This window comes from Nomascus leucogenys, chromosome 16 (genome assembly GCF_006542625.1).
Source record: "Nomascus leucogenys isolate Asia chromosome 16, Asia_NLE_v1, whole genome shotgun sequence".
NCBI lineage: Eukaryota > Metazoa > Chordata > Mammalia > Primates > Hylobatidae > Nomascus > Nomascus leucogenys.
Window position 1 is genome coordinate 32,684,843 of NC_044396.1, and position 72,089 is coordinate 32,756,931.

General features: G+C 36.4%; 1 protein-coding gene across 2 annotated transcripts; it reads right to left on the reverse strand.

Annotated features, from left to right (window-relative positions):
- Positions 1-23,330: 23,330 nt before the first annotated feature.
- On the reverse strand, positions 23,331-53,895 carry PI15 (peptidase inhibitor 15). 2 transcript variants are annotated; one of them, XM_030795076.1, is made up of 6 exons: positions 53,754-53,895; positions 52,901-53,241; positions 34,332-34,450; positions 33,173-33,305; positions 32,937-33,052; positions 23,331-29,267 (listed from the first exon to the last, which is right to left on the reverse strand). In XM_030795076.1, exons 2-6 carry the CDS (start codon positions 53,171-53,173, stop codon positions 29,132-29,134), a joined length of 777 nt encoding a protein of 258 aa, XP_030650936.1. In that variant the 5' UTR covers positions 53,174-53,241; positions 53,754-53,895; the 3' UTR covers positions 23,331-29,131. The 2 variants fall into 2 exon arrangements, with proteins under 2 accessions (XP_030650936.1, XP_003269502.1); XM_003269454.4 differs by having other exon boundaries at positions 52,901-53,213; positions 53,754-53,889.
- Positions 53,896-72,089: the final 18,194 nt, after the last annotated feature.

Sequence of the window (72,089 nt, forward strand, 5' to 3'; positions counted from 1 at the left end):
GAGGAAGGCTGAGGGCTCTGCAAGCTGGTGGGCAAAAGCAAGGCCTTGTGCAAGAGGTAGAACTAGAAAGCTAAATCGTGGGAAGTCAGGCAGCTATTAAATCGAATAAAGAAGAAGGGAAGCTCATTCTGGGAACTCAGAAGAGCACAAGCTGAGCATAAAGGGAGGGAATTCCCCCAGGAAAAAAAAATACAGCATGGTGAGAAAATACAGACATGTTTTTGAGGAAGGTCGGCATATAGGGAATACATACAAAAGAAATCATTCTTGAAGTATACACAGCCTAATGAAGCTATTGGCTGGTGTTGCATGAGTAAGGACACCCAAGGTAAACTGGGGCATGGAGAAGTACCTGCACCTGTATCTCCAGTTTTCTTGGTAAGATCCAACAGCTGTTTGATCCTAAACTTAAAGCCATCTTGTTTCTTATCAATGTCATCAAGTAATCTAAGTATTTGGACAAATTGCGATAACCTACCAACCTGACTGTCTGCCCATCAGCTGCCTCTCTAGTCTATGTGAGAATTCTTGCTGCTCCCCTCCCCTCTCCTCTCTTCTCCTCTTACCTTTTCTTCTCCTCCTCCTCTTCCTTCCTCCTCTTTTTCCTTTTAGGCCCTGATAGTCTTCTTTCACTCTTAGTCCATCAACTTTAACAAGAAGCAAATGGAACTGTAATGTATATCATAAACTACGTATCTGAGTTTGTCTATCACCACGTTGTAAGTTCTCTTATGTTGCAGATCATTACAAGCAATTTGTTTTGCCCTCAACCCCTCCCTGAGTGCTCAGTGCTGTGAAAGGGAGGGGTGGAACCTGGAGACAAGGACATACATAACCTTGGTGATTTTTGTAATGAGCTTCCATCAACCTTTTAACACATATACATGCACACACACTCTCCCTCTCTCTCTCTCTCTCTCACACACACACACACACACACGATTGATTGATTGATTGATGGAGTCTCACTCTGTCACCAGGCTTGAGTGCAGTGGCTCAATCTCGGCTCACTGCAACTTCTGCCTCCCGGGTTCAAGAGATTCTCCTGCCTCAGCATCCCAAGTAGCTGGGACTACAGGCACGTGCCACCATACCCAGCTAATTTTTGTATTTTTAATAGTGACAGGGTTTCACCATGTTGGCCAGGATGGTCTTGATCTCTTGACCTTGTGATCTGCCTGCCTCGGCCTCCCAAAGTGCTGGGACAACAGGCATGAGCCTCTGCACCCAGCCGCACATACTATTAATATATATTCATTATTAATTCCATAAAAACTTATCAGGGACTTAACATATGCCAGGCACTATTCTAGGAAGTGGGAATGCAGCAGCAAATAAAAAAAATAAAGAAAATAAAATAAATTCATGGAACTTTATTCTAGAAGGGGAGGGAAACTAGAATCAAACAGGATAATATCATTTGTCGTGTGGCAGAACAATAAAGCAGGAGAAGGGGTGAGGATGGTCGCCATCACACACACATGATCACTACCCTGCTGTAAGCTCTGTTCAGATAATAATTTTGTGTCTCTAATAATATGGAGATTTTCAAAGACAAGACCGGAATGGAGAAAACGTAAGTGATTTATATTCAAATTTTTTCTTTTCCATGAATGGTAAAACTGTAGACCACAATCATAAATAAGTATTTCAGTATTTCAGTTGTATTTAAAGTTGTATTTAAGTTGTATTTAGTAATACATATATATATATATAAAACATATAATGCAATATATGCTTATTTTTTATATATTACATGTAATATATGTGTTTATATATTATAGGTAATATATGTAGAAAGTAAATGTATATTATATAATACATCATTTAATTATTATATATCATATATTATCTATAAATGTATATAAAATGCATATATATATTTACTCTCTAGTGGAATTTAAAGTGTTCAAAAGTCTTACATTTGGTGCTCTGAGAGTCTGACAGTGAACCTCAACTCACCTGACATTTTTCCCCCAGGGAACATGGATGCTGGGTGCAAATGGAACGCCAACTGACCTCTGACACCCCAGAGTTCCCAAGTCCAGTATACACTCTGGTCCTGACTCCCAGTCGCTCCCCCATCCTAGACATCAAATACCAAGAAGTTCCAAAATCGATTCTTGGCCCTTTCACTACTTCTCATTTCCAATATGATTCACAAAGCCTGTGAAAATGGACCTGTACCTAATTATCTCTCATAGTTTTGTAAAGTTAGTTTATTTGAGTAAACTTTCTACAGATTTCCTCTCATTAGGGCAAAATCACAGTTGGGCATTTCACAGGCATGTGTAATTGAACACAGGGAGAAAGTGGGCGACAGTGGCTAAACTCAGCAGGATACTGGCAACATTTCTAGGAGAAAATATCTACTCTTATTATTGAAGAAGTGACATAGATTAATTAATTAATAAAAGTACTTTTTTAATGCTAGTGAATTAAATATAACTTTAAGAAATTTTAACAAAGCATTCTACAAAAGTTTACAAAGTCTAAGAAGAATTGTATCACTTGTTAGGAGAATAATTCTGTAAATTTTACAAATTCATTGTTTATACTTGCTATTTCTTTCACCTGGAATGTGATTCCCTTTGACTGGCAAAACTCTCACCACTTTCAGCTCTTTTCATGACCTACCTCTGCTTCTCTGACAGCATGCCTATACAAAATTCAATGCACTTCTGTGCACCCATAAAACACTAAGCTTTCCTCTGTTAGTGATTTTTCAATCAGAAGCATAACAAGTCAAATCTGATTTTCTCTTTATTTCCCTTCTTTGCGGTTGGTGGATGATTTGTTCTGAAACCTGTGCAGTTTCTTACTTATATAATTTAAAAAAGAGGGTCATTAGGAGTCTCCAAATCTTCCAGGCAGATTTGGAAGTTTTAAGGACAGAAACTATGATCAACATCTTTAGACTGAGATAGGTTGAGATATAATTTGATGATCATTAGATTGAGATTAGACATTGACTATAGAATCAGTGAATCCAGAGTGGATTAACCAGTTAATTAATTTATGCTTATATTTAATCAGTCAATCAGTAGTCATTGAATACCTACCTGTCAGGCATTGTACAAAGCAGAATAAAAAGTTATAGTAATAGTTACCATTATTATTATAGAAATACATAATAATTTTTTAAATATCTAAATACATGATATAGGAGTATAGAATTGCCTGCCACTGAAGAATTTGATAATTTTGGTCAGAATATGGAAAATCTGAGATCACTAAACAGAAATGAAATATTTACAATGAAAAGATTAAAAATGCATTTTAGTGGGTTATTCAATATGAAAGACAAGACTGTTCTTCCAGGCTTCCAACAGTTTTGTTTATCAGCAGGATTTTTACTAAGAACCTTTTTACACAGAATGAGAATGAATAATTTTCAAAGTCTCAGAGTCAGAGTCAATCAAGACCTTTGGCTCCAGAGTGAATATCATTATGCTATTCTGCCTGTTCTATGTTCTGGAGGTTTTAGAAAGCTAGTATGAAGATACCACAATCAAGCTTGCTTGGACAGTACTGGGATGGAGCAGATGGGTTTAGGAGGGGGTAAGCTAAAAGTTCACAAAAGCCTCTCTCCTACCTACTCTTCTCCCTTCCTCACCCCTCTCCAGGACTGAGGATAAAGAAAATGAGAGCATCAGGATTATTTGTCCAGTAGATATAAATCTGAAGTTGGTCTAAAGCCAGGATATCAATTAAAAGAGAAAAACTCATGTGTACACAGAAGCTGTTAGGCATTTCACATTCTGTACCTAGAATTTCATTTATCCAGCAGTGGTGGCTTGAGCCAAAAAAAATGCAGTCAATCAACTTTAGAGTTTCAAGCTGAACTCTATATGTGTAGTTTCACAGGAGATTTTCCATGACAACATATACACAGTTACAAGATGGCTGGAGTTCAGAGGTGGAACTTCATTCAGTGGAAGGACTAAAGGAACCAGTTAGGAGCCTGGTGAATGGAGACCTAAGGGCAAAAAGGAAAAGCCAGCAGAAAAGGCAAACTCAAGTACTGGAGGGCTAGAATACCAAGGTCCTAGACTGACTGGTTGGAATGAATTCTTGTAATTTTATGTTGCCTCATTATCCTTTTTGAATAAGAGTTGTACTGTCTCATAGCAGAAGTAGGGCTTAGTCACAGTTTCCAGTTCTTCATCTCCTCCCAATTTTCAATAGGATCAATCTGGATATCTGCCTTAGACAATCACCTCCTGGTGAAACCACCTCCCTAAGGACAGCTGGATACAATTCTCTTGACTCAACCCACTGCTCCCCACACCTTGCATGGACTGTTCAGACAGGCCACAGTGATCCACAAAACTTGTGCCTGCTTGGTGTAAGCCAGCTAATTAGAACTCCCTGCCCGTAATCTGCTTGGGTAATGCCCTGGACCCCAGTCAAGGCTTTGCCCCACAGGTCCTTCTCTCTCTGTCACTTGCTTCTCACCTGCGGGTTGAGCCGTTGTCCGGGTTCTCCCCTTCAAATTGGCCCTGCAAAGTGTGCTGCCATCTTCTCTCTGGATCTGTTAAGTAATACACCACTTGTGTTATTTCATGTGTTTTGTTGTGTGGCCTTCTTTGCGTCTCACCTGATGGGCACAACCAAGCACAATTCTCCTCCTGCTCAGGGCCCTCCTAGAGGATGGCTATCTTAGTTGGAATAAACTGAACGCAGGCCAGCCAAGAGCTTCAAGGGCACCTGCTAGTATAAACAAGTTTCCTGTGAGAGAAACACCTGATCAGGGGTTAGACACTTAGGTATTAAGCCATCCACCAGGATAAAGAAGCATCCCATGAAAGGCATTCTGTAAACATCCACGACCACCTCCCCTGGAGCCATCAGGTCAGGGCTAGAATTATAGTCACTCTCCAGAGAGAGAGACCTCAAGACCATATTAGAGGAAAATTTGACACCAGCTGTGCATCAGTCCATTATCACATTGCTATAAAGAAATACCAGAAACTGGCATCTTTATAAAATAATAAAGAAAAGAGGTTTAATTCGCCCACAGTTCTGCAGGCTGTACAGGAAGCATGGTGCTGGCATCTGCTCAGCTTCCAGGGAGGCCTCAGGAAACTTACAATCATGGCAGAAGGTGAAGGGGGGTCAGGCTTCTTAGCTGACAGGAACAGAAGCAGGAGAGAGAGAAGGGGAAGGTGCCACACACTTAAACGAACAGATCTCATGAGAACTCACTATCACAGGGACAGTACCAAGAGGGAGGGTGCTAAATTATTCATGAGAAATCTGCCCCCATGAGCTAATCACCTCTTGCCAGGCCCCACCTCCAATACGGGGGATTACAATTTGATGGAGATTTAGTGGGGACACACACCCAAACTATATCATGTAGTGCTATGGAAGTTCACCTAGCACGATCTAAGTTCTCTTATTGTCTCCTTGCTTAAGTAGAAGGCCCCAGACCTTTAGTGTTAGCCTAAGTCTTAAGTGACAGTATCTGAGAGTTATGGGACTTAAAGACTGAAAGAGTAGTTGATATTATAGAGCAATAAAGAAGAGGCAATTCAATCCACATGCCTATTTTGCAGCCCACCATGTGGCAGAAACTGCTCTAGGATATGGGATCCTCCGTGGCCAACTCCTCAGACAAGCCTCATTGACTGTCTTTCTTCAAGCTGAATTCTTACAAATAGGAGAAGAAGTAAGTATCATAAATACCGTAGCCAAAAATAAACGAAAACAATCCGTGTATACAACATGTACTGCCAATTAGACATTCCTGAATGAATCCATGCCAAAATATTGGGAACATAGAACAGCAAAAGACTCAAGCATGAGAGATTGCCAGGACATCACAATGGCTCATACTCCTTTGTCTTCACTCACACCAACTCACTTTCCAGAAATCTTCAGTTCATTCTTTCATCACCTTGTCTTGCCAGTGGTGTTGAACCTCTGTGGAAGAAGGGCAAAGTAAAAAAGAAAACTTTTCCCATCTGTTACGAAGAAGGTCAGAGTGGCAGATTCCACTGGAAAAACATCGCTGACTCTCTTATTCTTCCACAACACCCAAAGAAGGTTATATTTTTTTGTATTGGTATGAGCTGAGACTGCAGAAGCCTCCATAAAAATGTCCCCAATATACCCATGTGTGCAAAAGGACAGAATATGAAGATAAGGGTATTATCTGTAATGTGTGAAAAACTCATGTACTCCTTAGAAAGACTGCGCCAACACTGAGGCCAACTCCACATAAGAATGAGAGAATGGGTTTATTACAGCCATACTCCCCTCAGTGCCTTAGCAAAGCCTCCTACCTCTTGTTTAAACTCTGAAACAGAGCAAATCTTTTAGGCACTGAAACACTTTTCCAACCGCTGTTCCAATAAAGTAAATGGCTCCTTAAAGGACACAAAGAGCTAGTGGAACTTTAGAGCAAAGAAGCTGTCCAGTTTTCCATTCGATGTGGTGGAAAGAGTACAGAAAGGGGGCTAGTTATATTAAAATCAGGTGAGCCCATAGGCATATCTGCAGTGAAGCTGGGTGGGCTTCCCTTGTTTATTAAGGGCTCAAAGTATTAATGGACTCATATGCTGAATGCACAGATATGTTATAAATAGGCCAAACAGAATGTAAGTTTTGTTTTGTTTTTTTGTTTGTTTATTTATTTTCTTTTCCCTAAGTTCTCTCTAAGCCAGAAATTGGTTTCCTACCTTTTCAAAAATTATTGTGTACAAGCAGGCACTGAGACCTCTGCCCAAGAACCAGCCCAACTGCCGGCCGTGGTTAGTGGAAATGCTTATTTGTTCTGGGAAACGAAACCATCCGGGTGGTGTGGGGGGTCAACTTTTGAACAAAATACTAAAAAGAAACAGATCTGAGAATCTGGTGAAATTGAAACTTTTAATCCAAAGAAGATAATAATGACTGAATGGAAAATAATTTCATCCTCTCATATTTTGATTTCAAGCATTGGAAGTTCTTTTATGGTCTAGAATTGCTGCCATAGCAGTGGATAATTGTGCTTGATTGGCAGTAGTTTATTGGAGATATTTCTTCTTTTAACCTCAGTTTAACTGATGGCAGCAAAACAAATTAACTGAGGAAATTGCATTAAAGACAACCATTTTAAGTACAAACTTGTCAACTAATTCTGGGTTCCTTTGGCTTCAGATGGCAGAATAATCACATTAAAAAATAAGGACTGGAACTAATTGTAGGCATGGCCGGTTTCTAAACTGAGCTGAGCTTGGCTCAAGAGGATCCCTTCCAGGGACTGACATGGTCTTACTAATGAACGTACTTACATTTTAGGGGAAATATTAGTGTGGATATTTGTCCATTCGTAGTCCATGCCCAAAAGTGCCCTATTGTTTCCCATTTAGCAAATACAGGTGAAAAAGACAAAACACTATGAATTAGAACTGAAAAGACAGCCTTTCCTACTTATTGCTCATATTGAATGAAGTGTGTATTACTTTTCTAGTTTCATAGGCTCTTCTTCCCATAGCAATAACAACGTCTTGGTAACATATTATTTTTTACCAGAAATATTTATTTTTTTCTAAAGTTCTCTCAGGATTCCATGAAAATTTCTTGGAAATTATTGTTTTCTTTTTTGTTCATGTGAAAGCCTTCAGTGGAAGTGTACTGAACATTTAATCCACTTTTAAAAAATGAGTTAATGTTTTATAACATGAAATGATAGCAATAAAGGTATCTTGTGTTCTCTCCTCACATTGTTTCTCAAATCACTTCTTCTATCCAAGTTTCTGCTGAATGATTCATCAATACAAAATCCGGTGCTTGTAAGGCAAATCTCAAATTAAGCTACTTTCTTTAAATACTTGTGAACCTTAGATAACCAGTAGACAAATTCCATCTTGTGACAAAACAACAACAAAAGTATTCTAAAGAAAAAGTTAACCTAGTTGACAAAGCAAGAGTTAACATTGGCTAATGTTTGTTGTTATGAAAATGTTACCTTGCATATTCTTTGTCTTCTATTTAATGCTTCCCAACAGTCAGTCTGCCCTTTGCTCAACTCTGAACATCCAATTAGTGTTTTGGAGTAACAAAATAGCATTTATTCAAAAATCTGTACCCATCTACATTTTACTGCATTGTGCTTAAATTACATATTACTTCTATTTTTAAATTCATATTGGAATTTAGTTAACTTCAGCATCTAAAATTGTGGATTAGAAAACTATTCCTACTTGCACAAAATTCTAGAATCAAAAAAGTTATCTAGGACAACTAAAACCAAGTTTTGTGTGTGTGTGTGTGTTACATATGGTAGGTGCCAGAGGTATTTTAGCTGTACATAAAAGCAAATGTACTTTCACTGTTATATTTAAAATATATATTGGAATTCTTTATCAACCATCTATCAGTGAAAACTGGAGTCACTGAAACAAAAGACTGTTTTAAACTTGAGGAAGGGAATCTCTGTTTGACAAGACTGTTATAAATTTGATAAAATCTCTAAAAGAGAAAAATTTAAGTAGGAAAATAACCTGCCAATATTTCAATGGAGAAGGTGGGAAAACTCTAGTGGTTTAATACATTTTTTTACAAAATTAAAATGGCAAAAATGAAAACTTTATTCTGACATGGAAGAATAAAACTGTAAAAAAATGTCTTATTTAAAAAATTTTAAGAGTACATCAAAATTTAAATTATCTATAGCAAAATTCCTACCTTCAAGGGAGAATCTAAAACGTTAATGCAAAAGTGTTTGATGATTTAGTGTCAAATGGTAGATCCAAAACCAGATCATTTCTCCTCATGTAATTATGAGTAAACATAGCAACATATGGAGAATTCACCCAAGACACGATTCCTTAATTTTCTTTACTCCAGCTACATTCACTTGAGTTTTACTACATCTTTATGCAGTATTTTCAAGTAATTATTCAATATTTAACTAAGGGCAATGTCATTATTCAACATTTATCAAATTTCATTAATTCACCAGTCATCATGTGAAGAAATCTAGTATTGGTTAAGAACATATTCTAGAGTTTATTTACATGGGTTCAATTTCTGGCTTACTTACCCGCTGAAGATCTAGCTGAAGATCCCCTTCCTCATATTACACAACTATTCATCCAAACCCTATTTAGATTTAAAGTTAGTGCAAAGATGCGACCTTACTTCTAGCCATGTAATAAATACCTACAAAACCCCTCATACTTAAAATCATTAAAATTCTCTATAAAATACTTACTTGCTTTAGTGCATCACTGGACTGACATAAAATGAAGGAATCTGAAGAACAATTTAATAAAAGGGGAAGCAACTGGATATTCTTATGGGAGACTTCAGGTAAATCTGGTAAGAGCAGATGAGAAATAACCCACCGCACAGAAGTGAACAGCAGGAAATCTTAGCTGAGTTGATCTTGGCAGTAAGTGGTAAGATAATAAAATCGTCCTTGAGACTTTGTAACCGCAAGCTAGCCCTTACACGACCAATGTTTCAGTCTGAATCCACTCTAGGTTTGCAGTCTGAAAAATTTGAATCCAGGAACTGAATTTAAACTGGTTCCAGATTGACAACGTCCCTATGGGACTAACTGAAGCAAAGACCTCTTAGAGAAACTCAGCTTCAGCCCAGGCCTCAAATAATCTGCAGGTAAAATTCCTGGTGTGTGTGTGTGTGTGTGTGTGTGTGTGTGTGTGTGTGTGTGTGTGTAGGGAAGGGAGGGCTTTATGTAAAAAATCACAACAAAAACAAACTTGCAACTAATGCAGATATTAGAATTAGCAAATGTGGACTATAAAATAACTACCTTTCATTTATTCAAAAAATTAAAAGAAGCTTATAAAAATATAAACAGAATAAGATACTATAAATAATAACCAAGCAAATTTGAGTAAAAACCAATGAAATCTTTGAAGATAAAAATTTAAACGTTTTGTCAGATTTTTTAGAATTCTAGTATCTTTTTCTTTTTGATTTATTCAACAGTTCTGGATATAAGTACTTTTTTGGAAGTGCACTATAAATTATTTCTCCTAGTTTATACTTTACCCTTTTATTCTCTTGATGCCACCTTTTGATAAGCAAAGGTCTTAATTTTAATAAAATTCGTTTATATTAATAAATAATTCTATTTTTTGAGTTAATGTTTATTGTGTCATGCTTAAGGAGTGTTTGTCTATCCCGAAGTTATGAAGATATTTTCTTAGGTTTTCTTCCAGAAACTCGGTTTTAATTTTTGCTTACAGTTCTGTAAATCAAATTAATTTATGGTGTGAGGTAAGCCTCAATATTATTGGTTTGTTTGTTTTCAAATGGATAGTCAAATTATAAGGAAGAATTTATAGAAAATATCAACCTTTCCCCAGTGAATTGCAGTAGTACTTATGTCTTAAATCAGGAAACACAGACACACACACACAAACACACATATACATATGAGTTTGTTTCTGGTCACTCTATTTGAATTTGTGTATTCTTATGCCAATACTACACTGACTTACCTACTCTACTTGTTAAAATCAGTTCTGAGATCTGGTAAAGTACTTTCAATTTTGTTGGTCCAGTTCAAGACTTTGGCTATTCTAGTAGGTCTTTGCATTTTCCTGTAAATGTTATATTCAGGTGGTCAATTTACACACACACACACACACACACACACACACACACAGGAACTTTAATAGGGACTACATTGAATTTATAGATCAACTAGGAGGGTACTGGAGTCTTAAGAATACTGGGCTTTTCAATGCATACAAATGATTTATACATTTCAATTGATTAGCTTTTAAAATTTCAGAGTAAAAGTCTTACACATATTTTATTAAATTTATAACTATTTGCTACTTTGGTACTATTATAAACATTTTTTTAATTTAATGTTTAGCTTTTGTTGCTGATAAGCAGAAAGTCAAACTTACATTTTCATATTCAATGACCTTGTCAAACATACTTATTAATTCTAATTATTTGTATATTCTTCTAGATTTTATATGTGCACAATCATGTCTTGCATTAATAGTGGCAACTCAAATATTCCCTTTCCTTTCTATATATATATATATATATACACATTATATATATATATCTTTTTTCTTTGCCATGTTACACTGGATAAGACTTCAATACAATGTTGAATAAAAGTGATGATAGTATATATAGTTGTTTTATTCTTGGCTTCCATAGAAAATTGTTCAATATTTAAACAGATTAAATATGACGGTAGCAGTAAGACGTTTGTTAATATCTTTTATCAGATTAAGGAAGGTTACTTAGTTTTCCAAACAACGAGAGGTTTTTGTTATTGTTTTATGATAGTTCATTAATTTTATCAAATGATCTTTCTGCTTCTATTTAAATGACATATGAATTTTCATTTTATTGTGATAATTATTAGAATTATGTTAATTGATTTCTGGATGGCAAACCAACTTCAAATTGGTTTTGGATTTATTGGTTTCAAATTTATTCAAATTACTGGAATAAATATATTTTGGTAATAAAATACATAATAAGCTGTTCATATATATATATAAAACGAATACAGAATCTGTGTGATTTCAGTCTTTTGAAATTTGCTTAGTCTTGCTTTCTGGCCTATTATAGGGTCCAATTTGATAAGTGGTCCATTGACACACATACAGAACATTATTATGCAGTTGTTGGATAAAGTCTTCTATATGTACAAATAAGTCATATTGGTGGGTCCAATCTTCTGGGTCTCTCTTGAATTTTTTTGACTGCTGATTTTGTCAATTATTAAGACAAGTGCTCCAACTTCCCCCAATGATTGTTGAAATGTCCATTTTTTTATTTTAGTTCTGCCATATCTTTACATTGAAAATATATGGCTTGGTGCCTAAAACTTTATAATTTTTATATTTTTCCATAAAATCAAGATAAAATAACTTTTTAATGTAATTACTGACATGCAAGTTGAATTGTATAATCTAGCCATTGGTTCTCTATGTCTCATCCTTGTTTCTTAATTCTTTCTTTTTGACTTCTTTTGAGTAATCCATTTTTCTCATTTTCCTGCTCTATTAGATTTTTATTTTTACATTCTTCTATTATTCCTTCAATAATTGTTCTAGAGATTATATGGTTTCTCAAATTATCACTTAAATTAATACAGCTACTGTTTCCTAATCAATGCAAGACACTCTATTTTCCTCCCCACTTTATATTATTGTTCCCATATATATTATTGTATATACATTATAAACCCATAAGACATCATTATTGCTGTCGTTTTAAACAGTTAATACTCATTTATATTCCCTTTATATTCACCTTTCTGGCATTACTTATTTATTCTTATAGTTTACTTTTTTCATCTAGTATCACCTTCGTTGTGTCTGAAGAACACCCATTAGTTTATTCAAGCAATAATTCTCTCAACTTTTTTCTTTTAATCTGCTAATATGTTATTTCATCTTTATGTTTGAACAGTAAGTTCTACAGGTTTGGAATTTCAGTTTGGAGATTTTCTGCTTTTACTACTTTAAGGATATTATTCTTTTGCCTTCCATTGTTCAAAGTTTCTACTGAAAATCACACTTTGGTCTACTTCTTGCACCATTAATGACAATTATCCTTTGTTTCAGCTGCTTTAAAATCTTTCACTGTCTTTGATTTTTAGTAATTTGACTATGATGTGCTCAGGTGCAGTTTTCTTTTAATATGTTGTGATTAGAGTTTTAAAACTTTAAATATATTGCCACTTACATTACTTTGGGAAAAAAATCTCATGATCACGGAGAACAGGAAAAGGAAGAGAGGATTTGTTTCAGAGATCATCTTGGTCAGAAAGTCTAAGAGTCCATAACTACCCACAAACCCCAGGTCTTCCTAAGATATACTTGATATTCTCATTTAATATTGCATTATAGGCCAGACATAGTGACTCATGCCTGTAATCCCAGCACTTTTGGGAGGCTGAGGCTGGTGGATCAACAGAGGTCAGGAGTTCGAGACCAGCCCGGCCAGCATGGTGAAACCCCGTCTACTAAAAATACAAAAAATAGCTGGGTGTGGTGGTGCAAGTCTGTAATAGCAGCTACTTGGGAGGCTGAGGCATGAGAATCGCTTGAACTCACGAGGCAGATGTTGCAGTGAGCTGAGATCACGCCACTGCACTCCAGCCTGGGTGACAGAGGGAGACTCCATCTCAAAAAAAAAAATTGCATTACAGTACATTTCATGCTGGAATGTAACTAGCTAGCTTTTCCACTAGAGAAATGAGTAGAATGCAAATAATGTGAACTGTATTTTAATATGTAAAAATATGTATGTATATGAAACATATAGAAGGTGATACCATTATACTTTTTATTTAATGTTTTGCTTGTGCATTGTGCTTGTTAAAAAAAAAAAAACTAGGAAATAGAATAGGTGCTTTGAAATGCCCTAAATAATTTTTATTTACTTGAGGGTATTATGAATTATTTAAATAATAAAGTTATATTTTGCCATAAATATTTACTTAACAAGCGGATCAGCTATTCTATTGTAATTGGTATTTAAATTTATACTAAGTAGAAATGATCTTTGAAAATACTTTTTGTTTGTTTATTTGTTTGTTTGTTTTGAGACGGAGTCTTGCTCTGTCACCCAGGCTGGAGTGCAATGGCGCCATCTCAGCTCACAGCAACCTCCGCCTTCCATGTTCAAGCGAGTCTCCTGCCTCAGCCTCCTGAGTAGCTGGGATTACAGGCATGTGCCACCACACCTGGCTAATCTTTTGTATTTGTAGTAGAGATTGGGTTTCACCATGTTGGCCTGGCTGGTCTCGAACTCCTGACCTCAGGTGATCCACCTGTCTTGGCCTCCCAAAGTGCTAAAATTACAGGCGTTAGCCACCGCGCCCAGCCTGAAAATACTTTTAATTAAAGTAGAGCCTTGACCATTTTTGAAAAAATTTACAACCCTTATATCAGTTTCTCACTCTTATTTAGTCAGCATTTCTCTTCAACTTTATTCTCACATATCTTTGAAAACATCACCACACACTCACTGGTCCACTTGAAGTATGAATTACGTTACTTTGTCAAAAATTGGAAAAGTAAAAATCATTCACATGTTCTCTGCATACGTTTCTTTGACAAACATTGTCTATTTCTTCTATATTTGAGTATAAGTAATGGAAAAAATATATTTAGTATACCTATGATGTAACTACTCTAAGTTCCCATAAGTTTGCAACAGAAGTATGCCACTGCAGATAGCTACAAGAGTGGCATCTGTTAGTCACTCATGTACTTGCAGGCATGACTATGGCACAAATAATATGACAGCTTGACCACAGTCCTGAACAAAAGCATCAATTCTTTCAATGGTGAATGGCTATTCTGAGGTAAGAGTTTGTAATACAAAGATGACCCTAGCACAGACCTTGTTGCGTACTAAAGATATTTTTAGGATGTTTATGATTATGCAGTAAGGGAAACTAGAAGGTATTTGCAAGAATAGAGATATATTTCAAGTGCTGTTGGGGCTCAAAGGAAAGAAAGTATGCTCGTAAATGAGGAAACCAAAGACCCCCAGAAGAGGTAAAATTAAAGCCATGACAGATTTATGCTGTCCCACTCATGCCCAGGCGATGTAAATTGTGTGAGACTCAGCAGAGATGTTGAGAAGTATGGAAGAAGATATAAGTAATACCAGGTATCAGTTTATCTTTAGAAAAAAGTGTGAAGCATAGCAGAAATAAGCTGTAAATATAAACTCTGGCCTCAGCCTGAGGGTAGTTAAATGGAAATAAATGCTGCTTGCATTTATTCTATAAGGGGCAAGAAGCAAAGAATTTGAACAGCAGAGTGACGTGTCAGGCTTGGCCTCGGGGATGTGGGTTCCTCATTAAACCAGTCAAAGTCCCAGAGATAATAGAGGTCAAGTAGGAAAATACAGAACTGAAGGAGAAGAATTTCAAGAAAAATAAAATGAAAACTGTCTTAAATTCAACAGAGACAATGAAGAAAGACAATAAAAGTGCTAGTTATTTTCAGTGAAATCACACAATTCTTTCAAGGCACAGTTGCATTTCAGGAAGAGTGGACATCACTCAGGTGTTGGCTCAAATTTTACCTCCTCAGTGGGGCCCTTCTTGACCAGCTCAGGTACCCATGGTCCCATCATCCTCTCTGTCCTCCCCTGTTTCCTTTTTCCTCATAGCAACGATCTCCACTGGGCATTTTATTATACACTTAGTGACTTCTATATTTCTGCCACCTGCCACCACAACATAAGTTTCTGGCAGGTATGCACTTGCCTGATTTTTATTTTAAATAGTACCTAACATGTGAAACATGCTAAAAAATGTTTGTAGAATGAATGAATTGCAAGAGGCCAGGGATTAAGCAGGCAATTGGGATAACCTGCAGAATGGGAGAAAATATTTTTGAACTACCCATTTGACCAGGTTATATAACCAGAATATATAAGGAGCTCAAGCAACTCTATAGGAAAAATCTAATAATCTGATCAAAAAATGAAGTCAGTGACTGTGTGAGGCACATTCATGATTCTGAGTAGTCACGGACTAAACAATGGATAAGACAGTGGCTGTTTTCTGTGTGCTCTTCTGGGCTAGGAAGAAGAGTAAAACTACCAGAGAAAGAAAAGATGATTGACAGAGCAAGATCCTAATGAAGGTGACCTCCCTGCCTCTTTACAGTCTATTTTGAGCACAGTGAAAATAGTGATCCTTCTGAAATGTGTCAAATCATGGCACTTTTCTGCTTAAAACTCTCAATGACTTTCTGTTTCACTCAGAATAAAAGTCAAAGTCCTTACAATAATCGGATCCACACAGTATTTTGTGACCTCCCTGTCCTAATTTCTTTTTTTTTAATTGACTCATAAGTGTACATTTTATGGGGTATACAGTGAGGTTTTTTGATACATGTAATATATTGTTATCAGATCAGGATAATGATCTCAAATATCAGTTTTTGTGTTGGCAATATTCATTATCTTCCTTGTAGTTATTTGAAACTCTATATTATTGTTAACCATGATAATCCTATGGTGGTATAAAACTTATTCCTACCATCTAGCCATAATTCTGCATCCTTTAAGGAATCTCTGGCCCCCCTTCTTTTTTCCTCTTCTTTTAATTTTTTAATTTTTAACTTTTTTGTTTGTTTTTGGTTTTGTTTTTGAGATGGAGTTTCACTCTGTCGCCCAGGCTGTCATGCAATGGCACAATCTCAGTTCACTGCAACCTCTGCCTCCAGAGTTCAAGTGATTCTCCTGCCTTAGCCTCCTGAGTAGTTGAGATTACAGGCACCCGCCACCACGCCTGGCTAATTTTTTGTATTTCTCGTAGAGCCAGGGGTTTCACCATGTTGGCCAGGGTGGTCTCGAACTGTGGACCTCAGGTGATCCACACTACTCGGCCTCCCAAAGTGCTGGAATTACAGGCATGAGCCACTACACCCGGCCGCCTTTTCTAATACTATTTTATTATCCCCCTCTGCTGCACATCTGTGGACCAGATAGGCACGGTCCTGTCACAGGGCCTTTGCCCTCCATCTTCTACCGCCTGGAAACTTCTTCCCCAGGGATCCACATGGTAGATGCCTAGGTGTAGTTGCCACATGGCTATCTCCAGCAAATCTTTCATATCTTTGCTGAAATGTTACTATCATTAGGACTTTCCTGACTCCTCAGGTAAAATTAAGCATCCTCTCTCCCTGTTCTTCCTCTGTCTCATCCGCCTTATTTTTTCTCCATAGTGTTGATTACCCTCTGACATATTCCATGTCTTACTTTGCATCTCTTGTCAACCTCTCCCCATCTAGAATAGATGTTCCGTGAAGACATGGATTTTTACTTGGTTTGCTCACTGCATAGCTCCAAAACCTAGAATAGAGTCTGGCACATAGTTGGAACTCAAGAAAATCATGAAAAAAATGAACAACCATGCGCATAATTATAATAAAATACAGAAGTAAGCAGCACACAGAGAACTTTAATAAATTAATCAGACTAGTTTCATTCTGTTTACTCATGAGTGTCTCTATCAGTGATTCTCAGAGATTCACAGTATCCCTCCTCTTCCAGAAGGGCATTCAAAACTGTGTACAGGTAATTTTGTTTGTCACCACAATATTTTTTAAATATATGGATATAGTGTTCAACCTCAGGGAAGACTGTAATTTATCTGAAAATTTGTTAATATAATTATAGTTTAGTAGAGTTGTTTCATTATATAGTATGGTTTAACATTTTATTTTCTAGCTCCAAAAAAAATTTCACATACTTAGACTTTCTTTTCTATGTGAAGTAGTCTCTTCTTCATATTCAATTAATGGCTCAAGCTGATGAATCAGTTAGATAAAATTCTCACTTTTTTAGTCTTCTGGGTAGAACTCATTAAGTGCTGTAGAAAAAAACACCCAAGTTTCAAAGATGCCAGTTGATTCGGTCATTTTCAGATTGCCCTATTTGATTCACACTGGAATTACTTAGCAAACTTACTTATTTTTCTGAGACAGCGTCTCACTCTGTTGCCCAGGCTGGAGTGCAATGGCATGATCATGGCCCACTGAAGCCTTGACCTCCCAGGCTCAGACGATCCTCCCACCTCAGCCTCACAGGCATACTTCTCTTCATGTATTTCTTCGTTGTCTTTGTGGCCTATTTTCATTTTTAAATACAGACAGCATAGGAAAAAGCTAAAGGACTCAGTGCTGTTTTCCCAGAACTTGCATTCTTTGCCACGTTCTTATCAATGTAAAGGTGAAATCAGGGGCCAACATAAAAATGTCTATCTAGGCAACCTGTATCATGAGTTGACTGTTCAAACTATATGAACCTGTTCCCAAAAGATATTAATGTAATTATTTCCAGCTACAGATTTTTTTTAAAGTAACATAGCAGATGATAAATACTAGTTTTCTGAAAAAACAAGCTTGGTTTACTGCTTCTATGGCAAATTAACTCTGTTAGCACAAACATTCTAAGAATATAGATCTCATAGATCTCTAATTATTTTTCAGAACATTGTAAAAAATGATAGAGATAAGTAATGATTTGTGTTATTTCCTCACAAGGAACCATGTTAAATGTTCTATGTGCATTACTTCATTTAATCCCTATGACTCCATTCATCCATTCGTCCCCTTAAAAAATATTTACTGGGCACCTGCAAAGTATTAAGTACATTTCTAAGATCTAGGAAAATGGCAAATAAATAAGGAAAAATCCCTCTTTCATTAAGCTTGCATTCTAGTGGGAGAGATAGCCTTAAGTCAACATATGTAATGCAACTGAATGGCGCACATACGCTCACACAGGGATCTTAGCAGAGTAATCAGTGTCACTGCTATGGAGGTAATAACACTACGGCAAACGCAGAGAGTGCTGGAGGGGCAAGAGGGCTGTTTTAAATCTGGAGGTTGGAAAAGTATCTATTAGGAGGGACCAGAATAAAGTGAGAGATAAAAAGTCATGTAACTATCTGGGAGGCAGTAGAGGTAGAGGGAAGAACAATTGAAAAAACCCCACCAAGGAGATAAACCTGGAGGAAAGAGAGCAGGTAAGGTCGGGTCAGAGTGAGCAGCAGCAATGAAGCAGAGAAGGACCTTGAAGAAGGAGGCAGGAGCCACCCAGCAGAGCTCCCATGAATAGCGATGGAGCTCAGATTTCCTTATGAGTGCATTGGAGGCCAGTCGCGGTGGCTCATGCCTGTAATCCCAGCACTCTGGGAGGGCAAGGCAGGCGGATTGCCTGAGCTCAGGAGTTCGAAACCAGCCTGGGCAACATGGCAAAACCCCATCTCTACTAAAAGTACAAAAAAAAAAAAAAATTAGCCACAAGTGGTGGTGGGTGCCTTTAGTCCCAGCTATTCAGAAGACTGAGGCAGGAAAATCGTTTGAACCTGAGAGGTGGAGGTTGCAGTGCGCCGAGATCTCGCCACTGCACTCCAGTCTGGGTGACAGAGCAAGACTTTGTCTCAAAAAAAAAAAAAAAAAAAAAAAAAAAGAGTGCATTGGAATGTGGCTTGAAGGTCTTGGGCAGGAAAGTCATGGGATGTGTTTTACTTTGAAAATGATCAATCCTGGTGCTGTGGGGCTGGACAGTGAGAGAGCGAAAGTGGAAGCAGACAGACCTGTTAGGAAGCTGCCCCGTTCGCACCTATTGCTTATAAAATTTTTGGCTGTGCAATCTGATAGCAAAAAGTTTTGGATCTTCCCTGCCCCGTTGTGTATGATATAAATTATAACCTGTGCTGATATATATTAGACATTAAACATTAGATCCCCTGGGTTCCATGAATTATAATACATTGTATACATTATAAAATATTCAAGTAACAAAATGTTTAGAGTAAAATTTCTAATAACTGTTAAAAATATTTTGTTATCAATGTTATAAAGTCATTTTGCTTTCCCTAAAACAGTACTGAGATATTTCTATTATAATTTCAAATTTAAATTTTGCTAGTATTTACATTTTTAGTAGGGCAACGTGATCAAATATGCTCAATAATTTTGAAAAGTTTTCTTTAGTATATCACTTTAATCATCATTTTACATTTATTTTCATTTAGAAACAGTGCTAATCATGATGGCTTAACTCACCAGCTAATCTATCAAGGCAGATATGAATCATTAACAGCGCATTTATTATTCCTAGTAGTCTGGAAAATTTTGAATTCCTTGGCCAGTCTATCATAGTAGATTATCATTATTTTTACCTTATAATGTGGTTGACAGCTTGTCATTGCAAGCAAGGTAAGTACCAGCTCTTACATTTCCTAGTGTTACTTGTGTATTCATTATCAAATTATTTTTAATATTTGTTCTGTGGGAATTTTCTGAAACTTTTTGTCAATGTTCATTAAAAGCTGGGTTTCAAAATTAGTTCATTCTCTTAACTGGTTCACTAAAATACAGTATGTGGAAAAGCCCTAAAAGCAAACACCCGCGTGAGGAGCACAGGCAACACTGCTGTCGTGGGCCACTCGCCATTCTTCAGACACCACACCCTTCTGGGGAAACATGTTCCTTACTAATGGACCAAGGGAGAGCCATCACTGTCAATCCATTATCCTTCAGGGAATCTTCATTTTTTTCTTTCTTTTCCTTAGATAAAATTAAATATCAAAACAAGTTCTTGTGTTTCCTAAGCATGACTCTCAATTGTGCTTCTTGAGCACTAGGGACCACAAACCCCACTTTGGACTCCATTAATGTATGTGAGAGACAATGGTGTCAAGGATTAGGTGGTAGCAGCTGAAGTAAGGCCAAGCCTTACCTTAAGCGATGAATGGTGTTAGGGACAACAATCTGTGCACTAACTGAACTTAGCACTATTGGATTCCGAGTTTCTAGGACTTTACACTGTTCAGAGGTTTTAAGACTACATTAACTCAAACACCTTGAGTTAATATTGATGTTTCAAATTCATACTTCAGTGTTATTTTTTGAGATGGTACCTCTTTTCTCTTACATTGAAAACTTTGATTTCTGAAAAGAGCAGTCTAGTTACTTATGTGCATTAGTCTCCCACCCCTCACTAATAATACTACAAACAGGCTACTGAATAAAACGAAATCTTTCTTTGCAACTCTATCTTTAAAATATGTTCCACTAAGGATATACACCCAAAATACTAAGTGTTAGAGTCATTTGAAATATTTTTGTCCATTTATGAGGTTCCCTTCTTACCCCCTAGAGGTAATAATTTTTATTCTTTTCTGATTCACCATTCCACTTTTCTTTTTGTGAATAAAAACTGATAGTATCATAAATGAATGTTTGTTACGTGTAGTATTCCCCCAGAATCTTCTCACAAGGGTAGCATACCAGTTACACTCTTCTCCACCATACTTTTTTCACTTAGGGATGTATCCTGGGAGACCACTTTGTACGAGTTTATAAAGATTTTTTTCAACTGCACAATTTTTATGGACTGAGTGTATCCCCACAAATTCAGATATTGATATCCTGACCCCCCCAGTGTGATGATATTAGGGGGCTAACCTTTGAGAGATGATTAGGTCGTGAGGGTGGAGCTCTTATAAATGGAATTAGCATCCTTATAAAAGAAACCTCAGAGAGCTGGCACACTCTCTTTCTGCCACATGAGGATACGAGGAGAAGCCAGCAGCCTGCAACCTGGAAAAGAACTCTCTGTAGCCTGATCAGGCTGGCATCTGATATCAGACTTCTAAGCTCCGGAACTGTGATAAATAAATGTCTGTAGTTTGTAAGCCAATCAGTCTGTGATACTTTATTATAGCAGCCCAAACAAAGGAAGGCAATGTATTATCTCATGTGGGCATACTACTCAGCCAACCCCTTTCTGATTGACCTTTGTTTCTGGCCTTTTGCTATTGAAACCGACCCAGTAGTCCCAAAGAGAGTTTGTTGTTGTTGTTGTTGTTGCTGTTGTTGTTTTTGTTTTTGATAAACATAGAGATTGACCCTTCTGGTCTTAAAGTTTGAAACTCACCAGATTCAGACAATGAGAAGCCAGGCCCTTCATTCATTATGATTTCTTCTTTATCTCCTTTCCCATACATGGTGACATTTCCTCCCTGCTATATAAACCCCTAATTTTAGTCAGAGAGGGAGATGAATCTGAGACTGATCTCTCATCTCCTCCACTGCAAAGCCTTCTTCCTTGGCAATAATCATTGTCTCAGTGATTGGCTTTCTATGCTGAGAGCAGCAGGAGCTAGACTGAACCTCTGATGTTTCGCTAACACTATTACAAATAGTTACAAATCATATTATAATGATTCACATTGTACACATGTCATTTCATTTTTGCCAGTATATTTCTGCAGTGGATGTGTAGAAGAGGAATTGCTGAGTTAAAGGGTAAATGCATACACAATTTTGCAGGATACTGACAGATTCTAGAGCTTGTAGAATTTTCACATACCTTTTAGTTTTTAGAATAAAGTATAGTTATACCATTTTCATGTGCATGTTTTCAGAAAAAAATCATTTTTGAAATAATTAACTACATTGTTCAATGTATTATGTAGAAAGTCATGGAATGAATTTCTGTCTGCACCTAAGTTTGGTAAAATCCATGTGTTCCTTCATAAGCTGGCATGTTCCCTTCAATTATTAGGCTGTCAATGAAGGAAACATGCCAGGATTTCATTTGTCCTTCATCAAAGGAGAGAGTTGAGGTCACAGACATTCAACTAAGGATGTGTGCCACCTCTCCACTTTGCTAAGACAGGACCAGACAGGACCAATCACTCCTGCAAAGTGTAAGGACGGCACAGGAGAGAGTCAGTGCTTCCTGGGACCACAGTGCCAAGGTTACTGTCTCAGAAGGACCTAGGGCAGAGTCAAGTGACAGCAGGAATAGGCTTTGCTCACAGGAGTACAGTATGCTGTATCTGGGAAAGCCAGTGTCTGCCTTGTCAGGGAGCATTGCCTCTCATAATTAGCATAGGCTAATTATTGCTCACCGGTGGGTAAGACTGAGCGGGGTCATCACCCCCTGCCCCATTTCTTCACCTTCAGAGGTGTCCAAGAATAGAAGGGTGAGATTTTGCTAGCATCAGTCAGGCCTCTGTGGGGCTAGAAATTGCAATACACACACCTCACACACCTGCACACACATGCATGCACATACACATGCACAGATCAGTGAATGGAACCCCACCGCCTCTGGAGATGACAGAACTTCCCAAAATTGTGAGTGGAAAACCAGAGGCTTCAAATAGGAGGAAGTGAAGTGAGCAAGGACAACTAGCAAGAGAAAGAGAAGCTGAGAGACAGCTACAGGTTTGTGGGGGAGATGCTCTTTGAAAAGGTTTCAGTTAGTGAGGCTCTCTCTATGGTAAGGAAAAATATAAATGAAGTCCTAGATTCTGGTCTTTCTCAACTGGCCGGTGAGATCAACCATCTCATTAGAGATGAAGGAGTTACCCCTCTACAAGGAAGAGCCACCGTGGGAGTCTCCAGCCTTGGGCAGACTAGTGGCCTGAGATGGTGCCTCTCCTTTAGAAAGGCTTAGAAGCCCTCTAGGAAGAAACAAAAAATATTCATGGTCAACTGCATTAATTTTCCTTAGTCAGAACTTCTTGATGTTGTTCTTTTGCTTTCCCTCCATGGAAATATCTTTTATAATGATACCTCAAAATATTTTGGGGGATTTAGTGGCAAAAGAAGGAAAGCAGGAGGGCAGAAAATAGAAAAGGGAAGGAAGAAAGAAAAATAGAGAAGTTGGTGTTCAGTGATGCATTAAAGATACAATCATTGTTGCTTTAGAAAAGTGATTTATCTCTCATCAAAACTGGTAGATGGTCCAACAGGCCAGTTCATCTAGTGTCTAATCTACTTTAAAACTATGAAAAAAAGGAAACAATTAGATATACTTCAAAAACAAGACAATTAATTATACACTTTTATTGAAAGAAAAAACAATACAATTGACTTTAAAAAGCTACATTTGTTATAGTTCATAAGGACAGAGGTTTACACAGGTTTTATATATGTACACACTCACAACACTATATCACGACATCAGAGGCACCTTTTTTGCCACAGCATTAGGTAATGAATAAAACTTCTCCAAATTAATCTGTTTAAAAAATATCTAAAATGATACAATATATTTGAGGATTATATAAATATGTGAGACGTATTTAGATATTTTTTAAAAATAGTGTTTATATATATGCATCACAATCATCTCTAATTCTCAAAATACTATGGTACCAAAATTCTGTTTGTCAAATAAAATACAAGACGCTGCAATATGTATCCAAGCACCAGCTTAGCACAGTATTTAATTCTCCCCCAAACTAAAAGACTGCTAACAGGTACAAACTGAACTGAATATTTCAAACAACCATTGAAATAATTTAAGCCCTCCAATGTTGTTTTTTTTTTTTCATTAGCTGATTGTTTTTAGAGAAAAAAGATGGAGCTAAACCACTTAGATTAATGTTGCTCTGTGTGATAGAATCAATCCTAGGGCTCAGAGAAGAATATTCCTAGGCACTGGAGAAGGTGCGGGGAATAATTAAGTCCATTTTATATATACTACAGGTTGGGGTTTTGCATGTGATTTAGTTCATAGAAAAGGTTCTACTGCTTTAAAATAAGTTTGAAAATATCAATTTGGAAAGTGCTTCAAGGTAAATCTTCCTTGATTATGCTAACATAATTTAAGAAATCTGCCAAAACAGATTACAAAAGAGATTACACCCAGTCAATTATATATCTAAACTGAAAGTTTAGAGTATTATCTATAATAGTTACACGTGATATAATCCTAAGCTTTTACATACATTTTTAAATCTAGAAGGACTTTGAATGGAATAATACATTAGTTCAATAATATGACCAAATAACATTGTCAAATTATAGACCAATAATTAAAGGTGGAGAAATAATAATTTTATATATGAAATTGATTATTTTTCTATATATTTTTATCTTATGAACTGTGCTAAATAAAAATAAATGATCACTTCTGAAAGTGAGACAATTATAACTCTGTTAATTAATTGTAATTCTAATTGTATTTATAAAGCTAACTAAATTTAAAAATATATTTTACCAATACCTAATTCAGGAAAAAAACGCACTTTAATAAGTGCCTCAGAACTGGAAAATCATGGAAAACACTATTAGGAAAGTGGGTGACAGAATATATTAACTCTCTTTTACTCTTAGATACATGTTAATATTATCAAACATTTTAGGAAATATATGATTTAGGAAATATATGATTTAGGAAATATATGATAATTCTAATATTGCACAACAAATTTTTATGGAACAGAAATGGCTTTTGCTGTAGGTCAAGTAGCCATTAAGAATTTGTCTTCATAACCACCAGAGGGCGCCAGTGCCTGCAACATTATTAGCTGCAGACGTAATCTGACCAGTTTAGGTGGTATTTGACTTTGGACATTGTCAAGCTATAAAAAGATTTTAAAAAGAAAATCAATAACTCCCAAAGAAATATATTTACACTCTGCAACATATAAATAATGTTGGACCGTTGAATTAAAACAACAGAGTTAACTTGCCTATTTTTGGTAAAGATTAATTTAACATAGGATTTTATTGATATTTCTGAATCAGGAATCGAATGGATAACACTAAATTTAACAATGAATAAAAGGAGCATTACTAAAGCCATCAACACTAACAGTTCATTTAGCACCATATATTTAGCACCAGAATAGATACTGACAGTTCACACTGAATAAAAAAACTTTAATTGCTAAGAAACTTCGAAACTTATAGCAAGGATATGTGGTAATTGTAATGTGTTTTCAGCACCATTAATCAGTGAAGTGTTAAACCTTCTAAGTTTTTGACTCATCTCCCATAAGTCAAATTTAAACAATAACATAACTTAAAAAATTATTTTGCATGGTTCAAATGATTGGATGTCATTATATGTTTCACCAGCATAAATAACCACAAATTTTTATGAAACATAAAAGCAAAGATAATGTTAGACATTAAGACAAATGTAACTTTATTCTCCCTAAACACTTTGGTAGGTAAGAGCTTCCATCTATGTCAACATTTGCATCCTTCGGTACTGCAGAGCCTGGGTATATGGCTACACAGGAAGAACCTACACCAAAGTCTAAGCATTATTTTTCCTTCATAGACCCATTCAAATTATATGTTTAGCTTGTGCATGTATTCCATAAGCATGGCATGAACACAAAATACTTAAGCTGGCTTAAATATGTATTAGATTTAATTATGCAGATAAGTTGGTTTCACACAGGTACATATTATGAGAAAAATTTATATTGTTTCAATTCAAATATTCTGTGTAAATTGAACTTACCCTAGTGTTTGGTCAACTCTGCGCTAAAGCTGCATGGAACTTTCAAATGAATGTTTTCATAAACTTTTCAAATGAATGTTATGGCGCTGCCAAATGAAATTTGTAGGGCAACTCTGCTGGGTGATGGGCCACAGAAGGGATGATGCTTAGACAATGGAACAGAAGCAATAACAATAATAACAATAATGGCTTCATCCACATTTTTTGAGCAAACTTATCTATCATAACCAGAAACATTAAGACTGTGCCTACACAACTCACAGATAACTCTATAATGAAATCCACCAGTTTAATTCTAAAATTAGAATTTTTCAGTCTTTTGATGATATGGAAGCCCCAAAACCTGTATTGTGAGAATATTGAAATTTTTCTACTGGTCATATAAAAAAATCCACACCATAGAGAAGATCGATGCTGTGGAATATGTATGCCAATTACTTTTTTTTTGAATGACATCTTTCCACATGAAAACCTTAATACTGACAATTTAAAGCTGCTTTTATAAAATAGCTTATACCCAGACCCTTTCTGCCTCTGGCAATTACAGTAAAAAATAGCTATCCTAGCACCATTGTTGCATGCTGTGAAAAATATGGCAGGCTGTGTTGATACTAGCAAACTTTCATTTGCTTTAGCCTGGAAAATAAAATATTTTACATGGCCAGTTTATATTATTAACTTTAAAAAATAGAATTAGAATAACAAATATACCCGTTATATTTTCAGCTGAGTTGTTAAATTATAAATAAACTTGTAGTTTTTTTCATGGTTTGGAAAGGACTATTGCCTAAGTGTGTAGACCCTAGTCTTAATCTGATATATTTGATGATTTATCTGGATTTTTGATATAATCAAAACTTTCTATTTAAGACGTTTTTGTCTTAAGCATGGAAAGATGAGATTTCTGTAAATTGTTGCCATTTTTGGCTTTTTAGTTAATTCTAAAAATCCATTCTTATAAGCATTTATTAAACATTTACTATGTTACAGCCACCATTTAAGAAGCTGGGATAAATACAAAGAATTAAACAGAGTTCCTGCCAAAGAGGGGCTCATGAAAAATTTAACTTAATCTCAAATAAGTGTTTTATATTGTTAATGATAATTTTAATATTCATAAATTTTTATTAATCTGGTAAATTTACCTTCATAAGAACCCCTGTGAAATATGTAGCATATATTATTCTTCCTTAGAACTGAAAAGCGAACTCACAGAAGCAATTCAGCAACAAAATTGGAACTTAGTGTAGCCATCTTCTGTTTAATAGTACTTATTGCTGTTCCAGCAGAATGAATATAGTAAAATCGAAGAAGGAAAAACTTTCTAGATAAATCAAGCCAATATTCCATGAATAAGCTTCCTTTTCAATTGTTTAGATATATTAGAAAAAAGTTGGATTAAGACCTAAATAATGTAATTACTTCTATTCTCCATTTTAATCTCCAAAAATATTTATTTTTTGTGGTGTCTACATATGTGCCCACAAAGGCAGAGCAGTGTGATATCAAAGCATTTGGTCACCATATTCAATTTATAAGGATAATTGGGCTAGTCATTCATTAACAAGTAGACTCAATCTCCAGATGGTGAGTTTCTTTACCATTGAATGGATTTAACGATCTGTCATCTTTCAAAGTATCCAAATGTGTATAAGAAACTGCAAACGTTTATGGAATTTTAAACAAGTAGCTTCCCTCTGTTATTTGCACTCTGGAACTAACCATATTTAATTGTTCTGTAATTCTATGGGAGCATTACACAACCTGAATAAAACACACACACACGTACTTGAAATGCAATATGTTAAATGTCCGGACCAAGATGTTGTATTTCCCTCTCTGAAAGAGATTTCATGATAGGAAAATGTTGCATTTCCAAACTACATGAGTAAAATTTTCATAGTGACTTTGAATGGATTTCCATGATCAAACTCAATGAAGAACTGAAAATGTTTCTTCTACAGAAACACAGAAATAAAGTTGGTAACTAGCCCTTAGAAATGCATTTGAAGAAGGCTACTTTAACAAAATCATGACTGTGTGTGGTGTGCACGAAGGATCTTTCGTACAATACTCAAAGACCCAAGATGATAAGTAGATTGATTCAACGACAAGCTAAACAACAAAGAGATGGAGGTGTCCTCAGCACCTCCACATCTCTTTTTGGAATCCTTTGTCTCCTGCTGAGAGGCCTCAAGATGTACTAGACCCTAAGGATAGCCCATTCTGAAGCTCTCCATCTGGTAGTTAGGTGCAATTACACTTTTCATACCTGTCCACTAAATTTTATTTCTCTTAGACTTCATTAGTTTTCTAAGGGTCTTACTTTCTGTTTTCCAAAGTCACAGCTGTACGATCTGCTCCAGAAATCTTGGCAGTTGTTAATTCTTCCCTTTCCCTTCTCATTCCAAGCACTGTAACTAAATTTCCATGAGAAGCAGAAGCCTTATGTATATATTGCACAGCATGTCTTATTACTTGCTCCACCTACAGGTAAATAGTGCTGTGTCTGCTTCCTTCAAAAATAATTTTATAGCAAAGTCATTAGTCTGCATTATTTCCTGAATACTTTTGTGAGCTTCTTGAGGGCAGGAACCATGTCTAATTATCTCTGCATTATTAGAACATAACTAGCAGAGTGCCTTGCATGTAGTAAGCACTCAACTCATGATGACTGATTGAATAAAATGAGACTAAGCGGAAGGCATATTTGAGAACTTTTATAAGATATAAGTTGGCATTATCCTTTGGCAGACTCAAATAAGAAAAAATATCTCCAGGGGGAAATTCATGGTTGCTTAATTGAATTATTATTTCCAGATATCATTGTTATTTTACAAATTATCATTTTGTGGGTATTATAGAAATGGGTGTTAAGAAGTCCCATCACCTCATATATAATTGAGAATAGTTTTTTAAAAATTTCCCTCAAGTTGACTACTGAATCATATTATCATCTACGTGTTACATCACATATTATATGTTTGTGTGCATATATAACTCCATACACATACATATGTATATGTATACATACACACACTTACAGGTCAAATATATATTTATTCCTTAGGAACATAATGATATAATTCCTTTGGAATGTAAGTTTTAGGATTGGATGCATCAACTATGTCATCATTACATATACAATATCTTAATTTAGGCTTAGAGGTCAGAAAATAGAAATTGATGTTTCAAATATCTCAAAGGATTAAACAAACATGCTAGACAAACACTAACTTACACAAAGGAATACTAAGAGGAAAGCAAGATTAGCACAAAATATGTATAATATGTGCAAAATTCAATATATATATATATATACATGCCCATGTTCCCAGAAATCATTATATTTCCTGGAGGAAAGGTAAACTTATTTAAACCAGTACAGGTAGTTTGACGTAACTCCTGGAAAACACAGATTGTCAGTACAAGATCCCCCATAACTTGGAGGGCAAGATGAACATGGTACCCCTACTTTATATGGTGCTTCTCCAATCCAATTGCCCCTAGAAGGGAAAACAAAAAAGATAGCATTAGTGCAGCCCACCCATTTTTTAAAAGTGGATTGTCCTTAAGCCATATGTTCACATGTATTGACATGTGATGATCTGTTTGAGAAGTTGCTTTAGAAAGTCACTGAAAGTTATAATCATTTCTTCTTTCAATAGTAACTTATTCTGTATATCTTGCTTTTAAAATCTATTCTGAGTATTACACAAAAAATTAGCCGGGCGTGGTGGCAGACACCTGTAGTCCCAGCTGCTGGGGAGGCTGAGGCAGAAGAATGGCGTGAACCCAGGAGGTGGAGCTTGCAGTGAGCTGAGATGGCACCACTGCACTTCAGCCTGGGCGACAGAGCGAGACTCCGTCTCTCTCTCTCTCTCTCTCTCTCTCTCTCTATATATATATATATATATATAAAATATATATATATTTATGTGTATTTATATATTCTGAGTATTGTTGATGCTATGTTAATTTACAGATAAGAAGTGAATGCCTACAACGCCTGATGACACAGAGCCCTGGGACACCAGGGTCATTCCACTCAAATCTCTCTCCTTCTACAGCAGATTTCTGGAGCACATACTCAGGCCATATTCGCTTAAACTTACCCCTTTTAAACTCATAATAATGCTCATCTGAGGATGATTTAAAAAAACAAACTAGTATTTGCTGGGAGGCTTAAAAATAATGAAATGAGTAACAAGTTATCATATACACAAAATAAAAGGAGAGTTATTATGATAAACAAGTTATCATAAATAAAAGGAGATTTGCTTCTGTAAAGTATTTTAGTTTCCCAATCTTCATAAAATGAGATGTGAAAAACTTCATATATGGTATAATGGTATAAACCAATATACCATTATTCTCATAAGAGAATAATGTCTCTCAGGAACAATTAAAGGTGATTTCAAAAGTTTTATTTCATATGCAAATTCATAGCTACCAATTGTTTTAAATTAGTGCTATTAGATTTTTGATAATACTGAACCCATTTAATTGAATTACTTTGTGTTGTCAATATGTTTCCTTCACTGTGTTGATGGCGATTATCATAATAATAAACCAAAATCTCCACTTAACAGAGTTAAAAACTTCCATGATGCCATACTGTTATTTTGCTCTTTTAATTATAAAGGAGAAGTTAATAAATGTGTTTTCAGTAGCGTGGTGATAAGTAACTAGAATACTAAGAAATAGCAATATAGACAGCAATGTAAAGACAGTTGAATGGTCGGGAGAAAATTTGGTTATCGGTGGTAAAAAGTCAGGGTTGAAGATAAGACAACAATAGGTAAGAAGTTAAAATGTGAAACAGGTGGTCCTCATCTTCCTGAAGACCCAACTAAGATCAAGCAGTGACTCATAAAGTACATCTATAAGATATGAAAATATCTTGATCAACCATGCAGTTAAAAATTCAGACTTTTAATTACAAAATATCTACACAGGAAAATCTATCTTTAGAATGAAAAACTTTTATTCATATTACAAAATGAGATGGGATTTTAAGACTGCCCACTTTTATTAAATTTATTCTACACTATACTCTAAGGATAAGCTTCTTCTTGCATAATTTTGATACCATCACAGGCTTGCTCAGAAAGGTTCAAGAGGGACCCATTATCTTATGAGTGTGGCTTGCTCTCTTATCTTAATCCTGTACCATTCATAATCTTATTTCCCTCTCTCTCTCTATATATATATTTTTTGAGACAGAGTTTCACTCTTGTTGCCCAGGCTGGAGTGCAATGGCGCGATCTCAGCTCACTGCAACATCCACCACCCAGGCTCAAGCGATTCTCTTGCCTCAGCCCCCTGAGTAGCTGGGATTACAGATATGCACCACCACACCAAGCTAATTTTGTATTTTTAGTAGAAACAGGGTTTTGCCATGTTGGTCAGGCTGGTCTTGAACTCCTGACCTCAGGTGATCTACCCGCCTCAGCCTCCCAAGGTGCTGGGATTACAGGAGTGAGCCATCGCACCCGGCCCTCCATCTATGCATTTACCCAAAGTTATAAAAGCATATGGGCCAAGCTAATGCTATCTTAATTTAATCTTTTTGCCGATTTGTTTTACACACATTTTTGGAGCACATATTTTTAGAAACAGAAACTTGGAAATAAAATTGTATTGTAAGTAAAATTATTACATATTTTATATTATAAACTTTTACATAAATCTCAGATTTTATTGAATAGAGGATAATTATATTCAAAACAGTGAATCAGCCAATTTATACACTTATACTATTCATTCTTTTATTTTATGCTATTCTAACTAAATTATTTCTCTTTCTCTCTCTCTTTCACTTATCTCGCTCCCTCCTTCCATTCCTCCTCCTCCTCTCTCTCTCTCTCTTTCTCTCTCTCCCTCTCTCTTTTTCCCACTGAATAACAGTTAGACTTGACATAATTTCATATTAGGTTTGGAAGAATTATATTCAGCTACCAATCAGGATTTTAAAACCTTCTTCATTACTTAGTTTTCAGAAAAATTGTTCTTTATTACAACTGAAATGTAGCATGTTAATGTAATATCTTAATCTCTTGGACCTATAAGGCAATAATATATCTCACTGACAATATTAGAAAATTATAACTATGGGCCAAAAATGAATAGTTACATAAATGAAACAAAAATCTCTTAGACTATTTGGTTACTAATTGGCCTATTTATGTCAGTGAGAAAGGGTAAACGCTTCATAGGAAAACACAATGTGTAAAACTAAAATTTTCATACAAATGTACAATTTTAATGCTTTTTTTAATAATGCAGACACAGTCTACTTTCCAAATCTTCCCATTCTAATAATTATGAAGAGGGGAGCATAGGGAGAATCACTATTTTTCTGACTTTGTAAAAACACTGCCACTGGCATACTACCACATAAATGAGTAATGCAGTTATTTGTGAAACATTTTCTCATTCCCTCCCCATGCTGGAATAGCTGGAGAAAATCTTTGTTTGAGACTTACTTTGGAAGACACCAAGAGTGTCATAAATCCTTTGCACATTTTGGTATTTATTCCAAATGGGAACAGAATTGTGTATAAATATTGGAACATTTTATCATCCAAAGAGTTATTGTAATCAAGAGGCATTTTACCAAATGCTGATAAATGTTTATCCTCATAAATAATGTTCACAAATATGGCTATATCTTACAATGTTTGATTAATTTCCATAATCCATTTTGTATGCCCTAGGATGAAATTATGAATTTTTAAAATCTAAAAAATAAGAGAAAGAAGAAGGAATTGACTTCCAATGCTTTGCTAAAAAGGTAAGCCAACATTTTTGTACTGATAGATGAGAATATCATGGAAGATTCTTTCTTGATTTATTTTATATAGCTATTTAAAACTTGTGTGGCACAGTGTTTATTTTACAATTGCCATAATTAAAACATATGGTAAGGAGAATTTAGTGAGCCCTACCATTTCAAATTGCTTTGCCTACAATTTTGGACTAGAATCCCTGTCTTTGTGAAAAGTAACCTTTCAGCTAATCTTTTTTCAGAAATATTGGAAGGATGGTGGATTTGAGGATTAGAGGCCATTATAGCTAAGCCTTACTCACTTATCTGTCACAGATAACTATCAGCCTAGGGATATTTAATGTCTTTAAAGGATCCAGGAAATAGAATCCAACCTGGTACTTACTTTGGGGCATAGTTGCATACCAAGTAAACTGCACGTCGCCAGACAGATCCCCAAACATTCATGTTTTGGCAAGTATGAATTGCGCATCCTATCCGATTGGAAGTGGCCCAAACCATCTGTGAAAAAAACCAATATACTATTACAGAAGTCAGAGCTAAGACAATGCATGTCCACCAAAATAGCATTAGCATATTTTAAAAGTATGAATCAAAAATTAACAAGGTAATTGGAATAACCTGTGTATAATGTGTGCACATGGGACCAAAACATCTCATAGGACATCTGGGATTGCAATCCTGAGGATATGGAAAAGCATAATCTTTCACTTCATCATACCATGGCTTGACCAACTGGAGAATAGAGCGATATCTGCATATAAAGAAAAGAAAGAAACCAGAGTGCAGCAGTGGTAATATGTAAAGGACTCATGTTACACTGTAAATTGATTGTTCTTTTTGCAGATTATTCGCGATGATCCAAGAGCACGTCCGCCCCTCACAATCACCATCACCACCTAGTCGGGTCCTCTATTCCTCCAAGTAGGGCCAAGCATGGAAATGGCCAGGGCTGGAGTAAGTGATTCTGTATTTGTCTAAACATGTGTCTGGTCATTCCACGAAGAAAATGCAAATAATTTCAGGATTCATCAATGTCTTATTTAATCCATGTCGAAAACTTCCTCCATCAGAATTTTATAAACGACCCAGAATTAGATGTATAAAAGTAGTCACAATATTAGAACCCAGTGCATTTTTTTTTCACTTCAGTCAGAATTCCCTTAATTTTAATAATAACACAGTTGATTTTCCTTCCCTATTTGAGGGAGATGGGTATTTGGAGTGTTGGATAACGACATTGCACAGTGGCAGAAAAATTACCCTAGCAAATGGGAATAACTTTTCCCATAGCTGCATACATATACCTGCATGTATATGTGTGTATAAACATATGTAAATGCCTACATCTTTATTGTATATATTTATGAAAATGCGGGTATATGCAACTATGGGAAAGTTGCATGCATGTGCATATGCACACACACACGTACACACACACACACACACACAGCCTCTGCAGAGTCGTGGGGCTTTTTCCTGAGATGGAGGGGGCAAGATACAGCACAGGCTTGACTCTTTCTGAGATTCTGTGAGCTCAAAGAAAAATCCAGGCTAAGGGAAGGTGTTCCAAGGGTGAAAAGGGGAACTGGCCTTTTAGCCTAATTAGGTAATTCTGGAAGACATCCAAAATATTCATAGGCCAAGCGTTAGTACCTGACACATAGGGAGCATTCAGTAAGAATTTGTTGATATTACTTGAAATTGATGTAATTCCCTCCTAGAGTCCATAATTAATAAAGCCATATGGATGAATTGCATCAGTGAAACTACTTCCTACCTTCCAGTGCGTACAGATAGATTTTGGCCCAAAAATCTCAGTAAGTAAGAAGGTCCATGGTCCCAAATGCAAGTAGCCGCCCAAGCCTCTGCCGATTTCGCAAGATTTTCATCCCAAACCTGTAGGGGCAAAAAATCTTCAGCGTTATAGGATTTGCTAATAACAAACAAAAAGCAAGATGAAATAAATGGTGCTACTATTTCCTAGAGTTTTTGTTTGTCTGTTTGTTTGTTTTTGTTTTTGTTTTTTCTGCCCAGGCTGGAGTGGAGTGCAATGGTGCAATCATGGCTCACTGAAACCTCCACCTCCCGAGCTCAAGCAATTCTCCTGTTTCAGCCTCCTGAATAGCTAGGATTACAGGCGCACACCACCACACCCAGCTAATTTTTGTATTTTTCATAGTGATGGGGTTTCACCATGTTAGCCAGGCCGGTCTCGAACTCCTAGCCTCAAACGATTCGCCCGCCTCTGCCTCCCAAATTGCTAGGATTGCAGGTGTGCACTACCACACCCAGCTAAATGTTGTGATTTTTAGTAGAGACAGGGTTTCACCAAATTGGTCAGGCTGGTCTGGAACTCCTGACCTCAAGTGATCTGCCCGCCTCGGCCTCCCAAAGCTTGGGGATTACAGGCATGAGCCACCACTCCAGGCCTCCTAGAGTTCTTTTAATTCTGGTTCCTGAGACTGCTATAACTAAAAGAAAGCAAATTCAGGCCACTGTTATTCAAAGTTCTGTAATGCAATATGGTTATACTACAAAAAATTACTGCCTTTTCAGTGTCATCTAGATCCAACATTCATACATCAGTTTTAGTAAAGAAAAGGTTAACAAAAGTACCATAACTAGTCGTAACTTGGGGACAACTCATCCTGACTACTGAAATTTGAATCCAACAAAGTCCATTGGTTTTCCTAGAGATAATTTTCACAGCTATCAGAAGCCATGATATTAATATATTTTAAGAAACAAAGATGATCTAATTTATTCAAACTGATTTTACCAAAATTAATAATGTCTAATTTTATATTGCAACATATAAGGTCATACTCTATTATGGTATAATAAAACCCACAGAGTCTACATATATAATATAATTTGAATCATTAGTGGTAATAACAATAATACTATGAGAATTTACATTCTTGTTGGTATAAACTAGAAACAAACTAATAAAAGTAACACTGCTACATAGTGTTATAAAAACATAGTACTTCATGGTTCAATTAAATGAAGAAAAATAGCAACTGTTGCTTTCCTTTATAGAGGAAGCTAAGTTAATAAGGATGTTAGTGATGTATGGTAAATTTTCTTTCACTGAAAAATATCGTAGGACAAAATCTGAATGAGCCATGGATTTAACATACATTCATATTAGTTACCATATGGATTGACATACTCATTTCCATAGCTGCAAGACGAAATCAAGTCTAGCATTTGCAGACCTGCCAGTAATAAATCAGTTCTGAAATGGTAATCTATTTTCTAGCAAGTCATAAGGTACAAAAATACAGAATAGAGAATATTTATAATTCTTATACACATTATAGAAAAAGAAGTTTGAAAAAATTTCCCAAGTGGTAATATAATTTAGTGAAGTATTTACCTGTTGAAAATAATTATTTTAAAATTGGTTTCATAGTTCAATGTCATGGCATTATTTCCTAAACTATTTATGATATTTATGTATTATTCTACCTGGAAAAATAGTGTTCACATTGTGAGTAGAGAGTGGTTAGCAGCATATTTTAGAAATTGAGACCTTGTGTGAAGAAGGAAGCAACAGTTTTATAATCACTTATATTTACATGGAGCTTATATGAGGAGGTAGGTAAATGTCCTATTGATCTTTTTTGTTCTACTTTTCCTCCATCAGATTGTGTTCAGCTAAGTAAGGATTAGTAGCTATGCACTGGCAAGTTACAAGCTTTCAAGCAAACTCATGGGAATGCTTGACCATCTCACTGAAAAGGCTTCATTTCCCTCAAGGATAATGGATTGCATAGATTTATTTAATGTAACAACATATTTCATTGAAAGAAACTAATTTAGTGACTTTAAAATAAAATAAGAAAAAAAGATAAACTCTTCATGAGACCCTCTTACCTCAGGAGGCCTACTTTCAAAAGACATTTGTTAGTTATTCAGAAATAGTTTTAAATTAGGAAAAACAAAGTCATCTTACATAAATTGACCTAGGATTGCATAAAATAAACTCACTCACAGAGTTCATATAAAAATCATAGTATTCTGGGGCTCAAATGAACTTTAAAAAACATTTTGTTTGGTTGAAAATTGATTTATCAAATATTTTTTCTTCTGACCAAATATTAACAGAATATGGATTCATAAAATATTGATTGCAGTTCACCACAATACAAAACATTACAATTAATTTATAAAGGAATTCTGATGGAGTAGCTTCAACAAATTATGTCCCCTAAAAGGTTATTAACAAATTAGAGTTACTTTGGAAAAAGTACATGTAAGCATTCTGTACATATTGGGCTAGAGTGTGCACTCGGATCTATAACTGCTAAAAACACTTTCTTATGATCTTACGCTAAAATATTAGCAGAACACGCACACATAGCGCTGACCTGGATCAGTGACTAATCTAACCCTAATTCCACTGCTAAGGTCATCTGCGACTGAGGCCATGTCAATTATGATCTCCCAGTTAACTCATCTGTAAAATGAGATTGAATGAGGTCATCTCCAGGGTCCCTTTCATCTTTAACTTCTTGTGATTTAGATACACTTGAGTAGCCCTAGCATCAGAGCCAGGAAGATCTGTGTTCTACTGGCCTGGGACTTCCTCAGTTCTGGCGTTTTCCATATCATGGAGAAGGCAAATCTAGATTACTTTCGAAATAATTAAAAATATTCAAGACATTTCTCTTTCCTTATCTCACTCTCTGTATGTATGCCGAAACATCACATTGTGTATGTTAAATATGTACAGTAAAAAATAAGTAATGAAAATTAAGGCATTTAACAATTTTAAAAGTAATTTACCATATGTAATCCTATCTTTATACTCATTCATACATTGAAAAGCTAAATATTGGGTATGTCAAAAAGATAAACTAAAATGCTCATGCCTGAAAAATATCTTACAAGACCATCCTTTGTTAACTATTATAAGGAATTTAGATATGAAGAAAATGTGTTCACTGATGTCCGTGCTTTTTGGTATTTCTATGCACAAATATTATATATTGGAGAAGGTAGTTACAGGGAAGGAGGGATAATTGCTTTCTCTCACTGTGTTTGCTTTTAGGAAACTAGGAGGTTTTCTACCTGTCTCCATGTACCTAAAGGAAGGCTCTGGAAAGTCTGACAGGTACTGTCAGACTCCCACATGGAGACAGGACTGACCTACCTTCTGATGCCCACTGCAGCAGAAGTCAGAGGGCTCCATGCTCTTTCTTGCCTCTCTGTCTCCAGGCAGAACTTGCATCTACTCAAGAGGGGGAAAGTCTGGCTTGAGTAGTGAGCTCTGAAATTTGGGAGTTACATCATATCCTCTGGTAAAGCTGAGACCTACATTTACTTTCTCTGTCTCTCTCCATTGGTTACAATTCCCAGAGAAAGATGGGTAAGTGATTTATCCCCTTAGTCTCCAGTTATTTAAATTTATTACTATGATGAGGTCTTTTAAGTTTGAAACTGACAAGCAATGATGACTTTATTTAATAACTATCAGAACTATATGAAGAGAAGTTGATTAATGGGTACAAATATCGAGTGTGGTAGAAAAAATAAGACCCAGTGCTTGATAGATAAGTAAACTATAGTTTACGATAATCTAATGTATATTTCAAAGTAACTAGAAGAGAGTTATTCAAATGTTTCTAGCATAAAGAAAAGACACAAATTTAAAGTGATGGCTATCCCAATTACACTGATTTGATCTTTGCAAATTATATGAATGTATTAAATTATCATATGTATCCTAAAATATTTCTATTATGTATTAATAAAAAATGTTAAAACTTATAAAACAAAAAATATAGAAATTTTCAACAAAAAAATTGGGGTCTGTAAGTACTTGTGATTAATTCTTTCCTATCTGGAAGCTCTAAGTTGTAATGAATGTTGCCATTGTAATTATGGGAAACATTTAACAACTTACGAAAGTTCAGAAAATGAGGATGTAAATTGTCTAAACATTTGACTTAATTTATTAATTTCCAGATGCTTAATAGGCAATCCATCTGATAAATTTCTCTGAGTGTCTGTAGCATTTATTTAAAATGACTTTAATATACTTTACAGATGTATCAATGGAAGAAAGAAGGGCACAGGTGTGTACTTATTTCTATGAAATGCCTAGTAAATATGCAACAAATTGTTATCTATTCGGAAAAACTAAACACCTAATATATACGGAGCTCTTATTAAACCATATTCAACATTCTGACTTCCTAGTTCTTCTCCCTCTAAATAGATAAGGTATTTTCACAGATAATTTGCTTGTAAGGTATTTTCACAGATAATTTGCTTGTAAACACTTAAAATATTTCAACTTAAAAATGAGGAAAAATTAAGAATATTATGTGTAAATATGCACAAATATTTACAGGACCCACTAGAAGTTATACATTATGATTAAATTAGTTAAATCAGATACATTTTAATTCATAAAATTAAAATGGTTCATAATGGTGTCAGAATATGCATAGGCTTGTAGGATGCCTTATTGCTTCCAAGCAGTTTTCTTCCATTCTTTTTTATTAAGAGCCATTCAGTTGGTCAGCTCATAAGTTGGTTGATTTAGCTTTGGACTAAAATATTCACCATGAGCTATTGTCCTTATAAATAAAATTAGAGAGTTTGAGATAGACACAGTACCTTGTCTGCGAAGCACAAGAAGTTGAAACCACCAAACTAAGACATGACACATATCCAGAATTCACACTGAAGTCATTTAAATATCTAAAAGAGTAGTGATGCCAAGAGATTGAAGGAATATGAAAAGAATGCAGGATTATCATCAAGTTCAGAGATCTTTAGAACTTGAGCTGAATACAAAATTGAGTAAAAAATGTTGCTGCATGGGCAAAAGTTGTTGACTTCCATTAAGCAGACAGAAAAATTTGGTGATACTGATCCAAACCAGATATGAGGTTGTCTTATCAACTGTTTTTCTAAGTTTTGGGATCCTCAACATAGTGGCAGCCAGGACCATAAAGCACACTGACATCTGAAGATGTTGTCTTAAATCCCAGCCACTATCTCTGGCTAATAAGAAATGCCATAAGAAATGGAAGGCAACCCCCAAAATTACCTGGGTCTCTACTCCTAAACTTGATTGAGATGACTTTTTTTCCTCTTTAATTGGGTAAGATCCTTTAACTCCAAATATAAAAATTAAATGTAGAAATGTTTAAAAAGATAAAATTTAAGGTAAAAATCCAAATAGTGTCCATTCTCACTTATAAGTGGGAGCTAAACATTGAGTGTACACACAGACACAAAGATGCAAAAAATATACACTAGGGACTACTTGAGAGGGATGGGAGGGAGGTGGAAACTGTAGAAAAACTACTGGGCATTATGCTCACTACCTGGGTGATGGGATCAATTGTTCCCCAAACCTCAGCATCATGAAATATACCCAGGTAACAAACCTGCACATATACCCCCTAAAATATGAAAGTTGACATTACTTTTTAAAAAGATTAAAAAGAATGGGCTTTTAGGGTAAGGAATCTGATCTTATTTGATATTTCTAATAAATGTAATAGTTACAAAAATGCCCTATTACAGTAACATGTTAGTCTTACATTTTCAATTTAAAATATATAGGCATATAAATACTTGAATTTATGATTTCTTATCATTGAAAATGATAAGAAAATCTGTTAACTTTTTTCAAACAGTTTTGCAAAATTTAGGTGAAATGAATTGCTACATTTCTTAGAATTATATAACTTATTTAACCATATGGAAAGTATTATAATCAATAAATCAATTGAAATACTAAACAAAATCAAAACTATTAAACCTATACACACAGTTTAAGAAATTTAATTTGCAAGTGGTAACAAACATTAAATAAATGTGATTGTCAAAACTTGCTATACTTATGAAAAGAACAAAAATTTATAAAGTTAAAATTTTAAGGAAAAAAGAATATTAATTATGAAAATTAAAGTGAACTTTGAGAAGTCTATTCTACACATGGAAACCATTTTCAAATACACAAAATGCTAAAAATAAAAATATCAGACTTCGAATTTTGGGGGACAGAAATAAAGTTATTTTCATAGATGCCATATCAATGGCATTGGGGACTGTATGGCATGTCCTTTAGGACATTTATTTTCTCTTGGATGTTTATGTGTCATTTTACATACATAATATAAAAAGCAAAAGCATCTTACATAGACAAGTTTTTATTTTTAAAATAATTTAGCTAGGGCTATTTGATCTTTTTCTTAGATTGAGAAAAGAGTGCTAACCTATAGAAGTGAAAAAAAAAGCCATTAAAAAATTAAGTGATGCCAAAATTATTTTCCTTTAGGGCAGTCAAAGGCTTAAAAACACTTCATAGGCATGATTGTGGTCCTTTTTTAAAATTGGCAGATGTATCCTTATTAGATAGAAATGCTTGTGAAATGGCCAATAAGGGAAACTGACAGCAAGAACTTGTGTTAAACCAGACAGGAGGGCAGCACTGAGCCTTGTTAGGCCAGGGAAGGGGAGGGTGGGGCAGAGGAAGAGAAAGGGCTTTCATAGGAGAATTTGAGAGTGGTGATTAGATTAATTAGATGATATTAAAATAGTTCTCTGTAAGAGTAGAAGGAGAGGATTAAAGAAACTTGATTTAAAAAGCATTCCCTTCAACCTCAAAAATAACTACAAAATATGACACTATGTTATGTATATCAAAAAATATAAAGGTGAGATCCAAAGGATTTTTGTAATGTTTGAAAAAAGATAACGCTTTCCTTAAATAAGATGAGTATTATCTTTCATGTAAATTTTTTTATCTATAAAGAGATGGTGTAAGGTGCACCATTTTTAGGGACTCTGAACTGAATCATTGCCAGCAACATAAATATCTCAAAAGCACACAGATATTTGTAAAAATCCTCTCTTGAACCCTTTTCCTATTCCAACTGCTATGCCATTCTTCTCCTTTCTTTTACAACAAAATTCCTTGAGAGAGTTGTCTTCACTGGGAATTTCCAGTTTTGCTTTCCCCATTCTCTCTTGAGCCTACCCCAGGCAGATTTTCCACCCCATCCCCACTCCACCCAAGCAGCTGCCTTCAAGGTCATCAAAGGTCATCTCCTGGTCATCACCTTCCTTGGTCTATCAGCAGCTTTTGGCATGCCTAACCACTTACTCTTTTTGAGCACACTTTCATTCTTTGGTTTCATGACCCTACACTTGCCTGTTTTTCTCTGGCTGCTTCTTCTCTATCCCTTTGCTGATTCCTCCTTATCTCCACAACTTTTGTGTCTGGAAAGTTCCCAGGGCTCAGCCCAAGTCCCTTCTCTTTTTTTTCCATCCTTGTTTCATTTATATTCACTGCCCAGGTAAACTCATCCAGTCCCACGGATCGAAGCACCAATTATACGCTGATGGTATTATTCCAAATTGTATTTCTAGACCTCTCAGTTGAATTTCAGACTAATTTATTCAACTACCTACTTTTCCAAAATTGAGCTCCAAATATTCACAACCTTACCCCCATCCCTCCAAATCAACTACTCCTGCAGTCTTCCTGGTATCCGTGAATGACAATGCCCTTTCTCTAGTCCAGGAATCAGCTAACTATGGTGGACAAGTCACATCACCTCCACTGCCTGTGACATGTTGTCTATGGTGTTTTCCTGCTACAGAGGCAGAGTTGAGTAGTTACAACATAAACCATAAGACCTGCAAAGCTGAACATATTTACTATCAGGCCCTTTACAGAAAAAGTTTACTGGTTGCTGTTCTTTATTGCTCAGGCCAAAAATCTAGTCATCTACTCTATTTTTTATAGTCTATATCTGCTCAGTGAGCAAATCTCGTTGACCCTACTTTCAAAATAGTGTATATCTAGACTATAACCATTGACCACCACCACCACAGTTACCACCTTGGTGAAAGCCATCATCATTTGTTATCCAGATTATTGAGACTCTAAGAGTGTGCTCAATACAGCCTTAATAGATAAATTAATGAAGAAATAGATGAAAGAAAAACAGAATTTTGAGAGAGTATTTAAATAGCTTGTTGATTAAAAAAATCAAGGAATAAAATTTCCAGTGCTCTAAGTCTATGCATCATTAAATGTGCACTGTGAAACCATATTTTGGTTAAGTGCTTTGAAAACAACAAATTTGCTTCTTTTGAAGTTTTCTTAGTCAATAAAGCACATTCCCAAGTAAGGTTCATTCCCTGTTGTAGGTATCTATAGCTCACCCATAGTGCTCACATGTTTTCTAGAAGTAGATGCTGAATGAATAGTCAAGTGAAATTATGTGATAATATGGAAATTATCCACAGAATAATTTTTGCTTTAACCTATTAATTCTTTCAGTATATAGACAGATAAGTAGATATTTCAACCATATAATATTTTTCTCAAATTGGTTTGGAATCCTGAACCATGATCTTAAAACACATTTTACGGTTCTCACCAGGGAAATAACTCTAGAATCTCCTAGAGAACTTTTGAGAAGGCAGATGTCTAGCTCAATCCTGAATCTATCAAATCAAAAATTCAAGGTTGGAGACCCTGAATGTGTACTTGCAAAGTGGTTCTATGTTTATGGAAACTCTAAATGGCTTTATTGGTTGAAATACCTAATGTAACACATGAGAATTGTATGAAACTTTCTGATAATCCAAAATTTTAAAAAAGATAAAAAAAATTCTAAAGTAAGATTTGAAGGGATGGGGGTAAGGTTGTGAATATCTGGAGCTCAATTTTGGAAAAGTAGGTGGGTGAATAAATTAGTCTAAAATTCAACTGAGAGGTCTATAAATATAATTTGAAATATCATCAGCATATAAGTGGTATTTCAATCCATAAGACTGGATGAGTTTACAGCAGCAGTGAATATAAATGAAACAAAGATGAAAAAAATGAATCCCTTTCCATTATAACAACATCGTCTGCATTTACAACACACATTTATGTGACCTACAAGCAGCTTAGTTCATGAGAATGTGAATCATCAGGAGAATGTGCCCACTGACTCTGCCAAGTTAACTTTAGGATACCTCCACAGAAGTAGAGCAATTGGAGAGTAATTTGTCACATAAATTCTAGGCATCTCACAGTCAGAAGAACACACACATGTTGTAACCCAACCAGAAAGCACAACCAGTGATGGGAATTCCTTGCTCAGGGCCGCACGGCTTCCAGGTCCCAAGATGATCTCACTGTCACTGTTCATGCGTGCATATGTGGAGTAAAAGGCAGGTGGGGAGTGCCTTAACTTTCCATTTCCTTAATAATAAACTTCTTACCTTTTCCAGGATCTTCAGAAATCAAATGTATTTGTGTAGCCTCCACTGACAGCTTATGTTGGCATCATCTGGATGGGAGGGATTGTGTGTGTAGATGTTTAACACAAAGGGTCTTGAGGCTAAGAAGGGGTTTGGTGACTGGATCCACTGAGTCAAGGATCTATGACAGAGGTTTTCTTCCCTCTTAATATCCATTCTGAGACTGGATGCTCTAGCCTGTGAGTTTTTCTGTATGATTTCCAAGGGTATAAATAATACAAAGAGAAAGATTTGATTCTACATGAAGAAATTCTTTCTAATATATGGCAATATCCTCAGATGAAATGCATGTAGGGAAATTCTCTATCCAAATGGCTCAGAAAGAGGAGAGATGAACACAGGAAGAGGAACAGGTACTTTACATTGCCATTTAAAGCAGTGCTCCCCAGTGTTTTTGGCATCAGGAACCAGTTTTGTGGAAGAAAATTCTTCCAGGGGGTAATGTGGGGAGGGATGATTTTGAGATGAAACTGTTCCATCTCAGATCACCAGGCTTTAGAGCATTAGATTCTCATAAGGAGTGCACAACCTAGATCCTTCTCATGCACAGTTCACAGTAGGAGGGTTCACACTCCTGTGAAAATCTAATCCTGCTACTGATCTGACAGGAGGTGGAGCTCAGGCAGTAATGCTCCCTCATCTGCTGCACAGCCCAGTTCCTAACAGGCCACAGATGGGCACTGGTCTGCAACCTGGGAATTGGAGAGACCCCTGATTTAAAGCATGGGCTTGTAGTCAGATAGAATTGTGTTCTTAACATTTTTATTTACTTGCTCTATGACCTTGGGGAAGTTACTTACGCTCTCCAAACTTAAGATTCTCTATCTCCAAATGAGGAAAATTATCTCATCTCTCAAGACTTGAGAGGGTTAGATGAGACAGTGACTGAAGTGTATTTAGCACAGCCCTAGCAGGGCAAAGGTGTATTTAATGGTGGCTATTATTATTGTTGGAGATTTGGGAATGGTGGTAGAGTCAGTCACCTAAAATGAAAAGTAGTGAGGTGCACTTTTGATCACATTATCTGGCAGCCTGAAGTTTAAGAGACATCAAGAATTAATCTCAATTAACCAGGCAATCAAGTAAAGTGAAAATGGATAAACCCTGAAGCAACTAGATAATCAGAAACAGAATTATAAGGAGATTCTAAGGAGCTTGCTCACAGGAAAAAGAAGCTGAAAATTAGAGAATATTTTAGATGTTTTAAAACATATTAATTCATCTCTGTAGATCCCTTTTTAATACATGTTTTGTCATTAAATTTTAAGACCACTTGTTGATAGAGTCTAACAATCATCCCACTTTCCAGGGAACTATAGGACCCACCAGCTATCATTTAATATTAAAATTATAAGCCAGGAAGAGATTTCTACATGTGTTTAATTGTTTTCACCAACTCAATGGTAAATTTTAATAACTAATTTTTAGATTGTTGAACTCTCCTGTGATACTCCTGCAAACCTCATATCTTGCCATTGCCCGCTTGGTCAAAAGGATTCAAATGCCTTCCCGCCTACCTACGGCCTGCTGGAAACATGATCTCTCTGGAATACAGAGAGACAGATTTGGTAGAATGTTCATATTTAACTAAATTATGAAAAGTGAATTTGATGCACTTTTTACTAGAAAACATTATTATGTCTTTGAGTAACATTTTTGGACTGCTTTCGTTTGGAGTATGTGGTGTGAAATTTTAAGAGATTTTATGAAAAGTTTAGTCTTGTTGGGCAACGTGTTGGCCATTCTTCCATATTTGTGTTAAGAAAAATGCTTGGTACCTGATTTCAGATACTATGGAGAACATAGACTGGAAGAATTCAAATCCTATCCCTCCAAGCCTCACTCTAGGTTGCATTTTATGCCAAACATCTTTCTTGACCATTTTAAACTGTTGGTTTATATCTTCTGTGCCCACTTCATACTATTCTTCAGAAATTCTTATAGACAAGCAAATACCTCAAGTTCACAGCTATTTAATGGTAAATGGTTTTCATAAATACTAAATTCATGACACCATTAAAAAAACAGAGGGGGGTATTTTCATGCATATTTGTTGAGTAGATTCCCAGGTATAAAATAATGCATCTATGCTGTCTCCATGACACTACCCAACCTCTATGATGCAGAGTGGTTCATTTTGACTACTGAAGGATATACCCATCCAAACTTCTTTGTAGTAGAAGAATGTTCCTTCCCCCGCAACCAGCTACTTTTTTCAACCTCCAGAGATGCGTGTCCTGGGTGATAAACCTGCAGCCACTAATGGCTTCCAGAATTCTACTCTTTATTTTGTGTTCTCTCAGAGAAACTTAACTGTCCTTGTCAAAAACGGAGGCATCCTCCTTGGCTGCCTCATCATATAAATCCTTATTCTACTTCATCATGTAAACCACTTACTCCTATGGATTTGCACCTTACATATTTCACGACTCTAATTTATGGTTTTTTTATGTCCTTATTGCCTTAAACATAGCTGAGGATACCTAGACTATCCTAACAGCCTCTTGACTGCATCTTTTCTTCACTTCTTTGATTATATAACTTCCCTGCTTAAAACCTTCAATGATTACCCTGGATCTTAAAATGAAATTCGAACAAATTTCTGGGTGCCTTCCTCAACTTCATCAAACATCACTCTTTCTTCTCTACACTAATCCAAGCCTCAATGAATTTTTATCCATGTCTCGAGTGTACTACATACCCTCTTAGAACATCCTCCTATACCCACTACAGATCCCTCTTTCCTTAACTCACGCCTGTATAACTTTATTTATTTTGTACATTTTCTATTTAAAATCATTCCTTCTGGAAGCCTTCCCTACCTTCTTAGCCCCACTCTACATCTGAGCTAGGTCTTCCCACAGGATTCCAAAGAACCCTGTATCTATCCTAGTTCAGCATTTAGCACACTACCTTGCACCTGACTTGTCTGTTCACAGTACTTCCTACTGAAGAGAGTCCCTTTGCTCCCCACTGACTCCCTCAGTACACAGTGCCAGGCATACGAGTAAAAATTATGGAGTGAGTGCTTGAACATTGTACAACTCTTGCCCCCCAGAGCACCACAGTCACACACTAACCAGAAAAAGTTAAAGGATCTCATTTAATTATTCCACAAATAGTTACTGAGTAGTCACAAGATATTCTCTGTGGAGCAGACATGATGCTAGGCTCTATTAATATTCAACAGAAACACAATAAAATTATTTTTCTACAATGTTGCATTTGGTCAAATATCATTTTCCACCAAAAAAACTGTGTCCAATACTCGGAAGTACCGTCACCGCCTATGTGGCCTACCTGTGATTCAAAGCTTTTCTGCCTGCCGCCTGATGCTGAGGTTTCAAATCACATCCTGTTACTGCTTTTACATTTGCATTTTTCAGATCCTATATTGAAAATGGTGACAAACAAAATGTTCTTACCTTTGGCTGGCTCCCTGTGGGGAGAGCAGAACAAAAGGCAAGAACCTTTAAGGTTACTACCTTCTTCAGGCGTATCAAAGTGATACTAAGCAATGCGCACCTTGGAAGAAAATTCCTACAAAATGTGCCCAGTCTCTTCCTGAAGCCAAGACATTGAAAAGATTTTACATCCAGGAGAGCAGGAATGCAGAGTTCTGAATGTACTGGAGAAAACGCCTCCTGCCAGCAATTGTTCTCAGTACACTGCCTTCTGGCAGAGGCCCTCAGGAGGCCTTCTAGTGGTCACGAAAGCATGCATTGGAGAGCTTTACATTACACACATTAAAATTCTCACATTTATAGCGAGAACATCGAGTTATCCTTCCCAAATGAGAGGAAATGCGCCATGTGGGACGGTATATGGCTTTGTGAAAAAAAAAAAGATATATACATGTATATATAAAGACAGACACTACAAGTGTTTAATCAACTACTGAAGAAAGAAAAACAAAAAGTAGTTTACCTTTTCCACATTCTCTTCCACATGAAGCCCAAATAAACAAAATCAGCATTTTTGTTTATTCCCAAGTCATAAATTATCATCCTTGGCAAATAGTTCATGGGCCCTTTTCAAGCATGGATTAATCTGTTCTCCATTCATTCATTTAAGTCATGCTTTCTGTAACTTTACTACCTGCTGTGATTTGGTATCCAGTATTTTTCTTTTTTCCAAAAAACTATAGGAAACCTTATATCTGTAGCTCTGCAAATAATATTTGCAGGCATCAAACAAATAAAATAGATACTGTATTATCAATATAGTTATTTTGGCTTCTTAAAATTACATTATACATTTTTTTTCAGTTTTAAGGTGATCAGTTCATTTCCTTCATTATATTCACATTGTCCCTCATCTGCCTTTCCACCACTCCACACCATCTGTGAAGGCTGCCATCTCACCCATGACACTTCAGGGAGTTGTCCTGCCTGCCACTTTATGTTGGAGCAGCTGTGCAGTTCTTCCTTATCTTTGGCTGAAGGATTGGCATTGCTTACTCGGGAGTTACCACCTCTCTGGTCGCTTTCACTGCCAATATCAGCTCCATCAACTGCCAGGATCATCTTTCTAAAACGCATCCCTAATCCTTCTCTAAAATCTTCACAGTCTTCCTAATTGCCTTTGGAGTAAGGAATCCTCAACCTTTTCTCAAACTCTTCAAAAATACAGCTCAAGTGTCATGGTTTTTCTCTGCTGGAGATTTTGTTCATGCATTGCTTTACCTGCTGTAACAGCCAACCTTGACCTTTCCTGGGCATCTATTTCACATGCTCCTCCTCCAAGGAGCCTTTCATGATCTGCCAACTAGAGATTATCGCTCCCTTCTTCAACTCCTCCATGGTATTTGTCTGTACCTCTTTTATTACATCAATCTTATACAGCAGTATATTATACTGAATTGTATCCTTAACGGAATTTTTTTCCATTTGTTTTGTTTTTACTGCATTGTTTAGACTTTAAAGACAAAAATGTTTGTTTTCTTTGGATCTCTTTCTCTCATGGAGGGACCTCAAAGTTTTTCAAATTAATTTATTCAATTGACTTAAATTCAGAGACCATCCTACAAATTTTACTCTATGTGTGGGTCTTGCAGTTTTATTCTTTTGGAGATAATTCTTATTCTAAGAAACTAGTGTGGTTTGTGGTTTAGAGTCATGGTTTAAGCTACCCTCAGGAAGAATAAAAAACAGCTGGTGTCCAAGAAGCTCTGGAAATTAGTCAATAAACTAATTGTAGAACAGAAGCCAAGAGTAAAAAAGTTTTACTTGCAAATTTTAAGTTCTATCTATATGGTTTTATTTTTTGGAATTTAAGAAAAACTTTTTAATTCAGGTGCGGAATCAAATATTATTATAAATGATGAGAAAAACTCTATTAAGCCATTTATAATATGAAAATTAATGCTAATTATAAACACATAACAATTCACAAGGATTTCATCTAAATTAAACAAGTAATGGTTGATCACTTTCTATACACAAGAAATTGCCCAAGGAAACAGAGATACAAAAATGAATAAGTATAGACACAGCACCCAGAAAGCTCAAAATTAAAAAGTTTGCAAGAAATGCACAAAGTAACTGTAAATCACTTCATGAGAGCAAGACATGTTGAGAGTAGACAAGAAGAGCTACCCCAGCTCAAAACTGGGATAAATCATCTGTGGTCATGGATATTAGAAGCATTCTGGTATCAAAAGCTTGAAGGATAGTATTATAAATAAATGAATAAACTAAGGAAGAGACTTTACAGGGAGAGAAAATGGAGTGGTAAAAAGCTCAGAGAGTTGTAGGTGAAAGGAATTACAAACCAGGTTGATGCAATTAGAAGCCCTGAGCCAAAGACCATCTCCTGTTAAGTTCCCTTGGGTGATATCACTCACTGAGGAAAAGTTGAACACACAGCTGGTGATCAGAGCACATATATTTGTGAGGTATCAAGTGAGGGGTGTCTTAAGTTTCTGAGGTTCATAGAACAGGTTAGGAATTCTACTATCTTTCACATGCTCACAATCCAAATCAATGTTGAACAAGTTTAACTAAAGGTAATAGTATCAAACTAAGATCTGCATTTTCCATCTAGCCTAGAGAATTAAAGTCACTTATAGTCCCTGCTTCAATCTCCAAGCCACCTACTATACTGTACTTCCCTCCAAGTTCCTCTGGGTCTTCATGAGGGATTTAGATGAACTCTTTCCAGTGGCCAGTTTACTCAAAGAGTCCTTCTGATTTCACTCAATTGAGCACATTTTTCTAACTGAACTGATAGATATTCTCCTACCTCCAGGCCTTTGTCTAGACTCCTCACTCTTCCTTCACCTTTGAGAGTGGCTCACTCCCTCGCCTGCCTCCAGGCTCTTTCAGTGACTCTTCCTTGACCACTTATTAAAAATCAAACCCTCACCACAAGCTACTTTGTTTTTCTTCATAACCTTATCATCTTACATCCTATGTAACTTATTTATTTACCTGGCTTATTGTCTGATTCCCCACCCAGGGAGCCAAAGATGTCTATTTTATTCATGAATGTATCCCCAATTATGTAGCCTAACATACAGTCAATGCTCAACAAATATTAAATATTTAATAAATATTAAATTAGCAAATACAGGTGTGAATGAAGTGTATGCACAGTATTTACATGAGTATTTGAAACAAGCCCTATTTTACTTTCTAGCACTTACTGTTCTCATTACTTTTACTGAATTAAGGAGCATTTACAAAGCATCTACTATGTAATCAGCATTGCAGCTAGTTCTTACAAAACAAATCATATATAATGGTTCTGATATTCAAAAAATAATAAGAATGGAATAATAAATAGAGCATGAATATTATAGGACTTCAGCTGGCATTTTAAAGAAGGAAAGAAAGATACCTTGACATCTTCAGGGGTCCTGCCATGGGGCATTTCCTTAATGCAGCAAATGAGAAGATGCTCCCCAATAGAAGCATGGGCTTTGAAATTACACAGACCTAAATTCTAATTCCAGCAGTGCCATTCATTATGCTTACCACTTTGGCCTAGTCGTTAACATCTCTGGGTGTCAGTGATTTCATTTGTAAAATGAAGATCACAATGGTAACCTTACACAGAGAATGTGAGCTATCAAATGAGATCATCTATGGAAACAATTAGTCAAGTCCTTGGCATACAGAAGCAATTAAATAAATGCATGTGGAATGAATTAATTCTTGATAAGTAAGGGAAAATAGAGCTAGAAAAAAATGTGGCTTTTTTCAGCCTACGTATACTGCGTTTACCTAACTATGCCTTTCCTCGTGGTGAACGCTCTGACCTCAATAGGATAAAAATAGTGAATTGCATTCTTTGATTGGTTATTACATGTATTGTTATTCTCATTCTACAGATAAGTAAATTAGGTCTTAGGCACATTAAATAACTTGTGCAAGGCCACAAAGTAAGCAGCAGAGTTAGGATTTGAACCCAGATGAGCTCACCTTCAGAGCTGGCTCGGCAGTTTTGGCTCTTTCTCAGAGTCATGTGATTGCTACAAATTCTCTAAACTCATAGTTGGGATATTATGCCTTTCTGAGCTTGCATGGTATCTTAGGCATATTTATTTAATCATTTTAATAATTTTAAAAATGTATTTGTTCATCTAATTTTTACATATTTACATCACCTTCTAAAATCATCTGTTCTGTATGGGCAACTTTTTATCTTTAGATCTTGAATGAGTTTTCACTGGGCGCCTTTCACAAGAAGTTCAAAGAAACCCATCAAAACTAATGTTTGTTGAACGTCTAGTTAGCGACAGGCTCTGGTCTGATTACTCCTCAACTCATACATTTCTCACAACAATGCTATGTAGCAGATACCACCTTTATCTTCATATTAGAGATGATGAAAATGAAACCGTGTGGTAATGAGTTCATTCAGCATATACTTCAGGACTAGGATTCAAACCCAAGCATTTAGATTACATAGCCCATATTCTTAATCATGAGACTATAGTGCCCCTCACACACCAGGACTGATTACATCTTCTCTTTCTTTATAAATTCTAGGAAAATGCATTTTCATAGAGTCTAAATTGTACTTCTATGAAATATGACTCTGTTACATCATTTAGCAAGTCTTTAGTTTTCCTGTGACATTGGCATCTGCAACTAGCCAAACTTTTTAATATAAAACTTATTTATATAAAACAAGTGAATCTAGAATATGATAAAAATCTCAAATTTTAATTCAGCACATATAAAACTGTTAGTGGTACCCCCTCCCCTCACCCCAATTTGGAAATACCATATTGATGGTCTTCATTGCCTTAAACAGGCTCCAAGCTGTGCTCTCGTAAGACGCTGGACTGTAAATCATAACCTTGCATAAATTCAAAACCAAATAAAAATTTTAACAAGACTTTTTCCTTTCAATACTTTTTTTTTTTACTTTCTAAGTAAAATGATTTAAACATTGTCTATTTTTAAGAAAGAGCAAAAAATGTGTTCACGGCAAGTTGGAACAGTGTGCAAATGCACTGGCTTCGCTGTTATCTGGACAGCAAAGCATTAAATCACAAGGAGAAAAAAGTCAGCATGTTCTCTTAGAATACAAATAGATTAGCGTCAGTAAGAGCTTTGTCCAAAAAAGGGAAAAGACACCTACCCACAGAATAAATCATGCATATGAAACCTATAATTTTAAGAAGTATTTTCAAGAAATGTTATAGCTGATAAATATGACTATGAGATAAAGAAAGCACAGAAAAAGTTCATGTGACTTTTTTTTAAGTGGACCTTCCAAATGTCATCAGTCAACATACCCCACTTTTTATCTATGATTCTTACATAAGATACAGTTCACCAGTAGCTATGGAACTCACAGAAGAAAGTCTACATAGATTCTCTCTATCTGTCTGTTTCTGTCTCTCTGGACCTCTCTGTCTCTCTGATTATATGATGCAACAGTACTCAACATTATTAGGCACATAAGAACCTTAGTTTAAAATATGCAAAAAGTCCATATACCCAGACATATAAACACTCGTGGTCGTTTGATATTCTGCTAGTGTACAATATAAAGCTTTCTCACTCAGAACTTTAAAAAAAAAAGAATTCTTCTTACCATATATTCCATATTTGCTGCCGGTGGGAACACTTTGCCCCGAACTTGATTATGATAATCAAGAATGGCGATCATGTCATTCTGCGAAATGTAGCGCTTCCGCCTGGCTTTGGGGATATCCGCTGAATCTAACTGTGCTTTCAGAGCTGCTTCAATATCAGTGAAATTATTGGTTGGCGGGGATGAGTCAGTGGAATTGAGTAGGACGACGGTACTTGCTTCACAGAGAAGGGAGAGCAGGAGTGCACTGCTGATGGCAGAGATTGCTATCATTTTGAGGGGTGGAGAAGAAGAGGCCACCGAGTTTACTTTGCTTTAAAGCAGAAAGGTAGAGTTAGGGTCTATGAAAAAAAATAGGGCCAGAGGGTATGAATTTACAAAGTCATCATTTGGGAGCATTGCTTGATTTGACTTTCTCCAAAAATCCAAACAAATGTTGAACTCAAGCCTAGGAGATAACCTACAGTAAAATCTCTATTCATTTTTTTAGTGTCATGAGGCAGACCCCTAAGAGGAACTTTGTACAGCAGAGAAAAATAAACAGCATGACCACTAACCCTAAAATGAATGTGAACCATTTGCCCCAAATGTCTGAACCACAAAATACATTACTGAATATTTATTTTCAGTGGGAAATTTTCAGAAATTGAAATTCACCTTGAGAGTGAAGAAAAAATGAATTACAGGTAACAACAGAGAATGTGCTGATAATGTCTGCCAGACATATAGACACACCAAGTGATAGAACACATACAAAAGAGTCATAGTAATCCAATCTCATTTCTTTAAAAAAAATGTGAGCTACTTTAAAATCAATGCATGCAATATAAACTTGTTGAGCTAAATAGCTTACCTCTGCACAATGCCAAAATGAATATATTGTTCTTCCAAAAATTTAAGGTTCTTTGCTATGTGGTAGCATGAACTCTTGTAAGAGGAGTGTGTCTTATTACAAACTCTCTGAGAGCAAAGCTCTGCAAGGTTTGAATGCTGCTGGCTACAGGAGCAGCTAACAGCTTTTATATGTCACAGTTTGCAACGTCCAGAAAGGGCAGTCTTTCTAAGGGTCTCTCTTAGCCAAAATCAAAGGGGAGGGGTTTGGGGTAGAAAAAAACAGTGATTGGGTGGCAACCTTTTTATGTGGGTGGTGAGGAAATTGAGTCACACCCACAGCTTACAAAGTACAAGCCATAAAAGACAAACCCCTTTTTCTCTGGGCTTCCACCTTTTCTGTGAGTAATTTCTCTCATTTTATGCTTTCTAGTTCCTGGTTCCCATACAAAAAAGAAGAAACAAAGAAAAAAAAAAGACTGTGGGTTCATGAAAACACAGACGGTTGAGTAACAAGCAGTACATTTTTTTAAGACAGTAAATGACATGGGAGCTAAAAAGAACAAGCTGATATTAAATCAAGAGATCAGCTAACATAGTTAATCTGGGTGGCCACAAATATGATTAGAGAGGGATGCCAGGCAAATCGGTAGTAACCAAACTATAGCATATGATATTAGGATAATAGATGCTCAAGTGGCTGTGTTCTCTGCTTCCAAGTGGCTGCATTCCTGAACTTTATATATTTCTTCTTCTCTCTCTTTTTTTACCTTCTCTCCCTTTTTTCTTTCTCTACAGAGTGAGGTCAGAAATTACTTGCTTTTTACCTGCCTTGTATAAAATGTGAATAGAGAAGCTCATGGCAAATGACAGCAGCCAAGATAACATCTGTTTTAGGTTTAGAGCATATAGTTGAAATTTTAAGCAAAGAATAGCTCGGCCTCTCAGGAAACGTTTTAGAGGGCACAACACAGAGGCCATGAAGAATTTTAACAGGAGCAGCAGCTGCCAACAATTAGAAGTGCCTTGTTAGGAGGATGTCATAGGGGCAAAATCTATGTCAGGCAAAGCAAGAAGAAGAATGTGAACATTGGTGCTCTGTAATGAAAGAACCCTCCCCAAAATGCGTTATGATCTCATTAACAAAATGTGGACCATTTACAGTCAGTAGCAATAGGAATCCTGGAAAATACACACTCTTCAGTTTAGAAACTTACTTAACTTACACTGATTTTTTCCGGCTTGCTAATGTGATTGTCTCCCACACGTTTCAGCAGAAGAAATACTATGTGAATTTACAGTCATCAGAAATGATGGTCATGTGGCACACTGGACAGGGAGCCAAGTTTCCTAGGATATATTCCCAGTTGGATCACGAGTAGCATGTGTGGTCAAATGCATACTGTTTAACTCTTCATTGGTGCACCTAAAAATGGGGGAGAAAGGATTCACGTTCTATGGTGAGACAGATGTCATCAAGTTCTTTAAGAGGGTAGTGAGGTGTACCAGAAGTGTCACTAAAATTCAAACTACAGTGATGAGATACAGACTTTATAATAATATGTACCAAAGTTCAGATTTTGACACGTTTTGATGACTATTCAACTTCTAACTAAACTGAAATCATTTTAGGAGAGCCATAGCTGAAACATTGAGAGCTTTAAACAAGGAATTAATACTAAAATTGAAAAGACATAAACAGATAATATAAACTCAAGAGATGAGCAAGGATATTATGAAACATTGGAGCAACTAGAGGAAATTCATATGGTTGTTCACAGCTGCAGATCTTAACAAGTGGAGCTGTCCAACTAGGGTTGCACCACTTCGGAAAGTATTCATGGCACCTTCAATGAATCTCAAATATGCTATATTAGGGATTCCTGAATTAAATCAGAGGTTAGATGAGAAACTCTCTGTAGGCCATCCAGCTCTAAGATCTGTGGACTTTTTAAGAAATTAGTGGCAGCACACATTAGCCTTTACTCTCTACATATCTCATACAGCTTCCCAGCTATCTGAGGAACTAAAGGACTTTTAATACCTGAACAGCAGTCATGAGCCTTTCATTCTCCAGGATGAATGAGTTCTTGCTTAGAACCTCATAAGAATCGAAAGTTATATTTAAGACTACACCCTTTGTCATATACACAAAGAGGTATTGTCCACCTCTTGGGGTTTGACTTGAAAGATTTCCATAGGGATAAAAATGTGATGCTTGAGAAACTTGTCTAAACCAAAAATGGATTTCCTCTAAGTGCAGGAAGTGGCGGGATGGAGGATGAGGAGAAGGAATTTCTAAGATGCATCTAAACAGCAGATCACCTCTGAGTTCAATTACATAAGGGCAGAGCCAATGCTTGCTTAATCCGGGACCCTGAGGCACGTCAATGATTTCAGAAGTCTTTCAGCACACATGGATTATATTGTGTAATTTCAGACTATTAAGGAAACCCACAAGGCTATGGAATCATAAAAGAAAAGACCTGTGGCAGGAGAGTTAAGAATTCTGCTTCCAAGCAGACATTATTGCCAGAAGTATTTGAAATGCTTTGGAAGTAATTTTAATTTTAAAATACTTGCAAAATTAAGAGGCATACATCCAAGTTGTCAGTAAGAGGACTACTAATGAACAACTAACAATGAGGTGGTTTTTTTTTATGAGGACTCTTCTTGAAAAAGACCATTGACATGTTTTGAAACCTTTAGGTCCTGCTTGCCAACAGAGACAGAAATGGAATGTAATTATATTACTGAGAAGAAATACATATATATTTGGCAGCATCTTGAAACCTGTGAGAAAATGGTTGTTATTTTGAAATGGAAATCATATATAAGCATTCCAGAATGGTACACCTGCTTAAGCAAAGCTACTTTGGTGTGTGTGTGTGTGTGTGTGTGTGTGTGTGTGTGTGTGTGTGTATGTGTGTATGTGCCACATATGCATTTGACTTTAGTCTAATTCTTTTCTAACTGAAATATGTTCTGTGGACTAGTACCCTTGAGATCACCTGGAAGCTTGTTAGAAATGCAGAATTTCAGGTCCAGCCAAGACCCACTAAATCAGAATCTTCATTTCATCAAGAACCTCGGATGATTCATATGCACATTAAGGTTTGAGAAGTACTATCTAAATCACTATGTTTTCAGAGACACAGAGACACAATCTACTGCACACATGCCTGAATCAGCCATTGGAAAAGTCGATCTATCTAATAACATGGAGAGAATTAAAGACAATAGAGGTATGCCCAAGTGTCTTTGAAGTGGAGAACACAAGTCAACCTCTATTTTATATGAAAAAAATGGACTGGGCACTGTGGCTCACTCCTGTAATCCAAATACTTTGGGAGGACGAGGTGGGTGGATTCACCTGAGGTCAGGAGTTCAAGACCAGCCTGACCAACATGGTGAAACCCCGTCTCTACTAAAAATACAAAAATTAGCCAGGTATGGTGGCAGTGCCTGTAGTCCCAGCTACTCAGGAGGCCGAGGAAGGAGAATTGCTTGAACCTGGAAGGCAGAGGTTGCAATAAGCCAAGATCACACCACTGCACTCCAGCCTGGGTCACAGAGGGAGACTCAGTCTCAAAAACAAAACAAAACAAAACAAAACAAAAACACCGGGAAAAGAACACACAGCATCTTACAAAGAAGTTTTTTGGCAGTGGTGAGAACCTTTGCAAGATTACTATGTAAAGCATATTTTTAATTTAATACATATTAATTCATCACAAGATTGCTGAAACAACAAAATGCAGTATATGTGAAAGGGCTCATAAACTGTGATATGGCATATAAATAAAAAGCTGTTATTTTATTCTGTCTCCCTAAGACAGAGGCCCAAATCATCCTTTGTTCCTCACTCTCTCACCTTGTTTCATATAATCAATAACTCTGGAAAATGTGTATTTTTATCTCTGACCTGTTTTGCCAATCTACCCTTTTTATCATCATCATTATTATTGTGACTGCTTAAAGTTAATGCCATTAACTTTTTCTAGAATTAGAATAATCACCTTCTAGCTGATATTTCTTACTCTAGTGACTCTCCTCCTATCCATTATTCACACTGCTTTCTGCTACCTTCCTATAAAAGAAACTGAATCATTTAACTCATCCACATATAACTCTCTACTGGCTCTCCATTGTCCACAGGGCCAAGTTCAACTGCCTTGACCTGCCTTACAAGAGCCTTGACTATTAACACACAAAGCATATTCTTAAATTTGAGTGCTCTGTGTAATTCACATTATATATTTTAGGATATAAATATATTATATATCATTACATATTTACATGTTATATATAATACATTTATATAATAAATACATAATTATAAAATGCCAAAATACTGTATTACCAAAATATTTGAGAAATTTTAGAAAATATGTATTTATTACAATCTATTCCTATGCATGCAGCTTAAATGGGGCTGGAGGATTAACTTCCAGGATGGCTCATCCACACGACTGGCAACTGAGTGCTTCTAGCAGGAGGCCAGCATATGCGGACCCCACCACGTAGACCTCTCAATTGGGCTGTCTGATCGTCCTCACCGCATTGAAGCTGGCTTCCTCCAGAGTGAATGATCCAAGCAGGAGCAAGATGGAAGATACAACATGTTGTATGGCCTATATGTAGAAGTCACACACCAGCATTTTCACAACATCTTATTGTTAACATGGGTCACTCGAACCTATTCAGTGTGAGAGAGGACTACACAAAGCCATGAACCAGTAATTGGGAATTATTGAGGGTCATCTTGAAGGCTGGCTACAACAGGGAAATTTTGGAAAATAGCTGAAACAGAACTACAATTAAACCCAGCAATCCCATTACTGAATATATACCCAAAAGAAAAAAAAAATTCTACAGAAAAGACACATGTACTCATATGTTCATTGCAGCACTATTACAATAGCAAAGACATGGAATCAATCTAGATGCCCAACAGTGGTGGATTGGATAAAGAAAATGTGGTCCATATACTCCATGAAATACTACCCAGGCATAAGAAGAATGAAATCATGTCCTTTACAGCAACATGGATGCAGCTACAGGTCATTATCCTAAGCCAATTAACACAGGAACAGAAGACCAAATACCACATGTTCTGACTTATAAGTGGGAGCTAAACACTGAGTTCACATGAACATGAAGACAGGAATAATAGATATTGGAGTCCACAGAGGAAGAAAGAGAGCCATGGATTGAAAAATTACCTACCTGGGTAATGGGATCATCCATACCCCAAACCTCAACATCACTTAATAGACCCATGTAAAAAACCCTCACATGTACCCCCAAATCTAAATAAAATTTGAAAGTATTTTTAATGAAAATAGCTATCTAAAAAAATAAAGAAATATCTATATTACTTGGAAATATGGAGTTAACTACCAATAAGAAATTTTTTAAAGAGGTAAAAGTGGTTGCTTTCTGAAAGCAGAAATATAGATGGGAGTGAGCAACATGGGATTATTGTATTTTTTATTTTAACTTTATAGAACTATTTGACTTTGAATATTATATGCATTTGCAACTTTAACATAAAAGGTAATTACTAATTAATAGAAATTAATTTGGTAAACTGCAGATTAAAGTATGTTCAATGAACTAATAAACACATAACAGAACTGGAGATGTAGATAAAACTGAAACCACATTTGAGTTTGCCTGGTATCTCTCTCATTGGGTTTGGTTATGTTACAGAAGTTTCTAACTGGCTGGAGCTTTAATCTTAATTCAGTCGCCTTACTCTGAAAATAACCCTTCAGTGTGTTAAATGATCCTTGTCTAACTTTCTTGTTCTACTGAGTTTGAGACTATCCTTTTATCTTCCAGTTCAATGAAGGAAATGAGGCCCTGAATTAGCATGTATATGGCTGTTCCTCAGTACAGTAGCATGGGCCCAGATAAAGAGGGGGTAACCTTCACACTTCAGTTTTCTAATCAATACTTAAAATGCACACATCTTTTTCTCTCTGTTTGCTAGGTATCCTTCAGAAAGACTGGGCAATAAACCGAAGGCTCCTAAAAAGAGCAAAGCGTCTGGTGGTCAAGTAGAATCTCAAAGCTGAACTAAATTTGATGAATCCGGACTTTGCCAGCCCTGAAGAAGAATAAGCATGAAGGAACTCTTCAAGTAGCTAGTGCATTTGTGTTGCTGTCAGCAAAATAGACAGTTGGAGAGCTATGCTGTTCTCCACTAAAAGAACTGTAGAACCACTGGGCTTTAAAAAGTTTGAAAGACTGTATAATTGAATTTATAATCATCTGGCTTAGAAAATATGCAAAATCACATTCATAGTGAGTAGATGAGTTATGGTATCTGTGGACAATTCTGATAGGAAATATTGGTTATATCTGGTGAAACCCATGATAAACCAAAGGCAAGTTAAGGGCAGATGGTTGGAGTTGAGGTATGAGTGTTGGTCATATGGTGGAGGGGAAAAGACTAGGATGTTAGGATCATGCAGAAATTATGTGGTTGCCCTACAGAAATGATAAGCCATAAAGTTCTACTCTGGCCAGTGTTTTAAGTCGATGCTAGAAAAGAAAAACAATAGTGACACGGGGGTTGGTTATTTGTTTTCCACAGACCAAGAATATGTCAAAATAAAGCCCAATAGGGTGTATATTCAATGGTCAAGTAGACTGAGAGATGTTAATGCACTTATTCATGGCATCATTTCAGATTTTGCCTATAGTAGGCATTCAAAAGATGTTTGTTAAATTTTATAAATAAACAAAAGCTATATCAGCATGGCCTTTTTCTAATCCAAGACCTGGGCACACAGCCAGGATAAACTTAGGCTGTCCAAAAGCCATGTGCACTCTCGCCAGAATCATCAATTCTGTCCAGTCGTTTCACTATGAAGAAGGCCTGGATGAACTTAGTGGGAAAGTCCCATTAGCTGCCACTCTTGGACTGCATATCTACTTATCCTTCAGATTTTATGTCCCTGATCTATTTGTGTTCTTGCTGGTCCTGATTTTAAATTATTGCTTTTCCTTTTAATATTGTTCTGATTTATTTTTATATGTTACTCAATATTCTTTAATGACAGCAAATAATGATAAAAATAATAGCTGCCATGGCATATTGAGGCTTCCTATGACAGAAACTCTTCTAAGATAAAATTTCATCCTCATGACAACTCATAACCTTTGAGAAAGTTTCTATAGATTTCTATTTTACTACTAAAAATACTGTGGTTTAGTGAGATTATGCAATTTACTCAAATTCACAAAGCTAGAAAATGCTTCAGCTGGGATGCAAACCTCTATCTAAGAGAAAAACCCGATTTCCTCGTTGCTATATATACGATTAATTTGGAGCAAAGCAGAATCACTTAAAAATCCTTGTAAGTGATGATTAAATAAATCATCAATTGTTAAACAATGATTAGATTCTTAATTATTTTCAGTCATTTGTTTAGCACTAAATATAACAACAATAGTAGTAATAATAATAATCATAACCCATCTGCCTGTGTTTTTAAGTGTCTTATATATTAGTTGTGGAAATAAGACGTATATGATGAACTGTTAAAGACCATAGAAGAGCATTTATACCTAAATATGTTCATGTATTAAGTAGTACAAGAAAGTCATCTGGAAATTTTAAAATAAAAGGAAATCTGCAAATATTAAGTCAACTGGGCATTTCTTTTCAGGAAATGAAAATTAAGCTGAATCTGAAGGGTGCTAAGAACAAAATTGATGGAGGTGAAGACAGAGACTTCTACATAAAGGAAATAGTTACAAATTAAGCACAGAGACAAAAATAAAAGACAGTGTTTTGTGGGGGCAGAGTGATTGGGCATATCCAAGAAACAGGATATATTAAGTAGATTGATTATAAGGTTTAAATGCTTCAAAAGTTCTAAGCCTAGATGCTTGGAAACAAAATTTGACCAAGAATTTGGGTAATAAATTTGAAGAATAAAATGAGAAGCTTAATTTGCATGTGTTCAGTTTAAAATGATATCGGGTTGGAAATACCAAATTGTAGAGCTGGAGACATTGTACTGGGAATTGAGTAATGGTCAGGATTTATTACACTGGGACAGAAGAGATGAACACATAGAATACACAGAAGGTCAGGTTCTGTCCAGAAACTACTCAACACCAGAGCGTTAATGAATATGTGAATAAGTAAGTACATCTTCTTAGCTCAGGCAAGGAAACTGATTTAAAATGTAAGAAGTCTGTATGGATGGGAGAAAGAAGTGGAAATCAATTTAAGGGAAAAAAGCAAAATCAGAATATACAATCTCTCTTCTGAGGCCCTAGTCATATGTTGCTAACTATAGAGGAGTCATTAGATAAAAGTGTGTACATTTGGAAGCAAACAAAGACTGCATCCCATGAGATTTCAGAAGCTATGATTATTATAAAGAGCATTAGACTCTCAAAAATACTCTTAAAATACTATACATAAAATAGCTAATATTTAAAGGCTCATAAAATTCTTGAACAGTTACTAGCCATTTAAGAAGTGATGGTAGAGTGAGAAATGTATAGGTCAGAGAACAGTCCTTGGAAAATGAAAGGAGTTAGGAAGTAAAAGAAAGAAAATCAAGGGAAATAAATGAAAGAATGACAGAGAAGAAGGAACTATGTTGGCATTTTTGTAACTATGATCATACTCATTATGTTTCACTCTACCTTATCTGCATTTAAAGATATATAAAAATAAATAAATATAGTATAATAAGCTATATAATATAATATCCTAGAAATAATGGCCTTGAATATTGTGAAGATGTCACTGTGTTAGGCTGGTGATCCATGGATATATAGTGACTATTTGTAATGTGTTTTGAAGAAATTTCAAGATTCTACTTACTACCTAATCTCCCCACTATTCACCCCCTTCCTCCCTGCCCTTTCACCAATGAAAATGCCCAAATTTAGAGTCCCTCATGACACAGTCAAGAAATGCAAAGCCAATGTGTACAAAAGGCAATATTAAAATGCATTTACGATACTTTCCACCTCCTTTTCCCATTCATACACAGATACTGTAAGTTAATTCTTCCAACATACAACTTGAAAGTCATAGATGATTTGCCCCCCGAGGACCTCTCAATCCCCACTCCACCCGCACCTTGTAATTGGCCTTACCTTCTCAATTCTCTTAGAGCAGAGGCTCTCAAACTTGAGCATTTATCAGCATTACCTGGAGGGCTTGTTAACACACCATTAACTGGTTTAGAGTTTCTGATTTAGTAGGACTGGGGTGGGCTCAAAAATTTATTCTTCTAATTTATTCTCAGTCGTTGGTGACACTGCTGGTCTGGGGACCACAAGAACAACTGGCTTAGAAGAATTTTGTTGTTACATACAGTTATAGTCGCAAGTTAATTTCACACTTACCTCCTTCACCAGGTAATATGATAAGGAGAAGACTGTCTCATTTATCTCTGGACTCCCCCTGGGCTGACACATACCTAGCACAATAATAAGCATGGGCTGAATTAATCAATAAACGAACAAATTTACTCTCATTTCTATCTCACAGCATTGTTTGTGTGTGTGTGTGCGCCTATGTCTAATTTAGTATCCCTCACCCCCATTCTTAGAGAAATACATCTTTTTTTCTCTTAAAATTAAATCTTCAAACTTGCAACCTTGATTTCCTGCATTTCTGGAAGAAATAAATGTGGAAGGGAGGCATCTCACTCACAATGAAGCATATCACATCTACAAGTATTCCTTCCCTTTCCAGCCTTTTCAGTATACATTCTCTACAATTTTTACTTTTCCATGACTCAAATTTTTCACAAGTTCTACTATTTCAGAACAGTTTTTGAATAAGTTTAATTTTCTCCTCCTCATTTTTACCTTGTAACTTTTGGTATCCCTTAAATCAGGGCTCCCCCACTGGTTCCAGTCCATGGCCCATTAGGAACTGGGCCGCACAGCAGGAGGTGAGCGGCAGGCGAGCCGGCAAAGCTTTGTGTGTATTTACAGTGGCTCCCCATCTCTTATATTACTGCCTGAGCCCTGCCTCCTGTCAGATCAACAGCAGCATTAGATCCTCATAGGAGCGTGAACCCTATTGTTAACTGTGCGTGCGAGGGATCCAGGTTGTGCATTCCTTATGAGAATCCAATGCCTGATGAGCTGTCACTGGGCTTTCCCATCAACCCCAGATGGGACCATCTAGCTGTAGGAAAACAAGCTCAGGGCTCCCACTGATCCTACATTACAGTAAATTGTATAATTATTTCATTGTATATTACAATGCAATAATAATAGAAATAAAGTGTACAATATGTACTTGAATCAACCCCCTCCCTGGTCTGTGGAAAAATTGTCTTCCATGAAACCAGTCTCTGGTGCCAAAAAGGTTGGGGACCACTGCCTTAAATCTCAGGCCTTGGGTCCATTATCTCTCAATAGTACTTCTCTAAGAAAGTTGTCTAAAGGTCTTTATCTTCAGACTAAACTTTTCACTCAAATTCCAACCTCATACTCCACACTACCTTCTAAGAGATAACTTCAAACTCAATAATATCAGAATAGACTACAGGTATACTATACCTCTGAGATATTGTAGATTCGGTTTCAGATCACCACAATAAAGTGGATATCAATGAGTCACATGAGTCACATGAATTTTTTGTTTTCCCAGTGAATATAAAAAGTTATGTTTACACTATACTATATTATATTAAATGTTCAATAGCATTATGCCTAAAAATGTGCATACCTTAATTTAAAAATACTTTACTGCTAAAAAAATGCTCCCTATCATGTGAGCCTTTAGCGACATGGTAATCTTTTTGCTGATGGAGGGTCTTATCTCAATGTTGACATTTGCTGATTGATCAGGGTGGTGGTTGCTGAAGTTTGGGGTTGCTGTGGCAATTTCTTAAAATAAGACAACAATAAAACTTGTCCCCTCAGTTGACTCTTCCTTTCACAAAAGATTTCTCTGTAGCGTGCAATACTGTTTGATAGCATTTTACTCATGGTAGAAATTCTTTTATAATTGATGTCAATTATCTCAAATCCTGATGCTGCTTTATAAACTACGTTTATGAAATATTATAAATTATTTGTTTCCATTTCAACAATATTCACATCTTTACCATGAGTAGAGATTTCATCTTAAGAAATCAGTTTCTTTGCTTATCCATAAGAAGCAACTCATCTGTTCAAATTTGATCATGAGATTGAAGAAATTCAGTTACATCTTCTGGCTTCACTTCCAATTCTAGTTCTCTTGCTTTTTCTACCACATCTGCAGCTACTTCCTCTACTGAAATCTTGATTCCCTCAAAGTCACCCATAAGGGTTAGAATCAACTCATTCCAGTTCCTGTTAATGTGACTGTTTTGACCTCATCCCATGAATCATAAGTGTTCTTAATGGCATCTGGAATGATAAATCCTTTCCAGACGGTTTTTAATTTACTTTGCCCAGATCCATCAGAGGATTCACTATCTACAGCAGCTATAGCCTTACAAAATGTATTTCTTGAATAATAAGATGTGAAAGTAAAAATTACTTCTTAACCTATGGGCTGCAGAATGGATGCTGTGTTAGCAGGCATGAAAGCAACATGAATCCCCTTGTGCATCTCCATCAGAGCTCTTGGGTAACTAGGTGCATTGTCAATAAGCAGTAATATTTTGAAGGAAATCTTTTCCTCTGAGCAGTAGGTCCCAATCGTGGGCTTAAAATATTCAGTCAGCCATGCTGTACACTGATGTGCTGTCATCCAGCCTTCACAGTATGTCTCCCCAGTGGTGTAAACTCATTCTCTCTTCACCTCTGCAGATCTTTTCTACAAGCTATCTAAACACTTCCACAAGTTGTCTCATGTCTTTTGTTTCAAAACCTTTTTAGAGACAACATGAAGTAGTGCAAACCAATGTTTATCTCACTTCTCTGAATTATCCTATAGATGATACCACTCTATTTTGTATTTGACTAAATACTTTATTATTCCTTCTCTGTTTCATGTGGATAAATCTGCTAACTACCACACAACCACAATGTTTTTTTCTTCTTGGTGGACAAAGACTATAATCATCTCTGCCCCCATAGTATCTAGAAAAGTAATCTGTACATAATATAGACTCAATAAATACTTTTTGGTTGTTCAGTTATTTACACACCTAAAAGTTAAAGACAATAATGACCTTAGTATGAGTGAAAGAAAATGATACAAAAATCTTTGCATTCTGATTAAACTAAACTCTTAAAAACTCAAATGACAGGTACCTTTTGTGTGTGTCCCTTTAACATCTCAAGTCAAATTGTCCTCCACAAACCACAATATCTATCTCTGATTAACAGTAACTAAAACAAAGAGTACAGTTTCCCAACATTGTGGTGGAAAAGTCATCCCATATTACCCACTTTTCTTGTAATTTTCAGTCATTTATTAAACAGAGGGTTTTTTAAGTGTACATACTCCCACTACAATGTAACGTCAGCAGTGTAATCTCTTAACTCCCCCAAACTTGTATACTTGGCCAAAGACCACATCCTCAAGCCAACTTTTCAAGGATCTGAAAAGTAACAAGTGGTACCCAAAAGCTGAAAAAACCTATAACATAGAAAAATATATTTTCCTTTTCCAGGAGATGGTGGCAATTAAGCCATAAGAATTCTTTCTTCTTTTTTACTAGCTCTAGGATATATCCAGCTTATTCAAGTGTCAGCCTCACATTTACCACAATCTTTTCCTATACTGGGGGAGGGAAGTGAAAGGCAGCCCAGCAGGGCAGTTGAGAGCACATCCTCTGAAAACACACAGCCACCTCCAGCATATGTCCAGCCCCACTGTTTCCCAGCTGTAGGCTTGTCAGCAAGTCACCTAACCTTCTTAAACCTAATTTTGTTCTCCTCTTTAAAAAAGGGATAATAATCTACCTCCCTGGGTTGTTGTGAGAATTAAAAAGAAGTAACCTACAAACAGCACTTGGCACACAATTATACACACATGTACATATGATATAGCACATCTAGGGCATTTCTGCTGGTGTCCAAGAACCCTGAGGGTGTGGGGGGGAAATTGTGAGAGTGAGGAGGTGGGAGGGCAAGGGATGAAAGGAAGGAGAATGTCCAGATTTTTGAAGGAAGAGGAGAAGAAACATGTTCTGACAATTTTCTAACTTTAAAAATTTTACATAGTTGAGAAGGTCATCATAAAGGGAGTAATAGAATTACATTTTTGAGAAAAGTGAACTTAGTGTAGTGAAAGAGAGAATAAAAATGGGTTGAAAGGAAACAACTCTATACCTAAGGGTCACAGTCTCCCACACTGTTCATATGCCATTGTCAGCCTCGGCGTGAGGTGGTCAGACCAGCTGCCAGAGGACCCCATGCCAATTCCTGAAGAAGGTGGATACTTGGAAAAGTGGAGGAAGAAACTGATAAGGAGAAGGGAAGAAGGCATCGTAGGGTTAATAGGCAGTCAAGAGATTCAGTGGGAACATCTGTGAAATCCTAGATGTCTAGACACATCAGTGAGGTCTGAGTGTCACACTGTCCCAGCACACTGAGTAACATTTAGAACTGGACAAACACAAGTGTCCTTTGGTCTTTCTCCTTGCTTCATTTTCCCACCAATAGTGATTGCCTCTGTGCTCACAGAATATCTGTGCATCATCTGAGCTACATTAGTCCATCGAATGATGCACTTGTTCAGAAAGAGGTCCGTGTGATTGTCCAAATGTTCGGGCCAACTTCAGAGAACGCCAAGCAAGATCCACTTCAACAGATCATAATTTATACTGGCAGCTGGACAAACAAAAGCAGAGTGACGCATGAACCAGCTTAAGAAAATTGCCAATCCTCCACCAACTGCTTGTTATATTACTCTTAAATGTTTCTAAATAGGTCAGTTAGAATAACATCATGTGGGCCATAGTAAGTCAGAAGAAAATAAATGTCACTTTTAGCAAGTTGAATTCTTCTAAATACCTTTGGTCCTTTTATTTAACTATCATCTGGCTGAGGGTAAAAAACAAAATTGTCATGGTTTTGTAGTGCTCAGCAGTTTCAATGATTCACATTTCAATGTGGCCCTGTGACAGCTATGGGTCTTTTCCAGGTGGTTTTTGGCACTACCTACATCGCTGGTCACACAATGTATCTTGCCTTGGAGACTGGAATAATAATAACAATGACCCCATCTCTCAGAGAACCACAACTTCACTCTGGCAGAGGTTCTGAGCCAAAAGCTCTGAGATCCTGAGCTCTAGGATGGAAAGGAGGTCCAGAGTCTTGGGTCACCCAACCTCTCCTTCCTCGATATTCAAATGACAAGATAATCCCTGGAAGTGTCCCAAATCAGTTCTCTGGCTGAAGTTGGACCTCATGTCAGAAGTGATCTCTAATGAGATTTTAGCCAAATGGAGTTGTGTTAATGGCTTTGCACATTTGGAAATGCAACCAAAATAAATTTGTCAGTACCGAAAACTATAAAGGGCAGCTGCCTTTTTTTTTTTTCTTGGCTTGTATATACTGTTCTATCTGTGATGCTACCAAAGGGAAGAAATTAGTAGGATCTGTTTTTGAGGTAAGAAAATAGCAAAATTATAAACGGGGAAAGAGGAGCTGAAGTGGCATATTTTTCTCTTGATATTGTGATAGTGTATGATAATCATGCCCTCTTTCAATATAGAAAACAGTGGTCTCTAACCACTCCTAAACACCACTAATATTTGCGCAAAGACTAAATATGAACCCATAGAACTGGTTCAAAACCCACATCATGGGCCTGCCCTTGTCTTATCTACAGTAAAAAGGGCACTATATGTTGGTCGGTTTGTTAGTGGTGGCAGGTATCTGAGTTACCAGCCGTTAATCTGTATGGGTCTACAGCAACCTCAATTCTTGCCTCTTCAGAAAAAAGAATACAACTGAGGGGCATAAGGTAGGAGAAGAGACCAAGGCAAGTTTTAGAGCAAGAGTAAAAGTTTATTAAAAAGCTTTAGAGCAGGAATGAAAAGAAAGTAAAGTATACTTCAAAGAGGGCCAAGTGGGCATCTTGGAGGACAAGTTCAGGATTTGACCTTTTGACTTGGGTTTTATATGGTGGCATACTTCTGGGGTCTTGCATCTCTTCTCCCTGATTCTTCCCTTGGCGGGGGTTGTGTGCATGTGCAATGGCCTTCTAGCACTTGGGAAGGGAGCATGTACAGTGTGTTTATTGGAGTTGTATGCGTGCTCACTTGAGGTGTTCTTCCATTTACCAGTGGAATGTCCCCAGAAGGTCACATACCAGTTAAACCTCATCATTTTGCCTCTTAGTGAACAAGCTTCAGCCTACAGGCCCAGCTCCTGAGATATTACTGGGAAGTTGCTGGTCACCAGTTACAGGTGTTTCTATCTATTATAAAAGCAGGCTGGAGCAGGCTGCAACCAGTTATTATTTTAGAGAGCCACCGTGAAAACTGCCTGGCCATCACCTGATGGTTGCCTCACATTCCTAGTGGGGTGGGGGGCAGCCCTCTCCTGCCCTCCTCATGCCCACTAGCTACCTACTCTAACATGTTCTTCACACATCATTTAGGTAAAATCAAGATCATTAGTACAGCTGTTTTTCAATAGATAGCTATCTTTAATATATTTCTAGCCAAATATATTTTATATGTATTTCAGAATATGATACCTTTGAAAAGTATAATTTAAATAGCAGTATAAAACCTTTGTCAAACATTTATTGAATTATAAATATGAATGAATTATAAATAAATGCTGGCCACTGAAGATTCGCACATGGATAGACCCAGTCCCTTCCTTCAAGCAACTCATGCTTGAGTAAGGCAAAAGATACACACAGTAGTCATAGTTCAAGAAAAGGTTAATCAGCAAAATTTTAAAAGTAAAAACATAGCATTATCAAGTATGTGAGTGACCATTTCTAACTACCACAATAGGGCAAACTTCATAGAAAAAATGCATTTTATCAGAATCATGAGAGAAAAATAGAATTTCAACAGAGAGGGTTATGGATCTGTGGGTTCTTCTTGCCCACTGCATAAAGAAAAACCACAGCATTGTGGTAGAGAAAGAGTAATTTGTAACCACCCAAGGGGTTCTCCTTGCCTGTTACATAAAGATATCACGATATTGCAGTAGAGAAAGAATATAATGGATATGAGGCTGACCATGCCATATGGAAAATGGAGTTTGTACTCAAATCATCTCCTCCAAAACGGTTAGGTTAGGGATTTTCCCAAAGGCAGTTTAGGAGAAGGGGTTGGGGTGGCCAGGTACTTGCTGCTGATTGGTTGGGCAGAGATGAAATCATGGGGAGTGGAAGTTGTCCTCCTGTGGGCTGAATCGTTTCTAAATGGGGCCACAGGAATGAGGTTGGTGGGTCCAGGTAGAGCCATGGGTGTCAGGCATGCAAAAAACCTGAGAAGGTATCTCAAAAGACCAATCTACAATAGTGGGTGTTATTTGCAGGAATAACTGGGGAAGTTGCATATCTTATAACCTCTGCAATAATGGCTGACGATCATTTATGTCTGCACCCCAGCAACACTCAGGCTCCTCTCCTCTCCCCAGCCTGATGGCCTCCCATTAGCTTTATAAAAGCAGTTGAGTTTTGGGCAAGGCCTATTATCATTGAAACTATAGCCTAAATGTCTTCCAAAGTTAACTTGGCACTATAGCCCAGGAATAATTAGGGGAAAGGCAAGATGCCTGGTGGGTGGGTTAGCTCAGATCTCTTTCACTGTCATTATTTTCTCACTGATATAATTTTTGCAAAGGCAGTTTTTTCAGTTGTTACAGGAAAGGGGTCCGGATCCAGACCCCCAGAGAGGATTCTTGGATCTTACGCAAGAAAGAGTTCAGGGCTAGTCTGTAAAGTGAAAGCAAGTTTATTAGGAAAGTAAAGGAACAAAAGAATATCTACTCCATAGACAGAGTAGCTCTGAGGGCTGCTGGTTGCCCACTTTTATGGTTATTTCTGAATTATTTGCTAAACAATGGGTGGATTATTCATGACTCCCCTTTTTAGATCATGTAGGGTAACTTCCTGACATTGCCATGGCATTTGTAAACTGTCATGGTACTGGTGGGAATGTAGCAATGAGTACAACCAGAGGTCACTCTCGTCGCCGTCTTGATTTTGGTGGGTTTTAGCTGGCTTCTTTATTGCAGCCTGTTTTCTCAGCAAGGTCTTTATGACGTGTATCTTGTGCCAACTTCCTATCTCATCCTGTGACTTAGAATGCCTTAACCATCTGGGAACGCAGCCCAGTAGGTCTCAGCCTCGTTTTACCTAGCTCCTCCTATTCAAGATGGAATTGCTCTCATTCACATGCCTCTGACAAGATCAACAGCAGAAATAAAGGCAAGAGGCTTTACAGGAGCTGAAGTGTTCATGGCACAGAAAGCAGAATAATCAGATTAGAAGCTGAACTGTATGGAGGAGGAGAGGATGGGGAGTTGAGGCTGGAAAATAATATTAGTTCCAAATTACAGAAACCCCTTAATATTATGCTAAGAAATTTGAATTTTATTTTTTCTATGTGAGGAGGCATTGAAGGTTTTGATCAAGTAAATGGCATGAAAATAATTCAAGGAAGATGCCTCGTGACAACATAAATGATGGGCCTAGAGAGAAGGAAACAAACAAGAAGGCATTTTAAAGAATTATTATAATAGTACAGGTGACAGACCATGAATGACTTAGACAGTAAGAGTATGCTGTTCAGAAAGACAAACTCTAAAAATCTTGGCTTAAGGTAACTAATTTAATAAAAAATATCTGAGTAAAGGAAATAAAGGCAGGGGAATATTTCAAGCAACAGCTGAGTGAAAAGACTTCTTAGATGAAATGCAGGAGGAAAAGCTGATTGGGGAAGGAGGGTCAAAATTTAGTTTTGGTCATGTTGGGTCAAGTTTGAAAAGGGACAATTGTACTTAGAAATAGCAAATTCTTTTATAATATTTTGGAAATAGCAACAATAAATTATAGGGACAAAAACTAGATTTCAGTGAGTTAACTCAAGGAATGAAGAGATCACAAAGATGGTAGATGTAGGCTTCTTTTGAGATAAGTACAGCTGACTGGGTTGGTAATACACTGTCAGACCTGCCTGTCAAATATATATTTTTTATGTTAAAGAGCACTTTGAGTATGACTGTTAATGTCCAAAAAGTATTAGAAGGAGTTATGGGGTTACACAAAAAGAAGGTAACACACAAAATTAGTCTGAATGATGAGTTTAGGCGGACAGTGATAGCAGAACAATAACTGATTAGCTAAAGCTATTAGTTTGTTTGCATGCTATTAAAGATGGAAAATTATGGTACTTTTAGAGAAAGACAGGAGACCTCTTTTGCATTCATCTTAAACAATTATATG

What these genes read in the sequence shown, in the direction of transcription:
- PI15 (XM_030795076.1), bottom strand. Translation starts at nt 53,173, where the DNA reads ATGATAGCAATCTCTGCCATCAGCAGTGCACTCCTGCTCTCCCTTCTC. An exon ending in CTATCTGTACGCACTGGAAG is followed by an intron (nt 33,306 to 34,331) that starts GTAGGAAGTAGT and finishes CTTTATATGCAG; the next exon opens with ATATCGCTCTATTCTCCAGT. An exon ending in GTATGCAACTATGCCCCAAA is followed by an intron (nt 29,268 to 32,936) that starts GTAAGTACCAGG and finishes TTTCCCTTCTAG; the next exon opens with GGGCAATTGGATTGGAGAAG.